The 72,089-nt window shown below is 34.8% G+C and overlaps 5 protein-coding genes, 1 long non-coding RNA gene and 1 pseudogene across 12 annotated transcripts in view; 2 read left to right on the top strand and 5 right to left on the bottom strand.

The window, feature by feature from the left end:
- LOC102663589 (uncharacterized) overlaps positions 1-1,088 on the bottom strand; it is a 3,917-nt gene extending 2,829 nt beyond the window's left edge. For 2 of the 6 annotated variants that reach the window (XR_005890682.1, XR_005890684.1), the window contains exons 1-2: positions 848-1,088; positions 649-742 (exon numbers count right to left, since the gene is read on the bottom strand). This is a non-coding gene — a long non-coding RNA (uncharacterized lncRNA). The remainder of the gene's footprint in view (positions 1-648; positions 743-847) is intronic. The other 4 variants (XR_001387417.3, XR_005890683.1, XR_001387418.3 and 1 more) reach the window with 3 other exon arrangements.
- A 12,350-nt stretch (positions 1,089-13,438) lies between these two features.
- On the bottom strand, positions 13,439-14,167 carry LOC102663496 (leucine-rich repeat receptor-like serine/threonine-protein kinase At1g17230). Its single transcript, XM_041013828.1, has 2 exons — positions 13,938-14,167; positions 13,439-13,872 (listed from the first exon to the last, which is right to left on the bottom strand). Exons 1-2 carry the CDS (start codon positions 14,154-14,156, stop codon positions 13,624-13,626), a joined length of 468 nt encoding a protein of 155 aa, XP_040869762.1. The 5' UTR covers positions 14,157-14,167; the 3' UTR covers positions 13,439-13,623.
- Positions 14,168-16,776: 2,609 nt separating this feature from the next.
- On the top strand, positions 16,777-18,348 carry LOC100791800 (protein NODULATION SIGNALING PATHWAY 2). Its single transcript, XM_003522002.2, has one exon. The coding sequence runs from the start codon at positions 16,777-16,779 to the stop codon at positions 18,346-18,348; it is 1,572 nt and encodes a 523-aa protein (XP_003522050.2).
- A 1,611-nt stretch (positions 18,349-19,959) lies between these two features.
- LOC100786820 (gamma-interferon-responsive lysosomal thiol protein) lies at positions 19,960-24,569 on the bottom strand. The gene is made up of 5 exons (XM_003520289.5): positions 24,153-24,569; positions 23,169-23,234; positions 22,934-23,077; positions 20,336-20,428; positions 19,960-20,216 (listed from the first exon to the last, which is right to left on the bottom strand). Exons 1-5 carry the CDS (start codon positions 24,465-24,467, stop codon positions 20,133-20,135), a joined length of 702 nt encoding a protein of 233 aa, XP_003520337.1. The 5' UTR covers positions 24,468-24,569; the 3' UTR covers positions 19,960-20,132.
- A 4,712-nt stretch (positions 24,570-29,281) lies between these two features.
- Positions 29,282-42,828, bottom strand: LOC113001187 (receptor-like protein 30; annotated as a pseudogene).
- A 5,297-nt stretch (positions 42,829-48,125) lies between these two features.
- LOC100784702 (gamma-interferon-inducible lysosomal thiol reductase-like) lies at positions 48,126-52,484 on the bottom strand. Of its 2 annotated transcripts, NM_001253046.2 has the most exon segments (6): positions 48,126-48,520; positions 48,598-48,690; positions 49,254-49,391; positions 49,905-49,970; positions 51,970-52,024; positions 52,135-52,235. In NM_001253046.2, coding segments are annotated over 6 exon segments (555 nt in total). In that variant the 5' UTR covers positions 52,143-52,235; the 3' UTR covers positions 48,126-48,325.
- Positions 52,485-71,498: 19,014 nt separating this feature from the next.
- The window catches only part of LOC100781480 (protein TIC 56, chloroplastic), a 6,980-nt gene continuing 6,389 nt past the window's right edge, over positions 71,499-72,089 (top strand). Inside the window, exon 1 of the mRNA XM_041013829.1 lies at positions 71,499-72,089. This exon is cut by the window's right edge and continues 353 nt beyond it. Coding sequence (XP_040869763.1) covers positions 71,713-72,089 — 377 coding nt within the window. The 5' untranslated portion in view covers positions 71,499-71,712.

Genomic DNA, 72,089 nt, shown 5'->3' with positions numbered 1-72,089 from the left:
TTCTAATACAGTCCAATTGATATTCACTTTCTCATTTCTTCTTAAATTGTTCTATTGTTGTTTCTCTCCTTGGAACTCTTATCTGCCAATGACAATTTTACTGACTGTTGGGAGTGTCCTAGTTCCTAGGTCCTGCTACTGTTTTACGATGATTAGTTTTAATGGTTTTGGTGAAGTACAGAGGCCTAAAGTCCTCCCAGAATGTCTAGTCTAAACTTTAGGGATTTATTTTTTTGTTTCCATAATTACTGTTATCCGGTGATTATAAATAAATCAGCTTGTGTGTGAGATTTCTAATTCCCAACTTCTACTTGATAATGTTTATGCTTTTAATGTGATTTCAGAAGCTTCCAAAATCTTGTCAGACAATAAAAAAATTATTCCAATAATTACTTGATAACATATTAATGTGAAAAGGGTACCTCTAACAATCATAAATTTAATTGGAAGATTAAAAACCAAAGTAGACTTGTAAAGGAGGGGGGAGGGGGGTATCATTACATCTAGTAATTCCAGGCAGACATGTTTCTGATTTTAAACAAAAAGGCTAAAGACAAAATGATCAGTTAATATACTATTAACTTATATTGTTAACTACATATGTAGTTTATTGTTATTTGTTAATTGTATTCTCCAAAAAACTAATACATGAGGGAAGCTAGAAATTTCATTCTCCCATACACAGGGCATAAGGCCATATTTTCCTCCTTGAAAAGCTTGAAGCTCATCTTCAAACCAATCCCTTTATTCATTGAAAAACGTGTTAGAAACTTAGAAGGAAAAGAGAACAAGGGTTTGAGTATTAAGTAATAAAAGATACAACATAGATTAATAGCTAGATGGAAACCTTCCAGGAATCCCTCAAGAACACGAGCCAGATCCGGTTCTTCTTTCTAGGACTGACGTGTGTCGTAGGTGATGGAAAACCAACCTCAATATTACACACATTTCAGGAACACGATATTAGGGAAGCAATAATAAGGATTAAAGACAAAAAAAACAAATGATCATAAAAGGAAAAAATAAATTGAGGGAAAAAAGAAAGATAGAGACAGATATTTGGCCTAAGGCCCTACTTTCTAAATATTGGCCAATTCTAGATAATAGGCCCATTGGCCCTACTTACCAAATATTGGCCTATCTGCTTATTTAAGCTTTCACGGTTTCTAACATAATTTTTAAACATTATTTAATTTACGCAATGAAAAAAAAAACATTGGTTATAAACGGAATTTAAAAAAATGGCCCATTCCCGATTTAACACTTTTCTAACCAACAATAATCAAGGCTTAACCACTCATGACAAAAGCTAACAAATGAACAATGCTTAACCGTCACACATGGAAAAAAGCCAAAATCATCAAAAATAAGCCAAACAATAAGTCAAAATCTTCAGAAGCATTTAATCAAACACATTATAGACAGAAATTGGACAATGCTAAACATGGAGATACTTGCACAAGCTTCATATGGTGAGGTCATAAACAACATAGGAGAACAGAGCAGAGAAAAGACCTGCATGGGCCAACAACGAGGTTCGCACCAAGTCCAAGTTCTAGCATTTTCTAAGGAAACTAAAAAAAAAAGTGAAGAAGAGCAATGGCTAAGTGCTTGCTATCAATGAGATTTTTTAGAAGATCGTGACACCACTCTAAACGGTGCATTTGAGGCGACGTACAATGAAATGGCTTCTCGTCATAGGTATAACACCCTAACATATATCTATATAATATTAATAATTATGTTTGATGTTTGATTATATTTGTTGCATTATTTTTATCTGTAATTATTTTCAAGGAGGTGAGTTTAGTTATTAGAAGGGTGTTAGTAGTTAAAGCGTTAGCTTCTCAAAGAAGTCTCGTGAGAAAGCTTCTCAAAGAAGTCACGAGGAAGCTTCTTGAGGAAGCCTTTTAATGAAGCTTCTCAAGGAAGCTACATGAGCTGCCTCGTTAAAAATGCTTCACAGCCTTCGTTAATCGTTGGATCTTCTCGAAATTTGGTCTTCAGCTTCAAAAGACACTTGTCCATGATCTTACCGTTGGGATCTTCGAGAAGATATCTGGAGTGTGCGCGAAGCTTCCGTTCCTGAGAGCATTTCTCACTTGAGCGTTTCAGCTTCTGCTATCGTGTAGCTTAGGAAAAACGCCATTTCTTCTCCTTTATTTCTTCCAAAGCCATTTCTAATGTCCCAAGCACTTTCTCCATCACCCACAACCACCTTTAGCCACCACAAACCACCGTTGTTCTCCGTTGAAACCCCACACCGAGAGGAACCCTTCAACCGAAGCGGAATCTTTCAACTTGGCTCACAGTTGTGACACCCTCTACCCCTCACATATATACTAATAAGGAATAAAAAATTAAAATATTAATTAAAAGTATTTTTAAAATATTTTTTTTTACAAGTCTTTCAAAGGGAAAAAAGGTTCACATTCATTTTCTTTTACATCATATTCAAACTTGTCCAAATAAATAATAAAGTATTCTCGACTCAACAAGGTTGTCTAAGCTTCATACAATTAATATAGAACATATATCCTAATGTCACATCCTATCAGAGCGTTGTGTTCCCGTGTCCTCTAGCATGAGATTCTTCATAGTCATCCACCTATTTTCTGCTCCTTCGAACACAAGTTCAAGATCATCACAGGATCTAAACACAACAACACACAGGGAGTGAGTTATCACATTCCTAGCTAATAGAGAAACAAGACAATTAAATATACATATTATATAAATGAGATACCACTTGCTTAAACATAGCTCACGTAACTTCTCCACTTCGTCATTCAAAATTCACTTTTCAATCATCAATCACATTACACAAGAATCCCACACTCCGATCAAGATATAATAACACATCAATTAGCAAGCATATGCAACAGTTATGCTAAGACTCAATCCTATATGCAATGTGGTACCATGTCAGTGAAAAACCACCATGGGGTGCTTAGGAGTACATAACAAGACACACCACAAAATGGGTTTGTCAGGTCACTCTCACTAAGTAAAATCATAGGGAGACCAGTCAGGGTCACAATGTTTTGCGAGAATGCAACAACCATATGAGATCAGCATAGGCTTAAAGGAGCACTCAAACCAGATGACCTCCAAGGCCTACATTCCGAAGAGTCCGTCAGGGCCTCTCCCTCCTGATTCAGGTCCAACCCCTAAAATAATTTTTGCATGCAGACACTGCTCATGAATTATACAATACCCATGACCTTACACTCGTGTTTTAAACACGTTCAACACAATTGCGCTATGATTTAACACTGGTTTCTAAATAGGAAACCTACATTTTCTCTTTAACACTGCGCATCAACGCTTTTCTCAATATAACACTGGTCGGGTTATTGTACAATTCATAGCTTACAACACAAGTAATTTCACATCAAGTGTTAACTACACACTTATCCACAACTAAAACTCATTCACAATTTCACATCTCATAGTGTCACAATCCATCATTACATGTTTTCACGTATCTCACAAATTAACACATGTTCAACTTTACACTTATACTCAATCTCAATAAAAACATTATAATCTCAAAGCAACATGTTATTCCACAATTCATCACATACTCACAATTTGAATCATCATTTCATATCCTCAATATAACAATTTATACAAAAGACTATCACAACATGAGGACTAAAACCCCTCAAATAATATCACACACTTATATCAAAATCATAGGTCGAAATATATAAATATCAAGAGCGCAATTTATCAAACAATTTTCATTAGGACATAAATATTTTATTTATAATCATAAAGGAAAAATTGAAATTTAATAGACATCTCAAAATAAAACCACAATTTAATCCTCTAAGGATCCCTACACATATTCTCACTAATCCCCAACTGTGAATAACTCATCCCTTACCTCTAAGCGGACTCACGTGTCTTCCGACAGCGATACGTCAGAGAAACGTAGAAGGGGTTGAAGCCTCCATTTGGACTATCTTCATGCGATTCCTTTTTCTCTATCCACGAATATCATCTCGTAAATTCCAACGGTCAAAGCGTGCGCAATTGAATTTCGAACAACATATCCAAATTTCACAACAATCCAACGGTTAACAAAACCGGGATCGTAATTTTACCAAGACAGCTTTGGGTTTCTGCGGGAAAGAAAAAGGCTACAATGCGAAGGGTATTTCTCTCAGTTCAGACATGATATCGTGGTTCTCAAATTTCACAACGATCCAACGGTGAGAATGCTCGGAATTGGGTTGCGAACGTGGTTCTCAAATTTCACAACGATCCAACGGTGAATGAGTCCAAGATCGTCATTTTTCTGAAACAGGTTTGGTGGGCTGCGGGAAAACAGAAAGGGTTTTGAGAGGAGAAAGGAAAAAACGAAAATGAAGGAAAGAAGAGACAGCATCAGTGTGAAAACTGACCTAACACTATTTATAGCTAGGTTTACTTACTTTATTTATTTATTATTTTATAAAAATAAACTCTATTTTATTCTCTATCAAACAAATAAATAAAATACCCTTTTTATTTTCTCTCAAATCATTATTTTAATTAATAATTATATCTCCTTATTTATTTATTTATAGAATCTCATCATTTTTCTAAAACTCTATTTATTTATAAATAATTTTTTTTTTAAAAATTAGCTTACGAAAAATGGGATGTTACAACAGTTTCGGTAAAGAACGAAACCCTAATCTGACTTTTCGTTTCTTTCAAGGTAACCATGGTTCTATGCTTATTTCTTGTTAGTTTCATCTTGTCTTTGCATCTTTTCTGACTTTGGGACCACCATTGCATGTCTTACACTTCCTTTGGAAAAACCCTAGAGAAAAAGACTTTGTAAACGTTATCCTTCATGAAATGCATGTTATCTTCGTAACCTACACTGAACCCCGGTTACTTTGGCGTGATCGGAATTTCAAAATGATATCCCTTTGTAAAACCCGAAATGCTCTAAGCTCTTTCATGAAGTGACGTGGGTGTTTGACCCAAAGCATTGTTGTTAGCTTTGTTTCTGAAAATCCATATTAAGTCTCCTTCGTTTTGGCATGGTAGAGGCTTGCATGGAACCGACGAGCAAGGACAAAGAAAAAATATTCAAGTGACACGACGAGGAACTCGCGGGGTAGCTCACGATAGGTGAGGGGAGTTTATTATAAAATTTACCGTTTTAACACCATAGTTAGGGTCAGGGAACCTAGCTATGAAGATGTTTGCCTGTTCCTGTTGCATGCTGATTTTTCTTTCAAGAAAATTATTCTTTTAACTAATGGGATGCGATATAATTGTCCTTGATTTGCACCGAGTTTTCCAAAAAGGAACAATGTTTTTAACTAATGGGATGCGATATAACTGTTATTGATATGCATGCTGGTTTTTTAAAAAAAACTATGTTTTTGATGAACGGGATGCGTTATATATATTTATTGTGATGAATGAAATTGTTGTCTTTATTTGACTTGTGTTGGTTGAAGACCTAGGGGGAATGAACCTCAAGCATGAAAGTAACATGTATGTGCGGAATGCGATTTATTGTTGATGTTGCTAATGATGATTTTAATCGATGTGTGGTGATGTTGATAATTTTGATGATATTGGTTTGAGATGACGATGTTGATAAGACTATGTCAACATGAATTGATGTCATTGTTAATGATTATGTGAATATGAAATGAGGTTGTTATTGTTGTTGATAACGTCATTGAGACGAGATGATGTCTATGTTGAGAATGATATGGATATGGAATGTTGATTGATGTTGGATATGCATTGGCATGTGTATGTTGTGTATGTTCGTGAGGGGCACTATGCACTGACCTTCCAGGGTCTTTGGCACTAGCTTTTGGTCATGTTCATACGTTGGATGTTGTGTGTGTTTGTGGAGGGCACTGTGCACTGACCTTGTCTTTGGCACTAGCTTTTGGCCACGTTCATACGTCATATAGAGTGTATGTCATGGGGGGTAGAGTGCATTGACCTTGTCGGATGACCCAGACGTGGGTGACTAGCGTGGCTAGAGAATTTAAGCATTTTTTAGGGGATGCTTAGGCACTTTAATTGGTCCATGGTCTTTGGCACTTACTTTTGGCCATGATCATAGCTCATACGACACAAGAAATAGAGTAACTGTGGCAAAGTGTACTTTGTACCGAGGGAGCTTGTCACCTGGTAGGGAACACCTTTGGGCTCCCAGGCTGATCACCTATGGGAGGGGAGCTGTTATGTGCACACCCGAGGGGTCTCGACGAACTCAACACAGTTCCCTAAGTGAGAGTGTCGTGTGGACACGCTTAGGCTATTTCCTGAGATTTGATTGTTGTTGTTACGTACCACATTGCATCTGAGTGTTGAGTCAGATGCAAGCATCATTTTGTGCAGTCTTGATTGGATCCATGGGTGGATGATGAGTAATTGTTGGATGTGGATGATGAATAATTGTTGGATGTGAGTGTTGAATAATGCATGTTGTGTAACCTCATAATGTTTGCCCATGTTCCTTACTAATTGTGGTTATTTGGATTTGGTATTGGTTCTCTTTATAATGAACTCACCCTTGCAATTTTGTATCGTGTGGTTGATACCTGTAATGATCACGAACCTTGTTCGTGGGAGTAGAATGACAGTGGCAGGGTGCAGGGAGTAAGATTCTGGTGAGGAGCCGCCGAGCCGACGTGATGACGTTGACATTATTTTGGGAGAAAGTTATGTTTTGTAATGAACTCCTCCGTAGTAGGTTTTCAAGTTCTATTTTGTTGAATCAAAGATGTAAACTTAGATTTTAATTATATTTATGAACAGATTTTAATTTTCGTTATGTGTATGACGTGTACCGAATTATTATTTCTATATAATTATGTATATTCACTTAAGTAATGGCGTGTTGTCGGATGAATGTATGTCGAGACAAAATTACTTCTATTTTCATAAGCAAAAATTAAGGGAGTTCTTTTTTATAAAAATTGAAATTACCGCATGTTAGAGTGTTGATATTGTAACGACTCGCCTCGTCGCTACGATATCAACACTCTAATGTGTGCTAATTTTAATTTTTATAAAAAGAACTCCCTTAATTTTCATGATGATAATATCACTAATCTTCTCTATCGCACAATACATTCATCCAACAACACACCATAAATTAAGTGAATATACATAATTCTATAGGAACAGTAACTCGATACATGTCGTACACATAACGAAAATTAAATATGTTCATAGGTATAATTAAAATCCCAGTTTTACATCTTTAACTCAACAAAATAAAACTTAAAAACCAATTACGGAGGAGTTGATTACAAAACACAATTCTCTCCCAAAATAACGCCAACGTCATCATGTTGGCTCGGCGGCTCCTCACCAAAATCTTACTTCTTGCACCCTGTTGCTGTGATTCTGCTCCCACGAACAATTTTCGTGATCATCACAGGTATCAACCACACAATACAAAATTATAAGGGTGAGTTCATTATAAAGAGAACCAATACCAATTCCAAATAACCACAATTAGTAAGGAACATAGGCAAACATGATGAGCACACACAACATTCATTATTCAACACCAACAAATATTCATCATCCACATCTAACAATTACTCATCATTCATCCATGGACCCAATCAAGACTGCACAGAATGATGCATGCACCTGACTCAACCACTCAGATGCAATGTGGTACGTACCAACAACAACCAAACCTCCGAAAATAGCCTAAGCGTGTCCACACGACACTCTCACTTAGGCAACTGTGCTGAGTTTGTCGAGACCACCCGATTGTGCACGTAACAGCCCCCCTCCCATAGGTGATCAGCCTGGGAGCCCAAAGGTGTTCCCTACCAGGTGACAAGCTCCCTAGTACAAAGTACACTTGGCCACAGTTACTCTATTTCCTGTGTCGTATGAGCTATGATCATGGCTAAAAGTAAGTGCCAAAGACCATGGACCAATTAAAGCGCCTAAGCATCCCCTCATAAATGCTTAGATTCTCTAACCACGCTAGTTACCCACGTCTGGGCCATCTGACAAGGTCAGTGCACTCTACCCCCCATGACATACACTCCATACGACGTATGATCATGGCCAAAAGCTAGTGCCAAAGACCCTGGAAGGTCAGTGCACAGTGCCCCCCACGAACATACACAATATGCACATGCCAATGCATTTCCAACATCAATCAACATTCCATTTCCATGTCATTCACAACATAAATATCATCTCATCTCAATGATGTTATCAACTGCAACAGCAACCTCATTTCATATTCACATATTCATCAATAATAACAATTCATGTTGACATGGTCTTTATTAACAATGTCATCTCAAATCAATATCATCATAATTATCATTATCATCACATATCAATTAAAATCCTTTATAGCGACATCAACAACAAATCGCATTTCACACACACACACACACACACACACACACACACACACACACACACACACACACACACACACACACACATATATATATCGCATCCCATTCGTCAAAAACATAGGTTCTCCTAAAAAAAACCAGCATGCATATCAATAACAATTTTATCGCATCCCATTAGTTAAAACGTAATTTTCTTTGAAGAAAAATCAGCACGCAACAGGGACAGGCAGATATCCTCATAGCTAGGTTCCCTGACCCTAGCTATGGTGTTAAAACAGTAAATTTTATAATAAACTCCCCTCGCCTATTGTGAGCTACCCGCAGTTTCCTCGTCACGTCACTTGGAGATGTCTTTTTATTTTCCGCTCGTCGGTTCCATGCAATCCTCTACCATACCAAAATGAAGGAGACTTAATATGGATTTCAGAAAACAAAGTTAATAACAGTGCTCTGGGTCAAACATCCACATCACTACATGAAAGAGCTGAGAGCATTTCGAGTTTTACTAAGGAACATCATTTGGAAATTCCGACCACGCCAATGTGACTGGGGTTCAGTGTAGGTTACGAAAATAACATGCATTTCATGAAAGGATAACGTTTACAAAGTCTCTTTCTCTAGGGTTTTTCAAAGGAAGCATAAGACATGCAATGGCGGTTCCAAAGTCAGAAAAGATGCAAAGACAAGCTGAAACTAACAAGAAACAAGCGTAGGACCATGGTTAACTTGAAGAAAAACGAATGGTCAGACTAGGGTTTTGTTCTCTACCAAAACCGCGAGCCAAGTTGGAAGATTCCGCTTCGGTCGAAGGGTTCCTCTCAGTGTGGGGTTGCAACGGAGAACAACGGCGGTTTGTGGTGGCTAATGGTGGCTTTGGGTGATGGAAAAAGTGCTTGGGACATTAGAAATGGCTTTGGAAGAAAGAAAGAAGAAGAAATGGTGTTTTTCCTAAGCTACACGAAAGCAAAGGCTAAAAACGCTCAAGTGAGAAATGGTCTCGGACACGGAAACGTCGCGCACACGCCAAACACCTTCTCGAAGATCCGAACGGTCAGATTGTGGACAAGTGTCTTGTGAAGTGGCAGACCAAATTTAGAGAAGATCCAACGGTTAACGAAGGCTGGGAAGTGTTTTTACCGAGGAAGCTCATGTAGCTTCCTTGAGAAGCTTCATTAAGAGGCTTCCTCGTGGCTTCTTTGAGAAGCTTTCTCAAAAGGCTTCTTTGAGAAGTTAGATCCTTATCTACCCACACCCCTCTATTAACCCTCTATTAACTAAATTAACCTCCTTGAAAATAATTATGGATAAAATAACACAACAAATATAATCAAACATCAAACATAATTATTATATATATATATATATATCAGGGTGTTACAGATATCGTAACGATGAGGCAGGTCGTTACAACAGGGTCAGGAGCCCTTGCATCATCAACGAGATTTTTTAGACGACAGTGACACCACTCTAAACGGTGCAGTTGAGGCGATGTACAGTGAAATGGCTTCTCGTCACAGGGTTAGGAGCCCTTGCATCCAAATTATCAAGACTACAACCATCCCAGCTAAGCTTTGCAAGAAGGAGAGCACCAAGCAATTTCACAATTCAAAAATCTAGTTCCCATTGGTCTACAAGAAAGTTAGACCACCTACCAGAAAGCTGAAGACCACATACAAGGCCAAAGTACTAACACAACAATGCAGCCATTCAAATCAATTTTGGTAGGGGAGGGCTGGAGTTTTCTTGATGCAGTACTCAGGGAAGGTATACAATGCACCAAACACAGCCCAAAGGTACTGTTTGCAACTATCCCTTCACATGCAAGTGAAGAAACCAACCCCTATGTTAGCAAAATAGAAATAAAAATGAGAATAAGACATCCTCCTTAGTGGACTAACAAGACACTATGGAAACAAGTTTACCTAGACACACAAGGTCACAAGCCCTCCAATTTCATCAAAAACAAGCCAAACAATATTCCAAAATCTTAAGAAGCATTTAATCAAACATCTTGAAGACAGGAATTGGACAATGCTAAACATGGAGATACTTGCACAAACTTCATTTGGAAACCATTTGCATTCAAACTTATTCTTATTTCTAAAAAATCCACTTGACAAAATCCACCTAGTAATAATAATATAGTCACATCTATGAATGAAAAAGAACAAATTTACAAGAACTGGTTGAAGTAGAACTCGGACAAAAGATACAACATAGCTTAACGGCATAACAATTATTTACCTTACAACCCGGACAACAAAAGAATTGATAACAAATACATCCACGACATGCTTTACATGTGGCACTACTTTTAACATAGATTACAAATTGCTATAAAATGTCAAATAAAGTCATAGCTATGAATGAAAAAGAGCATATTTACAAGAACTGGTTGAAGTAGAACTCAAACAAAAGATACAACATACCTTAACTGCATAACAACTGTTTACCTTACAACCCAGACAACAAAAGAATGAAAATAAATTCATTTTCAGAATGCGCAAAGGGTCACACCACGAAGAGAAAGTCATAACCTTAAAGATCATCAAAAACAGAAAATTCATGAAAATAATATCTATTAGCAAAACTAGAAAGAGAAAAGCTTGAAGCTCATCTTCACGCCAATCCCTTTATTCACATAAAAACATGTTAGAAATTGATGGAAGAGGTGACTGGATGGCAATGGTCAGAGATGAAACGATCGAGGATGTTGGCACAATAAGCGAAAGGTCACAACGTGAAGAAGAAGCCGTAAACTCTAACCTAAAGGACTTTTATAAAGTTTAAATCGTGCTTGATCTTGGACCTTTTCGGAGGGGTGTTGCTAGGTGCACCTGCATTATTGCTGGTGCACCCAACATTTGATTTGAATGGGCAAAAATGCCCCTAGGTTAATTTTAAAAAGAAAAAAAAAGCACACCTTGCCCGCATTTGCTTCTTCTATCTCAAAAATAAAAATAGCCTTGGGTCAAAAGGCCTTGATTAGTTAGACTAAATTAAAAATATTGACAATATTGACTTCCTAATGCCCATGATTGACCATTTTTTAAAAAATATTTTAATATTTTTATTTCAGATCATCATTTACAGGATTTGTGACAGTCAAATGTTTACCTGATTTGAATATTATTATATCTCAAAATTACTACTTCATGAACATGGGGATTGATGGCTAGTGAAATGGTAAAAAAATACTTAATTATTTGTTATTGCAAAACTATAAACTGAAAATCAAAATGACTTAATATTTTCAATGCTTGGCAAGTTCAACACGTGATTGATATTATATATCATCACTTTTAATTTTGTTGCAAAGATATAGTGGAGAAATGAAATATATATTTTAATGTTTGGCACACATCGTCTTTTATTCATTTTTTATAAATATATATATATATATATATATATATATATATTTATACGTTACAGGCAAGACATTTTCTATATACCAATCAGCAGTAGCTTCGTACATACCTCTTAACAGGAGTGTGCATTTTAAAAAATAAATAAAAGTAATTAAAGGAGTGCATTTTCACCATTAAAAGTAGCACATTCTAGAAAATAAATCAAGAAGTAAGTGGGTATAAAAACATATGAACGTCCAGCTTTTATAATCCTTTACTTAATGCAAAATCAAGAGCCAAAATAAACTTATGAAGTTATTTATTAATCATATTTCAACATGTCCATACACCAACTTTTATATTATTAATTATTATATATACAATATTAGTCAAAATATGAAGTTAAATATTAGTTCTACATTAAATTAATAAAATAGAAAATTTCCCCCAAAATAACAAACCTTGCATGCATTAAATTTTGGATCTGCATTGTATGAATTAGCCCCCGTCGTGCTAATCTCTGCACATATAATTAATACCCAAAAGTATTTTCAGGAAATCAAAAATCAAATTTCAAATGCAGAAAAAAAATTTAACTAAAATTCAACAAAAGGTAAAATCTATGAAAGCCTAAAAGATGAGTGCTACCAACACCCTTTGCATTCTCTTTCCCACAAGCTCTCCGTTTTTGGAAAAATTTTATGTGGGTTCCATTAAATAGTGAGTGGGCCCAGGTTTTTTTGTAAGACCCACATTAAACTTACCTTATAATAGAGTGTTGCAAAAAGTGTGTTTCTACCCTTTCTCCAGCCTAAATTAAAATTGGAACCATTTGTTCAAGCAAACAGAGAGGCAACAAAAGACAATCAAATTTATGTGGGAGAGGGGTGAATTGCTTAAGTCAATTGAACCCAAAGAATGGGCGCTGCACCAAAAAACGAATAAAATGAGATATAGAAAGTATGTAATGAACATAGATTACAAAAAGCCGAGACTATGACATACATCTTGTGGAAAGGAAGCTGTTGGAATAGGTATTGTTAACACACCAACCATGATAAATTTTTTACTTATGATACATATAATGTTCATAAATATGCTTCAGAGAAGAACAGTATAGGAAATAGAAGAGCATGTTTCGAGAAAAAAGTTAGCAAGCATATTTTCTCTGTAGGGCGGTAGCAAGCATATTTTCTCTGTTACTACAGACAAAGTATAACTAAACATCAGAAATCAATATCTACTAAAAAGTAAAAACAACTTCTGCTATTAGCAACAACCAAATTCCTGAAAAAACAATATTAATTCAATAGGCACTCCCCCATTCAACAAAATCATCACATATTGAAATATATATGTCTAAATGTCGACCAAATTTGTGAATCTTCTTAATTTTCTTAATCAATTGGGAGCAGCAAATACTAGCCAGAAGGTGCATCTTGCTAATGCTCAAATGTATAAATACCATCTGGCAGCTTGCACTTATCACCCAGTTCAAGATTCTACTATGAAAAAAACACGTCTCCAACTCACTGTGTGCCTGCCATAGTAACAAAAAATCAGAAACAAAACATACAGAAGTAATATCAAATTACATTATTTTGGACTTGAACGATATGAAATCCCTTCCACCTCCTTTCCTCGCAATACTTTAACGATATGAATGACTCAGCAAACACAAGGGAATTTTTTTTAGATCAGTAAAGAAATTAGCAAGTACCTTTGTTTGTCATGAACATCATGGAATTCCAACACACCATTTTGCATGCTTCTTCGATCTGTTCCCCGCAGAGCCTCGGGTTCCCCCAAAATGACGACGCATTGAACCGGATCCATGCCGACCTCACCGGAATCTTGCCCGAGAGCCGGTTGTTGGACACATTTAAATACCTGAGGCTGCTCTACTTGAAACCGGGAATGCGTCCGGTGAACGCGTTGTCTTGCAAGTAGAGAACGTACAGTCGTCGAAGATTCAGCAGCGATGCCGGAATGGCGCCGGAGATATGGTTCTGCGACAGAACAATGACCTTCACGCGGTGGAGGAACGCGACCGAGGCGAGAAACTCACCTGAGAAGTAGTTTTCGTTGAGGCCACACAGGTGCGTGATCTCCTCCGTCGTGGCATCAATCTGGTGCCGGAGGCACTTCTCCTCCGCCAGCCACGCGTTCCGGTGCGAGGTGAGGAACAAGTGGGTGTGTGGTGGAAGCGAATGAAGAAGAAGGCAATGGCGGCGATGAACAAGGGTAGGGTTTGGAGTAGAGGGGGTGTGAAACGCAAGGTTGTTTTGGGAAGAGGCTCAGATGGAGTGTAACCTAGAGGAGGAAGACAGAAAGTGAGGTGGTGAAGAAGAAAGTCCGGTGGAAGGAGAAGAGTGAATGCGAACAGTCTTTGAATCATGAAGACTGAGTGTGACAACGAGACGATAAGGCTCATTCGACTAGAAAGATACTAATTTCAAAGACGATTTTAAGAAAATCGCCTTTAAACATTCATTTTTTAACACGGTTTTGATAAGACCGTCTACGCATTTTATTATTTACAAAAATATCCCGCTTTATATATTAAGATGGTTTTTTCAGAACCGTTTTAAAAAATGCATAGTTATAAGATACTTTTTTTAGTAGTAAGTTTTTCTACAAGAATCTCCACACCAGACAAATCTTATCAATTACAATAAGAATAGAAATAATGTTGGAAAAAAAAAACAGTAAAACCTTTGAGGGTAATTTATAATATATATATATATATTAGTTCCTGAAAATAAAATACCTCTCTTTGGTTGTTAATAAATTCCAAACACTAATATACCATATTAATTATGTCAAAAGATTTATGATTTACTACTAGAGCTAGCTCATGTAGCTGGCTAGTGGATAGTGGATAATAGATAGTAGATAGATAGATAAATTAGATGTTTGAAAAAAAAAAGAATAAAAATAAGTTTCACCGTAAAAATTGTGCGAAAGAATAGGTTAGCAAAAATTGTGCAATTAAAAGAATTTAATACATTTTTTTTTTCTATGGATCAACACTTTTCTACGCCACCTTCTAAAAACAAAATCACTTTTCTATGATATAATTATGGATAAGTCTGTTTCCTCGTTATGGTTCTAATCTGTGACGTTGCTGCATTAATCAATATTTTGTCTGTCCGAAAGGGATTTGCGATAGTACAAAAGAGAAGCTCCAAAGACAGAGATAACGGCACTTTAATTATATTGAAACGAAACTAATCTAAAATCAAGAGTTTCTGTCGAAGAATGTTCGGTCTTGCCTATTAATTGGAAATTGGAAAATGACAAAGATGTTATAAGATAATTCCAAATAACCATAAACCCAATACAATAAAATTAAAAATGCTTTTGTTCATTACTATCTTAATGGCATTGTTAAAAAATTAATAAATAAAATAAATACTTTTTCTTAAATGACAATAAAAATGTGTGAATATTATTAAATGTCTTAAAGACAAAAGATAACAAAACCAGAATTATTACCCGTAAAAATAATACACAACAAAACTTAAAAATATTTGTATTTTTTTATTTATAAGAATTGAACACGATATTAAAAATTTATAACACTCACACAATTTACTAGTTTGTTTCTTTCTATTTTCTTAATTAGAGAATTAATATTGGAATGACCACTTTAATTTTTCTTTCAAATGATTTTTTGGGATCCAAATATTTTTCAAATGCTTAACACTTTTTATTACATCCTTTTACATCAGTTAATTAATAATCGATGTAAGAGGACAATGACAATTTATATCAATGATATACTAACAACTGATATAAAATATTATCTTTTACATCTGTTATAAATAGTGTAATTTCTTCTGATTCAAGGACTTAACGGATATTCTTGGTCTGCATGATAATTGTGGTACGATAATCAATAAAGACTGAGTTTGAATCTAGTCAGTAAAACATTCGAAAAAAGATCATGGACTACTTATTACCATGTAGACGCTTTCTGAACCTCACCATTCAATTCAGAGAAGCTTCATGGTAATTACAAGGAGAACATAACACGGAATACATTCCCTTATACATATGCACATAATTTCTTATGAAGCAAAAAGTAATTGTATGGGAAATACATGAAGTATTAATTAACTAATCAATTTCTGATTATAATATGCACGGGGTAATATTGTATTTGGTAACAAGGGACACATTCCATAAAAGCTGCCAAAAAGAGGAAGATGAATATTGCTGGCAACTTAGAAATAAAAAACTAAAAAACCAAATGGTTAAAAGTGATTGGTTGTTTTTCATTCATGATAAGATAACGATGACCAATATTTCTTTTTTATTTGTCATACAAAAGAGACGTTCGTGGCAAACTATAAAACATTTAGGTGAAAATCATACGTTCCCTTCAAAAACTCTACTAAAGTTCAAACACAATTCTAAGCCAACTATTTTAACCCGAAAATTGACAACTAGTTACGACATTTAATTTACATTGGTGTTTGATTCTCTGTATGTGTTTTTGGTTTTAAAAATAGTTTTCTAAAATAATTTCACACATCTAAACAACTAGTTTCTCATTTAAAATCTATTAAAATTTTAAAACTATTTACAAACTTAAACAAGTGTTTTGAAAAAATATGAGAACTGTTTTTTGATCTTATTCTATTATCACTTGTTGAATCCCTGCTACAATTTCACAATCTAATATCTTTCCTACACCACCTTCCACCAGCAATATATTATAAACAAAAGATATCTAATTATTTTAAAAACTATTTTTTCTAAATAGAAATTAATTACACCTTAAATTATCCATCCAAATTTCAACAGTCCTGCTAAGTAGTATTATATCCCCTCAAAAATTGTTCCTCCTGTCTATCTATTTAACCATGGTTAATTTCTTGTCTTATTCTTTTCTTCTTTCCCTAGTCACCTGGAATATTGACTTTTGTCGTCATATTCTTCTCAATGATTTTCGTCCTATAAATATTCAACCATGACCTCTCAGAAAAACTCATCCAAATTCCAAAACAAGAGTCTCCTCTGCAGTGTGCATAAGCCATTGGATAAAAATGATGCACCCTGAAATTCTCGAATCCTCATCATGGTCTTCAATCTACGAAGTCAATAGCTCAACTATTGGTCATCAATTTGAGCACTATGGCTTTGAAGTTGATGCCCATGTGGGTGTTTCAGTATTCAATTCCTTGTTCAACACTCCAGAGAACACTTCCTCGGAAACTTCCATAAACACTTTACCTTCAATCATGTTCACAAATGAATATGATCATTTTTTACACTACCAAATTGAAAAAGACACCCTTCAACTCCCAACATTGATGGACGTCTATGGTTTGTCTATGGATTGTGATGATTTTGATCCCATCTTAAGGGATCATCAAGAAAGTGAAGGAGATTGGAGTCCTACCCCATCTTTGGACTCAGATTTATCATCAAATCAAAAAGCACTTACCTTGCCTCAACAAGGCATGGAAATTGAAAACCAAGTGAGTCTTCCACACATGTTGGAGGCCCTTGGAGAAGCCATATATCAAGGGAAGAAAGCACTAAAAGAAGTGATCTTGAGATGCATGAGGCAGAAAGTTAGTCCACTTTATGAACCTCTTGAGCGTGTTGCTTTCTATTTGTGCCAAGACATGGAAACAAGACAAGATGATTTTTATCTCAAACAAGAGGCTTCCAAGAACTTTGAGGCAGCGTTTAAGGCCTTCTACCAAGGCCTCCCACATGGAAAAGTTGCTCACTTTGTGGCTAATTTGGCAATTCTTGAGGCCTTGCCCCATGATTCTGAAGTCATACACATAGTGGATTTTGACATGGGAGAAGGGTCTCAATGGCCTCCATTGATTGAGTCCATTGCAACCCTTCGCAAAACATTGAAGTTGACAGCAATCAAACGGGGAGAGGAAGGTTCCGAGGTTGTTTCCTCTCCATGGAAATTTGAGGAAATTAAAAGGGTGCTTCATGAGCATGCTAGATCTCGTGATTTGAAGTTGATGGTGGAGGAGAAGGAAATGGAGGAAGTGGTTAGTGAGCTTAAGAAAATTAACAAAAGTGTTGGAAGTGGAAAGAGAGATTTTTATGCCTTCAATTGCATGGTGGGTCTTCCTCACATGGGGAGAGGGAGTAGTAGAAGGCATGCCACGGAGTTTCTAAATTTGATCAAGAGTTGTGGAAGCAGGGGAATTGTCACTTTTGGAGATGCAAGAGTTTGTGAGAAGTTGGAAAATGACTTGGAATTCGTGTCATTCTTTGAGAGGCATTTGTTGCATTACAAGGCCTTGTTGGAGTCAATTGAATCACATTTCCCAAACCATTTCACAGATGCAAGAAGTGCCATGGAGTGCCTATTTGTGGCACCAAATATCTCTTCCCTTGCTTGGTTGCAAAAGTGGGAAGAGATCAAAGAGGAGTCGGAGTCCTATTTTCAGGCAGATATTGGCTTAGAGGGTTTGAGATTGAGCAATGCAATTTTAATGGAAGTCGGAGAGATGTTGAGTGGAAGTGAACAAGGTTCATATCAAGCCAGGATTGAAGGACAGAATGACAATCAATTGACTTTGGAATGGAAAGGAACCCCTCTAGTAAGAGTTTCAACTTGGAGAAAGATCAAAGGCCAATGATTTACTAACATGTGTATATTCCAATGATTTGTAGTTTTGTATTGATTCTTTAGGCTCATAAAAATATGTTCAGTAATTTTTGTTCATAATATAAAAGTAATATGTTAAGTTGATATAACAAAATTTGTTGTCCTATTAGTTGTCTTTATTGTCCACTTGGAGTATCATTTAAATAAATAAAAATAGAAATGCAATCAAAATGATTTTTTTTTGTGTACTTGATTTAGAATGGCACACCAATGGTCGATCTCTTTTAAAATTATCATAATATACATTTGGTATTCAGACAAATGTAAAAGGAAAAATATGAAGCTAAGGACACAGTAAATCAGCATGACCCTCCTCTGATCTATGAACAACAACTTTAGAAAAAAGCAACAAAGTATATTTGGAAGGTTGACAAACCAATTAGAAGATGTACAAAATATCTGCCAAAATATGGCGTTCATTTTAGAATTTGTAGTATGCCCCATCCCAAATGCAATATAACAACTTGTAAATAATGATTTTCTCTCCCCCTGCAAAGGGACGTGAAATAGGTGCGGTAACGATAAGGATATGAAGATAGAGAAAGTAAGAAATTCAATACGGGATGTGATGGGAAACAATTGAAATAAAAAGTTAATATAAAATGGAAGAAAAAGGATGTAAGAAAAAATCATAATTGATAGTTTATTTTATTGTGATCTTCTTTTCTCCATCTCTTGGCTTTTTTGTTTTTATTGGTAAAAATAAAGGGGTTGGTTGAATGAACTAGCTCAAACGTCTCCCTTAAGTTACACTGAAAAATAAATGGGCTATTAAGCAAGGACAAAGAAATAGACAAAAAGTGGGGTTTCCATGGTTATTGGTTATCTACTGTTTCCATTCACAATATATTAGAATTTAAAGAGTATGGGACTTGGGAGATAGTGACATTTTGCTTGAGTGACTCTGTCCAGAAATAAATCACATTTGATATTCTTAACTATTAGTTTACATTTATATACTTTTTTAGTTATCTATAGTTCACTGATACTAGACTTGCTCTATAATGAGACAATTTCACATTACAATGAAAATTGATATATAAAGTCTTCACTTGATTCACACTTTTTCAATGTGGACTTTTAAATTATTTAATTGTAAATTATTTTTGGTAGAGGGGTTAATTATATGTGGACAAATAATTGATGCTATATTTTATTTACAATTCTAGTTCTCCCCTCTCTATTCCTCTGCTTTTAATTATTCAATCGTAAATTTTTGTTAGTAGATGAGTTAGTTGAATGATGAATTAGCTCAAAGGTCTCCCATAAGTTACAATGAAAAACAAAGAGGTGATTGAGGACAAGAAAAATAGACAAAAAAAAAAGGGGGTTTCAATGGTTATCTACCTACTATTTCCATTCACATTATATTAGAATTTATTTGCCGGTTATGTTCAAGAGTATGACAGATAGGGACATGTCGACAAATTCATACTATACCTAGTTTAAACATTAATTAGGAATTTATTTGCTCTGAATTTTATTAATAGTATTTCCAAAAATTCATTCTATACCTGGTTATCTAACTTGCTCAAGTTGGGGAGTGAGGGTGACCCAGAGAAGAATAGAAGGAGAATGGATCTGGAGTAACATTGCATTTGGCAGTGCAAGTTTAATAATGCAAAATGTAGACTGTCTAATTATTTTTCTTTGTTTGCATTCAACAAGGAATCTTATAAACTATGATAGATTTAACATTTCATTTATGCATCTTTTTGCTATTATTGAATAGTTGAATTTATTTCTCACTAGAATTCATTTCAAAAGAGTATTGCAGACCCCTGGAACCACAACGCCTCTGTAAGCCTTGCAAACATAATGTGCAAAATTTGCATAGTCCTGAATTAACACAAAGAGTACTCTTGATGAGTATATTCTCAATAATCTAAAAATCATACTAATGACACGTGGAAGTGTGTGTGAATGAGAAAGTATGAGAAAAAAGAGAAAGGACTAACTTTTTCAACAGGCTGATTATTCACCACCACCCATGGCACAAATGAAGGAGGTGGGTCAAGTTGTGCGATTTGATTAATATATGTTTTCCCTAGCTGCATATAAATCCAAATTGTACAATCTAAGTAACACTAAACAGACTTATATAGACAAGGATAAATTATTATGCAGTTCTGGTTTTGACTAATTTCTCCATTATACTTAATTAAATATTATTAATTCTTTCTTGTAAATTGTAAAACTTGAATTTGTGCCATATAGACATTGATCAATATGAACACACGATAATCCATGACTATCTAACTACTCTTTATAAAAGATAGTCTAACACTACATATTTTAAATGCCGTTTGATTTGATGAAATGCGTGTTTTTTTTAATTACAAAAACCACCTTGTTTTTACTTTATTTTTTGTATTAAATAATTTGTATAAATATAGTACAAAGAGAAAATAAAAATAGAAAATATTTTGCAATGTATTTCTTATGAAAACTATTAAAAATAAGAAATAAAGTGAAAACAAATGGTATTATTATAATTAAAAATGAAAATATAAAACGTTTTGCAAACCATACTCTTTTAACTTGTGGATGTTTGCAGTCTTTTTATTTTTTTTACAAAAAAAAAAAACTTATATTATTTCATTCATAATCAAAGATTCAATACAAGTTCGAATGAAATCATAGATGTCACTTGTAGTTTTAAAAAAAATATATATATTTTACATGAAGAAGCTAGTAGCTATTATCAAAGTTTTGAAAATCGGATGGGATGGGTCAGTTGAATCGGAACCAGTTTGTCATCCGGTTCGGATAACCCCTCGAACCGGACAGGAAACCGGTGTAAAACCGTGAGAACTGGTGGTTCAGCGGTTTTCAACGGCTTTTGAAAAAAAAAATCTCATTTTCTCAAAATTAAACGTGCTCTGCTACAAATTCAGACAGGCAAGCCTAAGTCGCTTTTGTACCAAGTCTGCATAGAGCTGACACTGTCACAATGCACGAAAAGAAGGAACTTTGACTTAAGTTAAAAAGTTAAAACTTAAAAAACTAAAAAAGTTAAATAACTTATTTAATCTTAAAGTTTGATGATTATTATTTTTTTAATTCTTATAATTTGAAAGTGATATTTTTTATTTTTATAGTTTACATTTTAATTCTTAGTTATGTAATTTAAAAATATTTTTTTAGTTCTTATAATTTATATTTTAATTCTTTTTTAATCCTTATAGTTTAAAAGTAATATTTTTAATTATTTTAATTATCTTTTAGTTTTTATTATAAAAAATATATAAAAATAATTAGTTATAAATTAGTTATCAATTATTAATTATTTTTTTATTAAAAATTATTTTATAATAAATTAGTTATGAATTCTTTCTTGATATTTTTATAATGAATTATAATTGATAATATTACTCATATATTGATAATAAAGACTAAAATGAAATTAAAATATAAAATATAAGAATTAAAAGAATTACTTTCAAACTATAAAAATTAAAAGAGAATTAAAATATAAATTATAAGGACTAAAAAAATCACTTTCAAAATTGTAGAGGCAGACTTAAAATGTAAATCATAGGAACTAAAAGGAATAAAAAAGATAAGAATCCTAAAACTATAAAAATAAAATGAATAATTAAACCAACTAAAAAAAAAGAAGAAAGAAATGGATGTGAAGAATACAAACTGAACTATATGCTATACATAATTAGTGACATCTATTTGTCAAAAAATAACTAGTGACATCTACCTTTAATTTCAATTCAGCAACGATTTTAATTTTTCTTACAAGGAGTTGACTCATCAAAAAATGTTTAATATTGTTTAAAAAGCCATTAAAGTAACATCAATTAGTTTAGACGCCTTTGCAATAAAATTAACGGATAATCATAAGAGTTTTTAGAAAATTTATTTAGATTTATGAAAATAACGTACCTGTAACTCTAGTAACTTTTTTTATGACTTATTTAAATAAGTTTTTTGATAAATTTTATTTAAAACATTATTTTTTATTTAAATAAAATATTTTAAAAATTTCAGTGATTAAAAAAGAATATTCATGTTATTCTAAAGTTAAATGTAATACTCCTTCACTTGTATAAAAGTTTGACAATAGTTAATCCATTGATAATTAAAACATGACGTTAATTTAAGTCTTTAATTATAAAAAATATCATTTTTATTAAAATAAATTAGTGTTAATTGTATTAGATTTACATATTAATATTCTTAAAGTATGTCAAATGTGATATTATATTTATCTAGTATTATTGCATAAACTATTTAATTATTACTATCTTATTAATATTGGTTCAACCACTGTTGAATTATGATTGAGCCTTTAAACCTTAAATTAATACCTTAATCGGTTCAATTACAGTTTGATTTTAAAAATCTTCATTATTATACGATGTTGAATACAGCATTTATCATTTTCCATAACACTGTAGTCATGATTAAGAGATATTATGATTAACTATCCATACCAATGACTTAACCAAACACATATATAGTCATATATAGAATAAACATGTTTCCATTTCGTCTGTTCCATAGTTTTAGCTAACCGTAAAGTGAAAGAAATGGAAAATAACCTCTGTTCCATTTCCCATGTTGAAGCAATTCAGAAAAGGCTCCTTAGGCAAACCCAATTGGTTTAAACATTCTTCCTTCCATTCCTTAATCGTTCCTTTAATTGCCAGAAACTCAAAGCAGTTAACAAATTGATATTGTATGTCCTGCATCACAATGTTATTGTGCATATCTAAGAAAAGTTACCACCACAGAGATCTAGTCTCTATATATAAGAGAAACTTAGAGTATACTTACCACTTTAGACCAAAGATTAAGGGCACATGATTCCAATGAATTTAGCTCGCATTCATCTGGTCCATTCTGCCAATTTGTGTATAAGTATGAATCAAATATAAAGATGATCATCAAGCTTTTTACAGTTCTTATACGAATACAAAGAAAATTGTGAGTAATAGAAGAAACATTGGGAATTATTATAAAAAAAATTCTTAGGATTTAAGCTTAATACATAGTCATGAGCTAGTTGATGAGGTGAGGATTAAAATACCAATTTGGACTTCATCTCAAAAGGTAATTTGTGAAGTGAGACTTGCCACTTTTACCCACTATTTTGGTTTTATCATTGGAAGATGTAAGATCTTCAACAAAAACAGATAAAAAATTATAAAAAAAAAAATCGAAGAGAAATTGATGAAGAGCATCAAGAAAAAGAATTTTTAAAATTGTGTAAGATTTGTTAAGTATTCTCAACAGTCACCGAACATGCATGGGCTGCATATTTTGCCAGACTGCAACAATAAAGTTCATTGAGTACATAATTTAGTGAACAGAAACTAAAAGACAATGTTAAAGATAAATCCCTTTTCCCTGACCTTGATCTAAGTGAAAGCATCATATGGGTTTAACAAAAGGCACATATAAAACAAATGAACAGATCACAAAAACTAAATTAAATTAAAGCAACAAAAATATAGTAAAGACAACCATAACTCTTAGACTATGTTTTCTTCTCATCATAACTCAAAATTAAAGGCGTTGTTGTTGTTGTATAACTCAAAATTAAAATAAATTTATTTTCATCAGTTTCCTCTGAGACCCTTGAGCCCGTGATAACTGATAACTATCACCACTCTAAAGCAACCAAATTAATTGATATCAAAGTCAATTTTGCTACTGACATAGAATTCAGCCATGTTACTTACTGAATAGCTTAATGCTTTGCAAAATGTAATTCCTTGTAGCTTATATAGCAAAGATAATATAGATATAAAATTAAACCTGACATGATATGGATTTGTTGGTATTATTGACGTAAGCATTGGCCCAAGGCACTAGCTGAAGATTGACAATGCTGATGAGGTTGTTGCCAAAGATATCCCTCAGATCCTCAATAATGAATTTTGCACAAGTTTTGCAAAGACTATCATAATACACTGATAGATTAACTTTCTGATGTGCAAGTGATGTATTAATGTCAGCACCATGACCAGCATTATGTGAAGCAGAAGCATAAGATGCACCCTGAGATTCACATATGAAGAGGAAAAGGACTAATATCAATGCAATGGTGATAACTAGTTTTGGAAAAACCATTTTGATTATATTTTGTAGAAAAACTTTCTACTCTGTCTCTGGGTGTAAGGCTGTGAATTGTGAATGATTAATTGATTATTTATTTGGAACCGAGTCTTTAATGTATAAGTAACTCCTCTTCAGCCAAGGAGAAGAAAATAAAACTGTGTCATGTTTTTCTATCAGTTGGCAAATCAAATTCTAATTTCCATTTTAGTTTGGAAAATATAGCTAAAAGTCTCTATCTCTCATTTTGTTTTTTAGTAAAAACTAGAGGGAATGAAGTCCAGAAATACAATAAAACAATTGTTTGGAATGATAGAAGCTATAACCTTATGATTCATGATTATTGTCTCTTATTCATTCTTGAAAACTGATTTTTGTATTGTTGTCTCAACCTTGCTTAGCTATACAAAACAAAGAAGTTTCAAGTTACATGGTATCTTAGGCATTCCTGTTTGTTTATCTTTCACCTGTATCTCTCCTTCTCCCTTCTCTCTGTCTTATATTACCAACCACAAAGTGTGCATTTTCCTTTTACCCTCTACCAGTTTCTATTTAATAGTTTCTTTTTTCTTTCTTTCTTTTTCTTTTGGCCCCAGTTTTCTTATCCCCATCCAGGTAAAAGTACACTAGTTTTTCGTTCTTGCATTTCTTGTTCTTTTAAATCTCTATCCTACCCGTGATGGAGAAATTTATGGTAATGATAGATGATATGAATACCTTATTTTATATTTGTACAGGTTTATTTAGGGAATATATATGCCAATGAAGAATGAAATTGAAAAGGCCTGGTTTTCCTTATTAAATTTTTAGACTAGGCTAGTGTAACAAATTTCATTTCATTTTGTTTTTGCTCCCGCAGTTAATATTTAAAAAATCTAATCTGTAGAAGCTTAAAGAATTAGTTTAATCAGGCTATGCCTAAGTTGAGTTTTTGACGAAGCCTCACACATATTGTGATGGCAAGTTGTAATAGCTTAGTTGTGTTATGTCTTTAGATAGCTTATCTTAATAAGTCTTGCTATGCTTGATGCAAGTTGATCCATTGAAGCTTACAACTTAAGAGATTAACAAATGAAGAGAAGTTTCTTATAAAACTAAAATGAATGGCACATAAAAGTGAATTCTGCATTTGATTCATTAAGTTTGTTTATATGTGAAAAAGTATTAAAGAGTAATATGTTAATTTGCTATTGAAAAACTGAAAATCTAAGTAGGATAATCGATTACACATAGGGTGATTGATTATATTACTTGGGAACTATTTTGTGAAAAAGCGACACATTTGGTTTTTAGAAGAGATGTACATTCAACAATAATCGATTATATAAAATTATAATCCATTGCATATTGTTGTTATCTTGAACCCAGGAGTTTTGTTAAGAATAGGGTTCTCTCATTATTGTTTGTGTACAAAGATTTCTACAGGGTTCTTTGAATTCTTTTTAATAAGGCTTTAGAAAGGCTTTTGTATGTTTCGTGAAAATGATTTTAATGGAATAATATATGAGTTCTTTAAGTTCAAATTAATTTTCTTATTACTTCACTTCATTTTTGTTATAGTTTAATTTGTTTATAAACATTTTTTTTACTTTAAAAAAGTAGCATTGTGAAATTTAAGTTCATAGTTATATTAAAAAAATAAGCACATCTAATTATCTTATCTTATTTTTATAAATGAAAATGTTCATTGATGCAAAATTTTGAAGGCCAAATGACCTATTTAGTGATTTATTTATTTTTTTTCAATTTAATCCTTTATTTTTTAAATTTTTATTTTATAAAGAATTAATTAATCCTTTATATTTAAAAAAAACTAAAATGATTATTTTGTCAATAAAAACTTAACATCATGAATGAAATTAAAATAATAACAACTAAAAACCTTCACAAAATGGAAGCTTTTTTTTTCCCTACTTTTTCTTTCTCTTCTTCTCACTTCTCCTTCATTCTCATCTTCTGTCATTTATATCCAACTCAACAACATACAACAAAAATCTTCAAATCTGAAATATCACTCACACCCAAAACAAGAATGCACAATCCAAAAAAATAAGAATGAATGGTCTCAAGATGATGGAAAACTAATTCAAAACGAAACCCCTAATTTTTCAATTAGGGTTCAATCTAATTTTTTAACTCCTTCTCTATCGCTATCTCCATTGTCGACAAGGTCCAACTTCTAGTGCACCATGACATCCTTGCGCTCCCGAATGTCTGCAAGGAATACCTCAAGCGCGTGAACTTGCATCCGAGTTCATGACTGCAAACCTCCTCCACGACACAACAGTGATCAAAATCCTCCTCCTCTCTCCAAACCACCACCACTTCATTGACTTCTTTATGTCTCTACACCAACTTCACAACCAGCATCTCCATCATAAACAACATCATCACCTCCCAACTCAACCATAAAATGACATAGTTGCTGCCACCAAACAACAAAGAGGAGGAGGAAAATTGTGCTCAGTCAAATCTCCTCCCTTCTCAGTATGAGATTTTGGAATCTTCCAAATCAGATGGAGGGGGAAGAAAGAGAGAGACAGGGAAGAAGAGAAAGAAGAGGAAGAAGGGAAAATGTGATTCATCTATGAAGAGAGGATTATTACTTCGATCTGGGTTGTTGAGATCTGGGATTATGATTTTTGGTTTGAAAATGTTATTTAAATGCATGGATGAGAGGAGAATTATTGAGAAGGTGAGAACACAATGGTGTTTTTTAAAGGCTTAATTAAATTTTTCATACCTGTAATATAATCTGTTTTCAAAAAACTACCTAACATTCATTTTTTTCTCCTAGATACCTAGAAAATTTTTGCGTTTCATTTTAATACCTGCTATCAAGCTACATCCGTTAAGTGATGACATGACAGACAGAGTGTCACGTCATCACGCCTAGTCAATGGCCACGTAAGCATAGGCCTCAACATCAGTGCCATGTCATCATCTTCTTCCTCTTCTCCAACGGAAACCACCACCACCTCCCAACATGCCATCCAACCACCACCACTGCACCATGGGAACAATGGGTGCACCACGGGAACAATAGGTGGTCCTTCTTACTATGTTTCATCATTGCCCTACATGTGTGCAAGCTTCGACCATGACTCTCCTTATTATCACTTTCAATCTCCACCCTTCGAAATCTTCAATAATGAGAATGCCAATGATTGTTCTATTATGTGACCAAAGATAAATGAAATAAACATAGTGCTTTTTGTTTCTTTGATGGTCCCAAGTAGAGGTAGTTTTTTTTTTATGTTTTTGTATTTTTAGGAGGGAAAAATCAAGCTTATGGCATATACATTGTGTTGTGTCCTTGGATTTTCTAGGGGCTCACTTTGTTGCATTTACTACTCCAACACTGAAATATGCCCAACCTTACCTTATTTTGTTCTTTTGGATTAAACTGTAAATAATATTGGCGATGGTGGTGGTTACCCAGGAGAGGAAGAAGGGGATAAGGGGAAGAAAAAGAGAAAGGGGTTGGACGGCGCGGTGGTGGTGGTGGTGGTGCAGTGTGGTTGGAGAAGAGGAAGAAGGTGATGACGTGGCACTGATATGGAAGCCTGTGCTTGCATGGTAAATGACTACTTGTGATGACGTGACACTTCGTCAGTCACATCATCACTTAACGGATGCTGCTTGACAGCAAGTACTAGAATAAAACGCAAAAAATTTTCAAGAATCTAGGGGGAAAAATAAATGTGAGGTAATTTTTTGAAAATGACCTATATTCTAGGTAGGAAAAACTTAATTAAGCTTTTTTTTTAAAAAAAATGGTATAATATTAGTGGCTAAAAATTGTCAATATTTTAGTTTCATTAACGGTGTTAGGGCATTAATTTTGCATTAACGGAATGATCATTTTGATCCTTTTTTAAAACATAAAAGATCAAAATAAACTTTTTAAAAAATGAATGATCAAATTGAATCAAATAGATTTGTCTAATTTAGAATTAGTTATAGATTTTTTTAATTAATATAAGAAACTAAAAAATTATCAATGTACTTTTATATATGTAAAAGAAATCATTCCCTCCTCAATTCTGTTGTGGATCCCATGAGTTCATAATCTAGTTTCAAATTAGATTTCGATTTACTCATAAAAAAATAGTATATTTCCATTATAAATTACCAAGACAAATGTTTATTAAATAATAAATTAAAATTTAATTTCTCAATTACTATAGTGTGGTTGATTATTTTTATTACATTATTTAGATATACACATATTTATAATGATTTAAATCTTAGATCACTTGATTAAGAAACATAAGTTGCTATCAATTTTATCAACAACTTGATAATTTCTTATTAAGGTTATTTTTCTCAAATTAATTTCAATTTATGCACAATATATACTTGGACACTTTATGTAATAGCAAATTAATATTATAAATATGTTATTTGAATTTGAAACATATATAATTCAAAATGAAACCAAAAATAATATTCAAATAATTAGTGATTATGATAAACAAAGATCTTATTAATATCATCCAAGCATACGATAGTCAATGTAGAAACTTCTTAGTAACATCTTATCTAAACATTTATAAATTATATATTAACCAATTGAAACACGCCGAAGTAAAAGGAAACCAAGGTCATTCAAAATGTGCAACAATTGGCCTTCATGCAATCCTTTATCAAATGTCTCCAAATCTGGATATTCTATCTCAGCACCTGTCATCCTAAAAAAAAAAGTAAGAATAACAAAATAAATCCTAAATAATTGCAAATGAATGAATAATAATATATATAGGAGATGTTTCAAATAAAAATAGATTTTAAATGAAAAAATGAGAGCAAATAATAGTAATCATTATATTTAGCTTAAAAACAATTAACATCTGCGATTAGAATCCAAATTTAAAAAAGTCACATGCAGAAATGTTATTGTATATATCATGATTTCACTTACTTGCACATTAGTTAATAATCCCTAATGCCACCTCCTTAAAGTTGCATACGTTTGTCCTCTGAGTTACATATTCAAGATACATAGGAGGGAAGATCCAACAGAGAATTTTGTGAATAAGTTGCCAATACCATACTCTCCATTGCTTCCAAATCAAGAGTGGACCAAAAACAATTTCATGGCCAAAAACCAATCCCAATTCGACACTAATAAAATTCCAATTAATTGTTCAAGCTAATATTCCACATTCTTGTTGTGGCAGCACCCCTGACTCTTCCTCGTCTATTTTTTCAGTCAAAGGAGGTCCATATAGCTTGGCATTACCTTCAAATGAAAAAGCTGAAAATAACTAAATTTGGGTACCTGTTGGGATCTTTTCCACCAAATGATTGAAGGAGAGACACTACTAAAAAAAGGGCTTTTTACGACGGTTAATAAGTGTATTTAACGACGGTTTTCAACCGTCGTTGTTTAAAACGTCGTTAAAACAAAATTAATTTTTACGACGATTATTATAATAACCGTCTTTGAATGTACGAATATTTCAAAGACGATTATTATAATAACCGTCTTTGAATGTACGAATATTTCAAAGACGGTTATTAGCTAATAACCGTCTTTGTATGCTGTGTCAGCATGTACATTCAAAGACAGTTATTTCGTAATAACCGTCTTTGAATATGAAAACCAGAAAACTTTCAAAGACGGTTATTATGAAATAACCATCTTTAATTGTTAAAAAGAAGAAACTTTTAAAGACAGTTATTTCATAATAATCATCTTTAAATGTCAAAAGTATAGACTTTTAAAGACGGTTATTTCATAGTAACCGTCTTTGAATGCCAAAGTGAAAACCTTTCAAAGACGGTTATTTCGTAATAACCGTCTTAGAAAGGACATCAAAAGTAACAAATTATCAGACATTAAAATTGATATCTAGGTACTAAAATTGATATCCAACTTAATACGTACTAAAATTATCAGACATTAAAATACAATTATGGATTTGATGACAAGTCATAATTTAAAAACTTCATGCATAAAATAATACAAGAAAAAACATACATATTTAAGATGCTACTTTGATAAATGCTACCAGCCTACAAGTTTTTTTTTTGTTTCCCCTACGGATTTCTCATGCTAATTGGTATTTCAGTCACTATGACAAGAAGTTTCCTTAATATTAATAATCAATAAAGAGTATACACTATTCATTTTAATAAAAGAACAACATAACATTGATTGGTAAAAAAGTATAGAAAGAACATACATATCAATACCAATTAAAACAAGATTTTAATAGATATAAACAGTTAGTGTAAAAAAATTTACACTGTTAATAGATATGAACAGTCTTCAGCAACTCTGCGAGGGACAGAGAACCCCCCGTGAGTGCTGGTATATGAGGCTGTAAGAGTTTTGCAAAACATGTGAGGGGTTGACTTTGTAGGTGTTGTTTCATTTCCCTCTTCATCTGTTCCCAATTCAATTCCTCAAGCTCTTTTCCCTCTAAATACTACAAACAATGCTCAAAGTAATAAGAAATTGTCATCCTTCTAAAAGAAAAACCAAAATTAACCAAAGATGCACCAAAATTAAAGTACAAGAATAATCTTGAAAGTTTTGGGATAGTTGAATATAGGGGTACTATCCCACTAACCCAGTAAAAAATGAACATATATGGAATTAATTATTTAATTGAGTCAAATTCGTTATCATATATGTAGAAAAATATGTTCTAACAAATCATTTGGCTGATACAAATCATTTTTTTCTCCAAGAAAAATATAGAAATTATTTAAAGAACCATTGTGTATTACCCACTTTTAATTTTGATGCCAATCAAATTTAATTGAGACTTATGAGTTAAATTGTTATCATATATGTAGCTTATCTCACTTGGTTGGAGTTATGTACCATATTCGATAGTCAAAATCAAACATATAACAAGTTTTAACTTAGATTTCTCTATAAAAAAATAAAAAAAAAACTTAGATCAAAGAAAATGCATGCCCTATATAAATGCACACTCAGTCTACAATTTTGTTCTCTCAAAAGTGAAATCTCATTTCTTTCCTAATATTTTTTTTACAGTTTTACACTTTTAAGAAAATAGTTTCTGCAGCTTTCAAAAAAGAAAAAAAAAAAAGTTTTCGCGTACGATTGAGTTGTTGAGTTCAATTTTTTAATATTTATTAATTATTCAATAACTTTTTCTTATGTTTCACAATGCTTTAAAAACAAATACTATTTGTTACAAAAATAAAATAAAAGATATTATAAAAATGTTTAAAAAATTCAAAGTTCTCTACGTACATGAAACAATATGAAGTATCACTCATGAAACACATGAAACAACTAATTATATTATTCTCACACCTTAATCTTATACAGCGTATAAAGTTTTTGACTGGATAGTTAATTTAAGCTTGATAATTAGTGAACTATGATTAGTTAACCATATTCATCCTTTAATTAATGCTATATTCTTGTTTGAATTAGCTCATCAAGTAAATATATGATAATTAATAATTAGCTTAGTCCCTAACCAAGAATAAAATAAATTAATTAATATTCTTGTTGTCAAATTGAAAGCTACATATATGTTCGTTAGCATGTTATTTAATTGAGTCAAATAAGAATTATTTAATTGAGTCAAATTCATTAACATGTTTGATTTTGGCAGGTAATGATGCTCTCCAAAACTGATAAGCTACATATATGATTTGACTACATAAGTCTCAATTAAATTTAATTGGCATCCGTTAGTTCAGCCAATCACTTCTTTTTCCAATGTCATTATTTAATGGCATAATAGGAGCAACTACCCAACTTACGTGTCAATGACATTATTAAAGCAGAACTAGAATACTGTGGTTATTCAGTAATCAGAACTAGAACCCAAAGTTAACTCCCATAAGTAAAGCAAACTTCAGTTGACAATTTTTGACTCAAAGTTAACTCCCTATAAAATGTCACTATTTCATGATTTGTTTTATTTATATTGTAACTAAGAACTCTTATCTTAGATTAATTGAAATATTATTTTTCAACAATTATTTAAATATTATTACCTTACCTAACTAAAATGTTTTTTATTTCTCCCATTTATTGTATTTTAAAAACTATATTTTACCATATACTTTAATAAATTATATTTCTATAATTGACAACAATAATTAAAAAATTAATTATAAATAATTCCTACTATAAATTTAAAATATTCATGAATAATATTTACTGGTGTATGACACGAATCAATTAGAGTTATTAACTAGTGATATAAAATTATTATCATTAGTTGTGAAAAATAATTAACTCATTTGAATCTATCAAATATATCTATCTATGTAAAGGAAGTTTGAATTTGTATGAATGGGGTAAGTATAAGAATTAAGTTATTTAATAAGGATAAATTCCATAAATTATCAAAGTAAAGTTTTAATTTTAATTAAAAAATAGTATAAAAAATTATCTAATTTTTGTTCATTAATTACTATAAAAAAGCTCAAGTATAATATTTTTAAAATGTAATTTTATATATCTAGAAATTTATTTATCTGCGCGTGACTAATTACATTGCTTGACTCATAGTATCACACGATGGAAATTACATTAACATTCGATGAATTATTATGAATGGTTGCAAATACTTAAAACTTATTTGCAAATAAGTAGTATTCTTAGTGCTATTCTTCAATCAAATTTAACTTTAAAGTTCTAGCTATTATAATTATTAAGGATGCTATAGTGCCGCAGAATGCCACTAGAGTGAAGTGCAACACCATGGCAGTGCATATAGCGGCCAGGGAAATTAGCAAGTCTGGATAGTACTTAAAAGAATCACAAGCAATCACATAAAAAATTAAAAATATCATTAAAAGTCATTGATTTTATGATTGACAGCTCATCTGGGGTGCTAAAAATGGAAACATAATCATCTACTAGGAGGAACAGAGAACCTTTCATCAACCATCATAATATTGATGTAAAAAGGGAGCATACCTCCCAAAGCCACACTGATTGGGTCATTATGCCCACCACCAAAAGTTTCCAAGGCACTTGCAAATGTAATATCTCCATCATAGGCCTCCCAAGTCCTTCACTGGAAAGTACAAAAGTGAAAGCAAATAAAGCCTATAAAGCAAATAAAGCACAAATACTCTAAAAAATAAAAAAGAGAGCATAAAAAAGGACTAACAAGAATTCTAATTAAAAAATTTAAAAAATCCTGATCAATAATAAAAGAGAAATTCAATTAAAACTAGATAAAACATTGAAATAATTTTGTAATTAAGTATTTTTAACTAATGTTGGCTCTAATCAGATTTAATTTTTTTGTCTTTAAATAAATAATAAATCATCAGCTATATATGCAAATCAATTGATATACAAATACGAATACTCCACATCTTAACCAATAGTCCTAATTTCAAGTCATTTTATTTTATCTTTCCTGTTACAACTTGAAATGTTAAATAAATAAATAAAAAGACATGTATTATTTTTTATTTTTTATTTTATTTTTTCTTGACTTTTGTTATTAGAAATTCAAGACAAGTATAAAAATATTAATTTTTAAAGTATTAGAATTAAACTAAAAGTTTAAATAAATAAATAAAAACCTGACAAGCAATTGTAGGTGCAATAATTATTTTGATTGTAAAAATTCGAGCATTCTTATAGAAAGAACAAAGATACCTGATTTATAAATTTATTATTTTTATTTTTTATCTATAAATTTTAAAAATAAATATCAAAATATTTATTATAATAATTTGCATAGATTAATTAATTGAGTTAGATGTATCGGTCTTAAATTACTAATACGTAAGCTTTAACAGTGAATTGCTTATAAAATCCCTTAAAAAATTTAACTGATGAAGTACTGAACCTTGGGTCTATTTGACTAATTTTAATCCCTCCACCCCTGGTCCACTCACAAAATAATTTTCCCTTTGATTTTACCGGGTCAACTTTAATAAATCTTCAATTTATTAACTTTTAAAGGAAACCATGGGAATTTATATTTCAGTGAGCTTTGGTTACAAACAATTTAAAAATATGAAAATAGATGTGTTAGACTATCTGCTATGACAAACTCATGTAATTTCTAGAGCATATGATATATATATATATAATGCACAAAACACATCTACAGGCGGGTTTTCTTTCTTTATTTTTCATACAATTTGCAATAATTTGAAGTGAGTTTGCATTCAAACTCAGTAAGGCTCAAGGACTTTTCATTGCTCAGTAAAATTACATACATAAACATTAAAAATTAAAATGGAAATTACAAAATGGCAAGTGCATGGGAAGAACAATTACTAAATTGGCAATTAACCAACGCTAAATTAAATGTGCATTTGAAAGGGGAAATTAAAGGCCATAGCCACTGATCAGGTCAGCCTAAGATCCATTAGACTAACCGCTTTTATTAGGCGCTCAATTGGCTGCTTAATAACAATTGACTCGATTCCAATTTAAAATCACCGCAAAAGCATCACAAAAAGAAAAGGACTAAATTTTGGAAAAGCTTAACAGTTAACACTTTCAATATATAAATCTTATTGGAAAGATGAGATCCCCATTTGGCCATCTGTCAGGTAGCCTAGATAATAAACACTTAGCAATCAATCCAAATGGACTTCCATCAGGCACCACTCATAACAGAATTAAAAGAAGCATTTGTGCAACCAAAACATGTGAATATACAACAGTGAGCCAAAGCCAAAAGGCAACAAGTTCCTACACATGAAGATGTAAAATGAAGACAATGGCAAAACTCATACTTTAGTCAATTGAAATACTACTTAACACAACCAATTTTCTCTAAACCCGGATAATAGAGTGGGTTCAAACTCTATGTAAGAGGAGCAACAATGCCATTCGTGGGCACTTGTCAGTTGTCACTTATACTTTATTTGCACATCTTATGTTCACAAAAGTATGAAGAATCAAAAAACAAATAAGTTCCTTATTCAGAACATGCAGCAATGAGTTCCTTATTCAGAATTAAACTAGCCAAGAAAATTAATCTCGCAAAGCACTTATGTCCTTTCGTCATTACAAATTATAAACAAAAAAATAGAACAAAGAAACAACCCAACAAATATATTCATGATTTATAGATTCTTAGCAATTCAGTCCATTTACAAAAACAAATGGCAGACAAGACTGCAATTTCAGTCAAGGATTAAATTAAACTGTAGATTGCTTGGTCTAGGAGACTTTAAGACCACATCAATGACTAACTCAAATAATAAGGCTCATAAACTAAAACTCATTAGTGGTTTTATATCTATCATATAGGAAGCAATAAGCATTTTCGAAGCTTTTAAAGCAATTAGCTGATTATTTTACCACCAGCAAGCAATCTTATAATAACTAAAAATGAATTTGCACTTTCAAAATTTTGTGGACAGGCTATTCAAACCCACATTAGTGCACAGAAGAATGCAATCTTATAATAACTAAAAATGAATTTGCACTTTCACTAATGATCCAGGCACATAGTATCTATTAAACACAAAATCAACTTTTTTTAAAAAATACATAGCAAACGAAGAAGAAAAATCCCTTCAACAAAGAACTGCGAAATTGAAGTGTCCCAAACAAATTTGAGGGGGAAAATTTAATGTGTCTACAACATAATATCCATTTAACATAAAATCAATATTCTTTTCAAAATAAACCTAATCAGCAAAACAAAACAAAAATCATATCAACCAAAACAGAGAAATAGAAGTATCCAAAACGAAATTGAGAGGGTAAGATATTAAAGCGTGTTAATTTACCTTCGCATAACTCCGAAAACACGGAATTCGTCTTCGAGATCTCTCTCGGTGACTCATGAATCCAAGTTACCAACATACACACGAGACATCTTTTCAGAAGAACCTGAAAATTAAGCAAAATAATTAAATTTAAACGGTGAATTTCCAAAGGGGAAACGAAAATCGGGGAAAGATGTTTTTAGGGTTCGAAGAAAGATTTCAAAAGATTGGGGAAATTGAAAAGGAGGGGGGGACTTTAGGTTTTGGAGCGGAGAAGAAACAGTTACACAAAGAAAAACCTAAAAATTGAATGAAAAGGAAGAAACAGAAAGAAAAACCTAAAGAATTGAAGAGAGAGAGAGAGAGAGAGATCTAACCCTAAGTAAAAGTGTAAAGGGGGGAATAGAGAGAGAGGTTACCACTTCATGGTCTTCTCCACTCTGTGTCGCGCGGCCTCAATGGGCTTATGCTCTGACAACACCACCACAACAAAAGAAATTGACGGTCCCCTGCGTCCTTCCCTGGCAACACCACGACGACACAGTGAGGGTTCTTCTCTGGGGTGTGGTTGTTGTGTTTCTTGGTTTTCTTTCTCCGAAAAGAACTTCAATCTTCCTCGCCATCCTTCTCTATAGTTCTCCTAAGGAGCATTCCATTTCTCGAAGCTTTTGAGCTTTAGGTTCACTTCTGAAATGAAAGAGAAAGTAAATAAAATAATTAAAAAAGACCTTTGGGATCAAAGACGGTTTTATCGTTTTTATAAAACCGCCTTGATAACGTTAACATCAAAGGCGGTTTTATAAAAACCATCGTTAACACGTAATATAATTGATTTTCATTACAAAAATGTCACTGTATTATGTACTACATTGGTTTTTTTATAACCGATGTAGATACCGCGCGACGTGAAAAGACAGTTTTTTAGTAGTGAGGTTTAAATATGAAAGGAATGACAAACTTGTAAGTTGAATTGGAATTTCACCACTCAAAGAGTTCTGTGAAAGGTCTAAGGACTCCAATTGTTTCAAGTTATTTATCGATGATGGGATTTCACCAGACAGATCATTGTTTGACAAGTTGAAGATATGGAGAATTTTGAGATCCATTAAATCATCTGGTATAGGTCCTTCAAAATGGTTGGACGACGACAAATCAATGGATGTGAAAATTGTTAAAATTTTAACCAACTCCATCTCTTGACCTTTGTTGATAACTGTCACACTCGCACTATCTTGATAATATACATTTGTGTATAGTAAATATTTCTTCTCTATGAAATTTGGTCCAGCTTCATCTTTGTTATGTGTTACATTTCTTTTCCAAGTTCCGAAAAATTTTCCTGGCAGTTTGCCGCTAAAATTGTTGAAAGCAATGTCCACAATTTGAAGCATTTCCCAAGAATTATTTGTTGTTCCGCAAAACCAGTATTCGAAGTATGGATATTTCCTTCAAAAAGCATGGAAACTCACCAATGATTTGATTTGATGCAAGGTCCAAAACCTCTAACTTCAAGCAATGGGCAAAAGATTTTGGAATTGGCCCATGTAATAGATTTCAACGAAGATTTAAAGTCCAAAAATTACAGGAAACTGGAGATCAGGAATAGGTCCCCAGAGATTATTGTTCTTCAAATTTAATACCTCAAGAGTTCCAGTCATCATCACTAAACATGAGGGAATTGTTCCAGAAATGTTATTTATGAAAAGGTCAAGCACTTGAAGATGTGAAGCACTGCAAAGAGAATCAGGGATACTACCATACAAAGTATTATTCGAAAGAGAGAAATTGTGTGCCAAACAGGTAGTTACCAATATCTCGTGGGATAAAAGAGCTAAATTTGTTGCTTGAGTAATCCAAAAAACAAGCTTCTTTAGGAATTGCAGGTATTGGCCCTTGAAGTTTATTGTGATGAAGGTCTAGGGAAAAGACGCTGAAAGAATCTCTCAAAGGTTCCTCCAACTCTGTCAACAAATTGTGAGAAATATTAAAATAATCATATGTTGTTTTCCATATCTAATTGGGCAGTATTCCTCGAAATTGGTTATTTGAATTATCTAGACTTACTATTCTGGACTGGTATCTCAAGAAATCAGGGAATGTTTTCAAGTTACAAGATGCCAAACCTAGTTTAATAATACTGGTAAAGGAAGATGGGTCAATATTTGTAATAGTCACATTCAATGATAAGTTATTGTATGAAAGGTCTACTTCAACTACTTTTAAGAGTATTAACTGTCCCAATATACCAACATGAGAATTTTCAGCATGTTTTGTCCACTCTCATGTTTTGTCCACTCTCACGTTTTTTGAAAAACTTTCCAGAAGGTTATTCATCTCATGACTACTTCAAGCCAAATATGCTTAATTTTAGATTTCTTATTTGATAGGCTACCGAAAAGTAGATACATTTTGTTGGGATAAGAAGTATCGATTAATTCCTTTAAGTTATCTTTAAATGTATAGTCTCATACCTACACATCCTTTGGATCCCTCTCATTCTAGTGTGATTCGTCTAAGGTGTTACATGTTCACCAGCTTCCACCTAGTTCGTCCCCGAACCACACCATATTGGGAGAAAGGCTTGCTCTGATACCATTTGTAACATCCTTGATTGTCGATTTCTCATGGGCTTACACTCTACGATACTTCACACAATGACACTTCACTTAACATCTCGTTGATCAAAATCCTCCATTGGTGTGTTTTGTCCTCACTCTCCCTACAAACCAACACGAGAATTTTCAGTGTGTTTTGTCCTCACTCACACACTTTTCAGGAAAATTCTCAAAAAGTAGTTCATTTCATAACTACTCTAAGCAAAAGACGCTTACGTGTAGAGTTCTTATATAATAGGCTACCGAAAAGTAGATGCATCTTGTTAGTATAGGTAATATCAATTAATTCCTTTAAGTTATCCTCAATTGTATATTCTCATACCTATATCATCTTAAGATCCCTCTCATTTTGATGTAATTCGTTTAGGGTACTACAATTTATATATATATATATATATATATATATATATATATATATATATATATATATATATATATATATATATATATATATATAAATTTTGAGTCTCAAAGGAAAAGAAAACCTATTGTGCTAAAATTCAATTGAAGGGAAAACTAAAACATTGTGAGATTGAAAAGAACAAGGCACATAACTTTTTAAATTTGGATTCTAACCACGGATGTTAATTGTTTTTAAGGTTAATGTAATGGTTAATATTATTTATTCTTTTTTTTTCTTTTAAAATCTATTTTCATTTGAAGCATTCTATATATATATATATAACCATTAAAATATGATAGAACATATTTTCAAAGTTCTTATTCATAAGCCTTGCAATATTTTTGGTATGCATTAAAACCAGAAAACTATTGAATTAGGAAAAGAAAACATGAAAGATGATTGTATAATTATTTCACTTACTTGCACATTCTTTGATAATCACTAATGCCACCACCTTAGAGTTTCGTACGTTTGTCCACTTTGAGTTACATATTCAAGATACATTTGAGGGAAGATTCAACAGAGAATTTGTGAATAAGTTGCCAATACCATACTCACCATTGTTCCAAATCAAGAGTAGTGTGCAAAAACAATTCCATGGCCAAAAATCATTCCTAATTCGACAGTGATTAAATTCCAATCAATTGTACAAGTTAACCTTGCACATTCTTGTTGTGGCATTACCCTTAACTCTTTCCCATCATTTTTTTTCCAGTCAATGCTGTATAGCCTGTCGTTACCTTCAAATGAAGAAGATGGAAATGACTGAATTTAGGTACCTGTAGGAATCTTTCCCACCAAATGATTGAAGGAGAGGTTTAAATAAGAAAGGAATGACAAACTTGCAAGTTGCATAGTAATTTCTCCACTCAAAGAGTTTTGTGAAAGGTCTAAGGACTCAAGTTCTTTTAGGTTAACTATCGATGATGAAATTTCACCAGACAAAGCATTGTTTGACGAGTTGAGGACACAAATTGTTTTGAAATTCATTAAATCTTTTGGTATAGGTCCTTCAAAATGGTTGGATGAGAAATCAATAGATGTGAAAATTGTCAAAACTTTAACCAACTCCATTTGTAGACCTATGCTAGTAACTATCAGACTATCTTGATAATAAAAATCTGTGGGAAAATAACAAATTTTCATTATGAACTTTGATCCAGCTTCATCTTCATTGTGCGTTACATTTCTTTTCCAAGTTGTGAAATATATTGGCCCCTGAAGTTTATTTTGATGAAGGTCAAGGACGGACAAGTTGGTAATATTTTGCAAATGCTCCTCTAAATCAGTCAACAAATTGTGAGAAATATTAAGCGTATCAAGATCATGTAAATTTCATATCCAGTTTGGCACTATTCCTTGGATATGGTTATCTGAAAGATCTAGTAATTGAATAATGAGGACAGGTTTCTCAAAAATCCAGGGAATGTTTTCAAGTTGCAAGATGCCTAGTATAGCTCATAAATATTCATGGGAATGGAAGATAGGTAAACATTTGTAACATTCACATTGACTGATAAGTTGTTGTATGAAAGATTTAGTGTATTTAAATTTCCAAGATCTTCAAAAAGCTTATTCAACTGCACTGACCCAATAGTGAGCTGGTTTTAAGAAAGCATGAGGACCAAGAGTTTACTGAGTTGTAAGACAAATGTTGGAAAAGGTCCTGATATATTATTGCTACTTAAATCAAAGTGGCCTAACATAGAACAAGACACATTTATGTATTCATGAAGTTGACTGAACTAATTTTCTGAAAGTCAAAGCTCTTGTAGTGATGGGAGTGTAAAAAGGGATGAAGGAATGCTCCCACTACAAGAATTATCACTTGCTTGTAATGAGATGATGGAATTTTACCATTTAAAAAATTACCAGAAAGGTCTAAAGTGCTATGAATCAGAAAACTAAGCTATGCTAACTATGAATAACAGGTAATTATAATTGATTTTATCCTCCCTGATTTTATTTATCTTCCATATATTTATAACAAACGAGTATTATCACGTGCTGAACTTGGATCAGCTATCCTAACAACCTTCAAGTAGTAACAGAATTGGTTAATAGAAACAAATAACAAACATATACTTTTCTGTTAATATTCTATTATTATATCAGCAAGTATTCTTCTAGCTATCAGTAGTATCCTTCATGCAGGGTCACGGTAACGTGCTGGTACTCTGTGAGTTCTCTTGGGCCTGCTCTGGGCCGTGTTGCTATCAATACCCTCCCCTGGGAAACCAACCTCGTCCTCGAGGTTGTATGCAGCTTGAAGTGAGTCCCAGTCCTCCCAGGAGGTGTCTTCGGGGGCGAGCCCGCGCCACTGAACCAGGACCATGCGAGAGGGAGGGGTGCAATCCGAATTCCACTTCCAGTCAAGGAACGAAAGAGGCTCCACAATTGGGTGGTGGTCCACAGTGTTAGAGGGCAATGGGTCATTGGTGACCGGAGGGATACCATGATGAAGTTTCAGCAATGAAACGTGGAATACAAAGTGAAGCTTAGAATCCTCCGGCAGTTGAAGGCGGAAAGCGACCTGACCGATCCTCTCGATGATTTGATACGGGCCATAGAAACGCTTGGCCAACTTAGAGTAGTGGGGGCGGAGTGAGAGCTGTCGATACGGGCGGAGCCTTAAGTAGACCCAGTCTCCTACCTTGAAAGACACGTCACGGCGGTTACGGTCAGCATACATCTTCATGGTGGATTGGGCCTTAATGAGGCGTTGACAAAACTTAGCATGCATTGCCTGCCTCGTGGAAAGAAGTGTGTCTGCAGCCTCAATGGGTGAGGAACCGGAAGTGAACGTGGGCATGGAAGGTGGAGGTTTGCCATAAGTCAACTCGTACGGGGAGATGTCGGTACTGGTAAGGGCCGATGTGTTGTAACTCCATTTAGCCAGAGAGAGATAAGAGAACCATGAGCTAGGACGGTCATGGACGAAAGAGCGTAAATACTGCTCAAGGGTGCGGTTCAGGACTTCTGTTTGGCCATCGGATTCGGGATGGTATGCAGTGTTGTAACGGAGCTTCGTGCCGGAGAGACGAAAAAGCTCGCGCCAAAACGCGCTGAGAAAGACAGGAACCCTGTCGGAGACCAGACTCCGAGGGAAGCCGTGAAGTTTGCAGATGGTATCGATGAACAATTGGGCGACCCTATGCGCTGAATACTTGGAGGGAAGGGCTCCGAGGTGGGTACCTTTGGAGAAACGATCCACGACCACCAGAATGGTGGTGAAGTTGTGTGATGACGGCAAGCCGGAAATGAAATCGAGTGATAAATCTTCCCATAGCCCCGAAGGAATTGGCAAAGGCTGAAGGAGGCCCGCCTGTTTGCGGCAAGGTGATTTAATCTGTTGACATGTGGAGCATGTCGAGACGAAGCGGTGCACATCGCGAGACATGGTTTCCCAAAAGGAGGTGTCGCGGAGTCGACGTAGAGTCTTGGTGATGCCCATGTGACCACCTAAAGGAGTAGAGTGGTACTCGTACAGTAGCATAGGGATGAAAGGATTGTTTGCCGGAATCCAAATCTTGCCGCGGAAACAGAGCCATTCAGTAGAAAGGTCATAATCAGGGTGATTCGCGGGATCTTGGAGGACTTGGTCACGTAAGGTGCGATACTCGGGGGACTGGACGATGGAGTTTTTAAGGTCCGTCATGCACTCAAGCTAGGGGGCGGAGAGGATGAGACACTGCCCAGGGGTGACAAGACGCGAGAGGGCGTCGGCGGCGCCGTTGTCGAAACCCGGTCGATAACGGATAGTGTACTCATACCCGAGAAGCTTGGCCAGGTAATGCTATTGTTCAGGGGTCTGGATGACTTGGTTCATCAAATCCTTCAAGCTCTGATGATCAGTGACAATAGTAAAAGGGTGTCCGAGGAGGTAGTGGCGCCATTGACGTACGGCGACAGTAATGGCGTGGAGCTCACGAACATAGGTTGAGGAACGCTGAAGCTTGGGCCAGAACATCTTGCTGAAAAACGCAATGGGGTGCGCATTCTGAGAAAGGACAGCACCCATAGCAAGACCGGAAGCATCCGTCTCGACGTCGAAGGGGATAGTGAAGTCCGGCGGAACGAGGACGGGGGCGGTGGTCATCACGTGCTTGAGCTTCAGGAAAGCGGAGTGAGCATCATCATCCCAATGAAAACTATCTTTACGAAGAAGGGCAGTCAACGGGGCAGCTAATAGCGCGTATCCACGTATGAAGCGGCAGTAGAAACCCGTTAACCCGAGAAAACCACGAAGATCAGTGGTGTTGGATGGGGTGGGCCAGGTCTGCATGGCTGAAAGCTTGGAGGGGTCTGGCTCGACCCCCTCGGCGGATATAACGTGGCCCAAGTATTGAAGCTTTAACTTCGCGAAGACGCACTTAGAAGCCCGCAGAAGAAAAGATTCGTGTGTGAGGGTCTGAAAGACAAGTTCCAGATGCTGAAGATGCGCGTCCCACGAGGGGCTATAGACCAGGATGTCATCGAAGAAGACGGCGACGAACTTGCGAAGGAATGGGCGAAGGAGCTCGTTCATGGTAGCCTGGAAAGTCGCTGGAGCGTTGCAGAGACCGAACAGCATGACGCAGTATTCATAATGGCTGGAATGCGTATGAAAAGCGGTCTTGAGGATGTCTTCCTTGGCCATGCGGATTTGATGGAATCCTTGGCGGAGGTCGAGCTTAGAGAATCAAGAGGCGGCACCGAGCTCGTCCAAGAGCTCATCAATGGTGGGCATCGGGAACTTGTGCTTGACGGTGATGGAGTTGAGGGCGCGATAATCAATGCAACAGCGCCAGGTACCGTCCTTCTTTTTGACGAGGAGGACGGGGGAAGAATATGGGCTGTGACTGAGGCGAATGAGGCCGGAGTCGAGCATGGAGCGGACCTGGTTCTCGAGCTCTGTCTTCTGGCTATGGAGGTACCGGTAAGGTTTGACCGTGATGGGCTTGGAGTCCGGCAGTAAATGGATATGGTGGGAGATAGTCCGGGTGGGAGGTAATTGAGTAGGTTCGGCAAAGAGGTGATGGAATTTGGTGAGTAAGGAAGTGAGGTCTGGTGAGGGGGAGGTAGATTCCAGAAGGATGGGGGAAGAGGAGGTAGGGGATGATGTGGTAATGGATGAAGGGGGTGAAAGGGTCAATTGAAAGAGGCCGGAAATGGCGTGGGTCTGGATCATGCGTTTCAATTGATGGGCCGAAGCCGTGGGTGGTGTGGCAGGAACGTCGGCCAATAAACGGACTGGGAGGCCCATGTGGGTGAAGTGCATAGAAAGGGTGGTGTAATCAGTGGTTACCGGGCCCAATTCGCGTAACCACTGGACCCCTAGCACAATATCTGCGCCCTGGAGCTCCAACCCGAGAAGATCTGTGACAAAGGTGTTTCCCTGAATGGAAATGGCGACGCGAGGGTAACGGTGGGTGCACTGAATGATGTCGCCGTCACCCACCATAACGGGGAGTGGGGAAATCGGGACAGCGTGTAAGCCGAGGAACCTAGCCACGCGTAGCTGCACGAAATTGTGCGTGCTACCGCCGTCAACCAAAATGGAGAAACGATGGTGGAGCACAGAGCCGTAGACGCGGAAGGTTTTCGGAGCAGGCATTCCAGCATTGAGGCTCAATTGGAAAGGAGGATCCGATGGGGGTGACTTGGGTCTGGATTTGTGAGAAGAGTCAAGGGACGGCGGAATTTCAACATCGTCTGTAGCGATGAGAAGGTGAATACGGGGCGAACACCGGTGGCCCGTGGTCCATTTATCATCGCAGTAGTAACAAAGACCTTTGTCTCTTTTGAGGTCCATCTCCTCAGGTGAAAGGCGATGCACAGGGAAGCAGTTGGGGGAGGGGTTGTTGGGTTGGGAAGAAGGTACAGAGTGGGAAGGGTTGTGGTGGGGAACCATACCGGCAGAGGTGGAGGAGCAATGACCGCGGCGGTGGTCCGCAAGCTTGTCCTCCTGAAGCTTCGCCAGGGCCATAGCTTGGGGGAGACACATTGGCTGCAGAGCCTGGACCTCACGACGGAGATCCGACAACAAACCAGATATGAAGCAGCTGAGCAAAATTGGAGGGGCCAATCCAACCACTATGTTAGCGAGATGTTCAAAATCGGACAGGTAGTCATTAACGGAGCCGCGTTGATGGAGTTTGAACAGAGCACCGTAAGGATCGTCGTAATAGGAAGGGGCAAAACTCCTTTCCATCGCCTGAAGCATGGACTGCCAGGATGTCAGGAAACCATTCCTAGACATCCACTGAAACCAGCACAGCGCCGGACCCTCCATGTAGAAGGAGGCCACGGTGAGTCGCTCGGCGTCGGGCCCTCCATGTAGAAGGAGGCCACGGTGAGACGCTCCGCATCGGGGATTCCCTGGTAGTCAAAGAACTGTTGGATTTTAAAAATCCAACCGAGGGGGTGCTGTCCGTCGAACCGGGGCACCTCAAGCTTCATATGAGGACGAGGGTTGTGGAACGGAGGTGGGGAGGGAGGAGGTTTGGGGGAGGGTGGATTTGCAGTGAGGCTGGCAAGGCTATCAATGACGGAGTCGAGTTTGCTATGGAGGTCGGCGTTAGCCTGAGCAAGTGTCTGGTGGTTTTGTGCGAGAGAAGCTTGGTGCTGGGTGAGTTTGTTCACGGCATCCTCGAGCCGTTCAAGGGAAGTTTGGCGGGTTGTGTGCTCAAGCATGGGTTCGAATGGCAGGTCGAACCAATTTGCTATGAATCAGAAAACTAAGCTATGCTAACTATGAATAACAGGTAATTGTAATTGATTTTATCCTCCCTGATTTTATTTATCTTCCATATATTTATAACAAACGAGTATTATCACGTGCTTAAATTGGATCAGCTATCCTAACAACCTTCAAGTAGTAACAGAATTGGTTAATAGAAACAAATAACAAACATATACTTTTCTGTTAATATTCTATTATTATATGTAACGTGCTGGTACTCTGTGAGTTCTCTTGGGCCTACTCTGGGCCGTGTTGCTATCATAAAGCGTCAAGGGTTTTGGGCATGCTAAATGATGTCATTGAACCGGTGACTTGTTATGTGACAAATACAGGTAATTGAGTTTTGTTAGGTTTGACAGTGAATTTGGAATTGTCCCATTAAATCCACAATAAGAGAAATCCAAATCAGATAAGTGTCTCAATTTACCAACAGAACGTGGAAATGCTAAAGACGTGGGAAGTAACATGTCCCTCCTCATCACAGGATACTCCCTCCCAAATGCAACAATCATCACTTGCATTCCAGGATTGCAGAGAGATGTTACTTCCTACGAAAGTGAGGTTGTTCTTAAATTGGAGCAGCAAAGACTTCTGATCATCAAGACATTACCCAGAAACCACAAGCAAGTGGTTACAAAGGCACAACCAATACAATGGCATCACCACAAGAGTTGAAACAAGCTGAATTTTCATCCTAGATGATTTGTATGCGTGACAACTGTGATTACAAGTTTAATTATTCTTTTCAAAAACTGAAATAAAAATGGTAGCTCAAGAAACGTAAAATTAAAAACTCACGACTTTTACGGAAAAGTCTTCACTCAAAGCTGGTTGCTTTCACCACATTGGCACTCGGCAGCAGCTGGAGGAATGTCCAAGTTTCACTTCTGACGAATCTAAATTGGACTATTAACAGTTGGAATGGGATAGATAAATATAAAGAAACGGAAAGAGAGAGAGTGAATGTAAACAATAGGCTCTTGCATCATAATGCATCATAATGGTATAATGTTTTAAAAAAATTACCATTTTAAAAAAGTTATAAAAATGAATAAATCTTGCTTTGAGTATGATTTCACTATGAAAAAATTATGTTTCAAAAAATACGATTTTGTTTTTCAAAAATTTGTTACATTGAAATTATATATGTATTTATTATTAAAAGTTGAAATCTTAAGTTAAAATACAATCTCAACATGTTTTTTAAATTATTTTAGAAATTATATTTTAACATACAATTTTAGTTCTTAGAGAATTTTTTTAAAATAAATGAAAAGTGAAATCATACTTTGAGATATGATTTCTTTGTGTATATCAAAGTACGATTTATAATTTACTCATTTTTATAATTTTTTTTAAATATCCATTATAATATTTTTTTAAAAATCGATCTATCCATTTTCATAATTATCCCTAAACAATACGAAGGTTGTAATCTTTGCACTTTTGACAAGTATTCCTATGCTTTTTCCAAGAGTAATTCACACGTCCAAATGAAAAATTAAGAGGGGACAGCTAGTGAGTGGAAAATAAATTAAAAATTTTGCCGTGGGAATGGGATAGAAAAGACCTCACAAGTCGTTTGACTAATGAATATGGATCTCTTAAGATAAATGTTAATGTAATTGTGTCTTTTGGTTATTAGTTAAGAAATTTAAAAAAATTTATTGAGATGCACAAAGTTGTATTGTCGATGATTTTTTATACATTTTCTTATTATCTTCATAATAATTTTTTAAAAAAATTTCTTAACCAAATATCCTAAAGATAATAATGCAAGACTCTTCTTTTAATCTTCACCTATTGCCCTCGATCTTTACAGGTTACAAAAAGGACTCTTGCTCTCCTTACAAAGAAATTAAGCCAGACATTGTGAATACTTTTCCAAAATCAGATTTATAGATTTTTCATTTTGGGAAAGGGATAGAAAAGACCTCACAAGTCTTAGAATTTATTAAGGCTGATTGTTTTGTAGGTTCAGAGACTTCTCAGAGACTATTGCCCTCCTTATCCTTACAAGTTCCGGAATCTTCAAAGACGTGCCCTTTGACTGGTTATGTGATTTCCACAGCATATGAGAAATAAAAATGATGATATGATAAGAGATTAAGAGTCTGTGTGAGATGGATGCAGCAAAGCTAGCTAGATAGAAAGGGGAGAAACAAAAATGGTAATTGGTAAAGCATCATTTTAATTTTTAAAAGTGGTTAGCGCAATTATATTAGTTCACATTTCCCACAATAACAATAATTTTCTTTTGTCCCATATGTGTGTATTAAGAGAGAGAATTAAAATGGAAGAATAAATTACACGTCCAAAGTCTAAACCAAGTCATGAGCATCTGAAGTTATAGACTAGTCAAGAGGTTTAGCTTGTTTTTCCAAAGTGGAAGTTTTTATACAACCACATGAAGTATATTCCAACTTCATTTTCACGGGGATTTATTACTTAATCTAGTGACTAGTGGAAAGCTAAGATTTCTAGCTTCATCAACATAGCAAACAGGTTGAAAGGAATTGACTTTTTCATTTGAGTCATAAGTTTTTGTTGAGAGTGATCTACAAGCATTTGGTATCACATTGCCTTTGTAAGCCCTACAAATATAGGTTACAAAATTTTGGTAGTCCTGCAACCAAAGGAAAAGGAAAAAGAGGTTAGCCACAATTCACTTGGGTTGAAGAATCTTTCACATCAATCACAAACCTCTTGGAGTGCTTGGTTGTTTACAACCACCCATGGAACAAATCTATGAGGAGGATTAAGCTGAGCAGTTTCCTTTGCATATTTTTGGTCAATCTGTTTGTAAGACATAAAAAGAGTTAACATATAATTTGGTCCCTAAAATTTACATTCTCGGTTGTTTTAGTCCATGAATGTTTTTGTTTATAGAAATTAGTCTTTTGAAGATGCAATTGCTTACAAATTAAGAGTGATTTATATGCACTGTGAATGCAAAAAGAGAAATATAGCAATATTTAACAGGAATTAACTCTGTTACTACAAATTAATAGAATGATGTGATAAAGTAATCAATTTTTGTTGAATGTCTGTGTAAAAATGCTTCACGCCAATAATATATATAAAGTAAACTCTTTAAAATTTACAACTTTGGTTGGATAAAGTCGTTAGTAAATCCACACTTCTAGAAATAATTTGTATAAAACGTGCACTTTCAATCAAGAACCAGATAAACACAAATTTTATTTTTAATTAGTAACTAAATTCTATATGGATCATATTAAAATTAGCCTCAAAGTGCCTAAGCAAGAAAAGAAAATGGTAAAAGGCCATTGGTGTGTATATAGATGTTGATAGAATTATAGAAATTAAGAAGTAATAACAAGATAAAGTGAACTAACAGCTTTTCCATTTCCACTTGTGTAACAATCAATAGGTGATGTTCCCAACCCAGTCATTTGGAAGCAGTTAACCCATTGGTTGTGTCTCCCCTCTAAGGTGAGATTCTCCAAGCACCGTACATATCTGAAATGTTGTACCTGCATCGAGATTGTATATTAATGCATTAGACTTGAATTTGCATATAGAGCATGCATCTATTTTTTGTATTCAGTTGAAAAGGAAAATGTTGAGCATTATGTCCTTCACACTATGGCTAGCAGTGACTAATTAACATGTCCTAGAACAATGATATCCTTCCTTTTGTCTATTGAATCCATGACATTAATACAAAATATCTATCAGTGACGTGATAACTAATTCCAGCCAAAAAATTTGGTTAATCATCTTAGTAGAATCTTTCTTTCAATCTACATTTTATTTATCCTCAAGATTTAAATTTATGGTCTTACTTAAAAAATTCAACCAAAGTATCATTCGAATTAATGACTTGTTAGTTTGACAACCATAAATTTAAATGCACAATTAGCTAGCTGTTAAAATTAAACTATTAAGAAATATCCAGATTGTCTGTGTATTAATAATCAAAAGATTTGCTTCGTAGAACAACAGTAAGTACTAAGAAAATTAAAATTGTAATGTAGGAAGTCTACCACGTCTGGATAGATTGTAATAGCGCAGGCCTCGATCGTGTTTAGAAAGCATTCATCATCTCCATGCTGCAATAATAAAAAGACAAAAATTAAGAGCATACACATTATGCATATTTCATATTGGTACTAAAGAACAAGATTTTGTCCATTTTTTTTTTTACTTTGTATGCAAGGATTTGCCCATTGGGGAAAGAGAATTCTACATTTTTTTTAATAAAACATAAAATAAAATAGAGGGGAAAGTTAAATTAAAAAAATGCAAATATGTAGTTCAGGAACACTCATATATGAAATCGAGAGAGTGAATGAAATCGCATGCAATTGAAGGGAGCTAAATAAAAGTAGAGACCAAAAGAATTTCTCATCTTGTATATTGTTATAAAATATATATTTTAGATTGAGTTTAATGGTTATACATATTACATTAATCATATGATAGTTTGTGATGGAATATAAAACTATTTTATTTATTTATTCACTATTCTGTATATTATAAATTATTGAAAAAAAAACCAAATAAACAAAATGATAAGCAAGTCCAAATTGATTAAGCCCAAGGGCCTTGAATAAAATTTGTATGACTAATGGACATTTGAATCCTGCACCTCCCACTTTGAATATTGTACCTCCAAAGGAAGCGGAATGGATAAAAATGTCCCATCCTTTTTCTCTTGTCTTCTTTCTCGTAACGCGTATGGACCCTCCACCCCACACTACATCACCCTCTCACCCTCTGCGCCGTCACCCTCTACCCTCCTCCAACAACCTCTAGTAACACGATCACATACCATCACATTGCACACCTCCATCATGTCACATCTAGAAAGATAATTGTAAATCTGAAACTTCTTGTGCCGGCGGCTATTTCATAAAAGTTTTTTTTTCTATTCTGAAATAGATATTCTAGAATTCATATACACTTTTGAACAATTATTCTGAAATATTAAAAAATTATTTTTAAAAAAACAGATTTTTTTTATTCCGAAATACATATACATTTTCAAGACAACTATTTCGGAATAGGAAAAGTTTTATTTTAAAATAGTTATTCTAAAATAACTTTGTATCACCCTATTTTTGAAAGTTAATTTTTATTTTTTGGAATAATTTTAAAATACTTATTTCTATTCTAAAACAATCATTCTAACATAAAAGTTCCTCATAAAAGAGTTATATTTGTCGACACACAAAATAGGAGATACATAATACAAGTTGAAAGGTGTAGGATCCAAATCCCCTAACAGTGAAGATATTGTAGTTGCATAACTTAAGTTTGTCTAGCCCTAAGAAAAAAGTAAATAACAGAGATATCATAAAAGAGACCCATATTTTTTGGTAAAAAAAAGCAGTTGCACATCACAACTTTTTTCCTCAGAACCTTAAATATTGATTAATTTGATGGGTGTTGTTGAAGAATTCAATTCTGACAACGGATCAATTAGACATCTACAGGGACAAGAATTTATTAGGGTGACAGCACCCTTAAATGGGCATGTGTTACTTACTGATCCCAGAAAATGACCCATAACTGTTACAAGTTTATTTTAACATTATTACTTCTAGTTCTGGTTTCAGGTTTGTCCTGGAACCCATTTTATTTATGAATAAAGAAGCTCTTACGGAAAGAGTTTAAATGAATAGTTCACAGTTAAAAGACTAGTTCCTCTCCAAAAAGAAAGAAAAAAAGTTAAAAGACTAGTAAAAATCAATACAAGCACATTGAAGTAAGATCAAATAGGGATTCCATGTAGTAGAAAGAACTAGAATTTCTTATAATACGTCGAACCAATATTTAAATTTATACATACAGATGTGTCCATATTTAATACATGTCTTAAACATAATTGGCTCTAAAAAATATATTTGTAAGAGAGAAAAAACCTGTTGTAAAGTAACAGTAAATTAAGAATAAAATTTGGCTACAACTCCTTAGGTAATATTCTATCAAAATTAGAGTTTCTATTTAATAATCCACGTCATAAAAGTTTACATTAATAGTAATTGTAAATCATCAAAATACAAACTTTGAGAAATAACAACAAAACACATGAAGATGAGACCTTACCTGACAAACAACAGTTCCATCAGGTGCAATCCAAGCATTGCCCCAAGGGACCAATCTGAGGTTAACAATGGAGATGAGACCCGTTTGGAAGAGCCTCACAAGATGGTTCACTATGAAATCAGCACAATAGGGACATAAACTTTCATAATAGAGTGACACGGTTACCTTTTCATTTGGAGCACCTGAAGAAGAAGGTGCCACCAAGAGCAAGAGCAAGAGCAAGAGTGGAAGGAGAAGGAAGCAACAGAAGAAGAATGAACGAGGAGGAAAAGAATGAAGAAAAGGAGGCATTTTCATCTTTGTGCTTTGGAAATGGTAGAGAAGAATCAAAGAGTTTGATTACTAGTTGTGTGATTCATAGGCTGTTGAAGGAAGGTATCTTCTTCCCTCTCATTGTCTCAACTTGCTCCTGCAAAGTGCCAATGTCACTTTTGATCTTTTGAAGTGAAAATTGTGAAACAATTCTCATTTTACATTCTAATTTTACTACTTTTATCACATGACATTTCTATATTGTTACTTTATAGTTATTTCTATTTTACTTTTTTTCCCCTTTTTATCTTGTCTTTTTGTCTTGCCCCTTTCCAACTCACAAAATGTAGATCTCATGCATGAATGTGATAATTCATTTTTCATTATTAAATGCTTAGAGCAATACATCAACAATGGTCAAATCAATAATAAAAAAAAAACAGTTACAAATTTATTTTTATATACATTAAACATTTTTTATAAATCAAAAGGAGCAGTGCTATATAGCACGAGAGATTTAATTTAACACACGAAATGTACCTACCAACTCTAAAATGGATGGTTGTTATTTTTTTAAGTAATTATTAATTAGTAATTAAAAAAACTAAAAAATAATTTCTGTAATGAAATACACGTTCGTGCTAACTGCACGAAAACAGTTTTCGTGCAAATTAGCATTTCCGATAACTTAATTGGGAGGGTTGACAGATTAAGTTTTATTTATTTATTTTAATTTACAAGACTTAATTAAAGCAAATATTTTATATAAAAACATGATTATTGTTGTACTCAAATTAATGTAGGTACAAAAATTTAATTATTCTGCTCAAAGATTATTAAAGAACATTTAAAATAAATTTATATTCTAATAATTAACTCATTTCCATCAATCTCTTTCATGAACTTTTGCAACTGGATATATTTATCACTTTTTCATTCTTTCTTCCTTGCTTTCACTTTTGCAGTTGTTTGTCTTTTACATTTTCTTTTTCTATTCTTTGTTGGCGTGCATCAAAGAATTACTTTTCTTGAATTAATTAATTACGATTTTGATATTTTTACCAAAAGAGGTGATGGATTTTTTTTATATTTAGTTTAATTATTTTTAGGTCCTATTTTACTAAATTTTCAATTAGATGTCTAACCTTTTTTTTAAAATTGGTTCCATGAACTTTTATTTGTTTTTTTCTAGTTGGGTTCTCTCAACTAATTACCATTATGAAAAACTACCCCCAAAAACCTAATTAGAGAGTGAGTTAATTATGAGACATTTATGGATTTAACTTTTATAGGTCAAATTAATCCAAATATTCATTCAAAAATCTCTCACAATTGTTTGATTATGTATAAAAACTCTTATAATTGACTTAATTGTATTTATAACACACTCCAAAAATATCATATCATTGCCTACACCTAATTAAGTGTATGTGTTTAATTTTTTATAATGACGATTAGGCACAAGAACTCAATTGAAAATAAAAATAAAATTAAAAATTTAGGAACCCAATTATAAAATAAGTTGGGAGACCTAGTTGAAAATCTAAGAAAAATATGAAGACTCAAAAAGATTAATTTAACCTTTTTATTTTTTTATGCATTTAAGGTATTTTTTAACAATCAATTGGAGACACATCTGTTTTTGATAAACCGGAGATACATACATTGAGATTATTGAAATTAATTTCATCATTTCTAACAATAAGATGCATGTTCTATATCCATAACTAAAAATCAAAATCGGGTTAATGTTATAAATTAAGAAATTTCATTAAGATAGAGGATGAATGATACCCACCCTTACATCATCTAAAACTATAAGACTGCCAAAAAAAAAACTACATGACAGTCTATCAAATCCCCTAACCAGCATTATCCTCTATTTAAGTAAGGAACCGCCTCTAACATACACATAAGCTAGTATGTATACCCAAAACACCCCTTGTTGTGCACAACTATTAATAGCAACCAAAAACAGAATAGCTAGTCCACGTCCCACCTACCAAAAAAAACTTCCTGCATTTAACAAAATTCAGAACTTCATGTCTTCAAACATAAGCCAGGATTAGACTGCCATAGCTTGAAGGAGTAATTGAAGGGAGATAGATATATTGCCGAACTATCAAATATACCTCCTTTATGAGATTAAGAATATCATAATATATGTGTACTAATTTGGGTAAAATCTACCCAACATGAGTTGTTATTATTATTATTTTACATAAATAAAAATTAATATAATGCCACAAATATCATGAAATTATTTTATCAAATTAATGCATAATGAGTCATACAATTTTGATACACATAGTTTGGTAGTATTAAAGAAAATGATAAAAGAAAAAGAAAAAAGAAATAGGAAAATAGAAAAATATTGAATTCTCTCTTCAACGTAGTTGAACAGGAAAATAGAAAAAGAGAAAATAATTATTTGTGTTAAAATATAAAAATGCATCTAGAATTAAAAGGAGCACATGGCCATATAAAGAAGCTTCGAGAGTATTATGTTTGGAACTGGGAGAAGGGAGAATCTCTCCCCTTTTTACATTAGGGGAGAAAAAGAAATTTTAAGTCCAATTAACAACCTTTTTTTTCTTTGGTTTTTGGTTTTTGCTCGACTACAAACACAGTTTCACTCATTTTCTTTAAAGTTACTTTAAACAAATTCTCACGTGGCAACCAAAGGTTTAGTGCTAAAATTCTGTAAGGTTCTCTACTTCTTTCAAGCAGAATAAATCACCGTACCAAAATACTTACATATATAAAATATATATTAACAAGTTTCAAAAATTAAAAACTAAATAGTCACATCCATCAAAACTATCTTACAAGTTAACACGATAATAGATATAAATCTCAAATTATCTAAACACTAAATCATACCATAAATAAATAACATTCATAATTTCAACAACTCACACACCATCAAGTTCACAAAAGAAAATACAAAATCACCATGTTGTAATTCAAACGCAAACATATGGATTGAAAGATCCAACAATCATAGATAAAGCAAAAAGGAGAAGTAAATAACAAAATCTACTAAGCAATATTAAGAACCCAATCTCTTTTTGGCTCATCTGATAATGCCAAAAATATCTCTCTCCACGTAGCATCTTCTTTCAATAATTTTAGAGCCTTTGTAAAAGAAGCCCCATCAATTAATGCCTTGAAGTCCTTGAAGGATCACTACACAAGTCAATGTGGACTACTTTTCTTGCATATTATTTTCTCCAACTACTTCCCTAATAGTATTAGCAGCTAAAACTGTGACCTGACTTGTACTCATCTTCATAATTTCAAGCTGCTTCTTTTGCATTTCTCCAGAATTTGTCAAAGCATTAGTAAATGTCATTTGAGCATTTTCCTTTGTTTTCCTTTTCTTGCTATCCTTACTCACATTTGCTTTCCTTTTTTATTGATGACTTGATTCCTCCTCATCAAAATCATTGTCTCTTTCATTATCTTCATCTTCATGACTGATTGAAGGGCTTTTAGTAGAAGGATGTTGTGCACCAAAGCAATTGTACGGCAAAAAATTATTCCTAATTTCTGGTAATGCAAACATCCTTTCTTTTTATACTGCTTTGCAAACTTATACTTCTGCAAAAAGAAGTAATTTATTTTGTTACTCTTTTTTTAAAAATAATATGCTAACATACAAAAGTAATTCAATATTAAATTCAAACGTTCCTGACATAGTTTCTTCCACTGATCGTCTGTGCAAATAAGTTGTCCAGTGGATATGTTGTATTCAATATTAAGCCTAATAATTTTATATACTTAAAAGCCAAATAAAGTGAAAGTGTAGGCAAACCCCCAAAAGTAGCTGCAGCCTTAAAACAGTACATAAATGACTTCTACCTGTGAGATGACATTGTAGTCCTGACACAAAGTAGAGAAAATGGCTTCTATGTGTAAGATGTCATAGTAGTACTAACAAAGAACAGGTTCTTGAATGATTAAAAAAATGATATACAACAAAATGCAAACCAAAAGCTTTTAAGCCTAATATTAACTTTATATAATTACCAAGGACAGTACATAGACTATTTCTATTTGTGACTAGTCCTGGTAATGGCTTCTATTTGTGGGATGACATTGTAGTCCTAACATAGAGCAAGGTTCTTGAATGATAAAAAATTCAACACAATACTAGTCAAAATCTTTTAAGACTAATGTTAGACTTCTGGTTTAGAGGACTAAAGCATCCTAAGAAGAAGAAGAGAAATAGGAAAAGCATTGATTCTGACTTATTACATTGTTCTTCTATTTATAATGCTATGAGAGTAACCGAATTTGTCATTTTGTGCTAGCATAATCCTAACGGAATTTGGGATCAAAGACGCTAATGGCAGACAATTAAGGAAGGCGGATACTACTGCCAACTCAGCATATTCCATTCTCAGACAAAATCTCTCAGGTACGTTGGTACTGTAGTGTTCCTCTTGGGCCTGTTTCTTGTTGCTGCTTGCACCCCCTGATTGCTATCATCCCCTTCCGCTTTCGAAAACACCTTATCCTCAAGGTGATAGTCAGAACGCAGCTACTCCCAATCCTCCCAAGAGGTGTCATCAAGAAACAACCCATCCCATTGGACTAGCACTTCCCATTTGGAGGCAGTTGAATCAGAAGAGTGTCGAGTATCCAAAATGGCTAAACTAGCAATAAGGGGCTGATTAGCTACGACGGTAGAGGGTAATGGTAACTGAGGGTCCCCACCCGGAGTGCCATGAAAAGGCTTAAGCAATGAGCAATGAAAAACAGGGTGTATGCATGCTCCTTCCAGTAATAGCAGCTTGTAAGCCATCGGGCCAATACGCTCCACGATTTGGAATGGGCCATAGAACCGCTTAGCCAATTTCGAATATCCGCCTCTCACCCCCGTGACTATGGACTGGCGATAAGGTCGGAGTTTGACCATGACCCAATCCCCTCTGTTAAACATGGCATCCCGGCATTTGGAATCAGCGATCAGCTTCATCTTGTCCTAAGCCTTGAGAAGTTTCTTTCTGAATTCTGTGAAGGTCGGAGTCCTCTGACTGAGCAAATCGTCAACCGCATCTATTTTGGAGGTGCCAACAATATACTCCGGAAAATTGAAAGGCTTCTGACCAAAAGTAATCTCATAGGGAGTGGTGCCGGACTTCGCATTCCAGGACGTATTGTCTTACCATTCAACCCAGGGAAGGAACTTACCCCATGTCGATGGCTTCTTATGAACAAACGCACAAAGACATTGTTCAGGGATGAGATTTAAAACCTCAATTTGTCTATCACTTTGGGGGTCATATGTAGAACTCATCCTCAAGTGAGTACCACTCAAGCGAAATAACTCTTGCCAAAATTGACTAAGGAATAGCGGGTCTCTATCAGACACTAGGCTCCGAGGCATACCATGAAGTTTGTTGATGATATTGAGGAACAAAAGCGCGATCAAAAGGGCGATGTGAGTTATGGGTAACATGCCTAGGTGAAATCCTTTGGAAAAGCAATCCACGACCACAAGAATGGTTGTGTTACCGTGAAATGGTGGCAAGCCAGTGATGAAATCAAGCGAGAGGTCCTTCCATGGACAGTGAAGGACCTGTAATGGGCAGAGCAAGCCAGAAACCTTCTTTGTTTCATATTTGGTGTGTTGGCAATCCACACACGCAGCAACGAAATGTTCCATGTCCTTTCGAAGACCTAGCCAGGAAAAATTTTCAGTCAAGAGTGCCACCGTTTTAGCAACACCCATGTGACTGCTAGAGGGTGTTAAGTGGTACTCAACTAGTAATGTGTGAATGAATTGGAACCCTTAGGGTAACCAAATACGCCCCCCTTTCATGATTAAGTCCTAGGAAACAGAGTTATCAGCATAAGCTTCAGGTTTGGCAAGAATATCACTACGAAGCTGAATGAAAATAGAGTTTCATAAGAGGTGCTTCTTAAGCTCGTCTAAAAATGTTAAGCACGGAACCGCCAAAACCAGGAAGGTGGACGGTGTTGGGTTTGGTGTTCTAGAAAGCGCATCTGCGACTATATTGGTGCTGTCGGAGCGATATTTAATACAATAATCCTAGCCCATTAAGCGGGCCAAGTACATTTATTGCTCTGGGGTCTGTATCACCTGAGTGAGCAATTCCTTAAGGCTACGGTGGTCTGTCAATATAGTGAAGCGGGGCCCAACAAATACTGTCGCCACTTCTTTATGGCGGCGGTTATGGCAAACAATTCACAAACATACGTTGAGGCTCGAAGAAGCATGGAGTTGAATGATTTACTGAAGAAGGCAATGGGGTGCCCATTTTGCAACAGGGTAGCTCCCATTCCAATGTTGGAGGTGTCCGTTTCAACCGTAAAGGGAAGCTCAAAGTCGGGTAGAGACAATACCGAAGTTGAAGTTAACTCCTCCTTCAATTGACAAAAGGCATTGTGGGCTTTAGGGGACCATTGAAACGAGTCAAGTGTTGTTGCCTTAATGAGGGGTGCTACAATCAAAGCATACCCGCGAATGAATCAGCGGTAGAAGCCCGCCAGACCCAAGAAACTGTGGAGGGCTCTGGTTGATTGTGGAATTGGCCAATGCTAAATAGCCTAAATTTTGGAGGACATTGGTTCTACGCCCTTGGACAAAACTATGTGGCACAAATATTCAACCTGAGCTTGGGCAAAGGAGCACTTCACGAATTTGAAAATAAATTTTCCTTCTAAAAGAATCTGGAATGCTTTGTCCGAATGGCTCAAGTGGTCCTCAAAAGTCCGACTATAAATGAGTATATAGTCAAAGAAGACGATGATGAACCTACGGAGGTAAGGTCTGAAAATGGTGTTCATAGTATCCTGGAATAACGAAGGTGCATTGCATAGCCCAAAGGGCATCACTCAAAATTTGAAGTGACCATGGTGAGTGCGAAAAGCTGTCTTGCAGATATCCTTCTGATGGTAGCCTTGAAAGAGGTCCAATTTAGAGAACCAACTTGAGCCACCCAATTCATCCAGGAGTTCGTCAATAGTTGGTATAGGAAAACGATCCTTGATCGTTATGGCATTTAGGGCGCGATAATCCATGTACAAGCACCAAGACCCATCATTCTTCTTCACTAAGAGGACATGGGACGAGAACGGACTGATGTTGGGTCGTATAATTTCTTTTTGGAGCATGGAAGCGACCTGAGCCTCAATTTCCTACTTCTGATAGTGGGGATATCAATATGGTCTAACATTAACAGGTTTAGAATGGGGGTTTAGGTGTATGTGGTGGTCAGTAGGTCGGGAAGGAGGCAATGAGTGAGGTTCGTGGAAAAGTGCACTGAATTTATGGAAGAGGTGTTGAACTTCTAGTGGTAACTGGTGACTGGGAATTTGGTTCGAAGGGAACACGGTAGGGGTTATCGAGATATGGAAGTAAGCACTCGCACCCTGTTTCCGTATTAAACGACGAAGCTGAGGCGGGGTATGGAGATTAGGAGCAAGATCAGTGTCCCCTTGGAACTCGACGAGGTGTCCCTCATGAAAGAATTGCATGCTTAAAGCATTATAGTCTATGAGTATGGGGCCAAGGGTCTTGAGCCATTGAACACCGATGACCACATTGGCACCACAAATGGGCAGTACGTGGAGGTCCACCAGAAATGAAATATTCTAGATGTCAATGGAAACAGCTTCACAGAGATGATGGCATTGGAGGTGTTGGTCGTTACCAACCATGACCCGTAGTGGAGCTACAGTTCAAGTGGCCTAATTGTTGCACCAATGGCTCCTGGATGAAATTATGGGTACTACCCCCATCCACTAAGATCACCACCTGGTGATTGGCAACATGGCCCAACAAACGCAGGGTCTCAGGCGCCAAGTGACCCAAGAGAGAATGGAGACTTATTTAGGCCAAAACCGTGTTATTAATATCAGGTGGGTCGAGTGGTTGGTCCATTTCCATAGGGTCTTCTAGGATTACCTCCTCTTCATCTGCAATGAGGAGAAACACGTGAGAGGCACACTTATGCCCGCGATGGAACCGCTTATCGCAGTTAAAGCATAAGCCTCATTCGCGACGTGATGCCACTTCCTCCAGCGACAGGAATTTAAGAGGCACGGACGCAAAAAGTTTTTTTTTGGGGGGGGGGGGGGGGGGCTGGTAATAGTGGAGGCAAAAGAGAAGAAGGGGGCCTTGCTGACGGCAACGAGGGAGTGGAGGACTATTGACCATGACCCAGGGAGCATCTGTCAAGAAGCTTCTCCTCCTGAAGTCGGGCTAACCTCGTCGCTTGAAATAGCGGAGGAATTCCAATAATGCGGTTCGCTAGGTCTTCAAACTCCGAAAGGTAATTATTGATTGTGGTTCGCTGGGTGAGTTTGAAGAAAGCATCGATGGGATCGTCATACTAGGACGGTGCGAAACGCGTCTATAGAGCTTGGAGGAAAATTGGCCAAGAAGTGAACTGACCATTACCAATCATCCACTGGAACCAAGCCAGGGCGCGCTCCTCCATGTAGAAAGAGGCGATGGTCAAGCGCTCATGCTTCGGAGTGGCGTGGTACTCGAAGAATTGGTTGATCTTAAAGATCCAACCAAGGGGATCTGTGCCATCAAAACGTGGGATATCCAGTTTCAATCGTTGAGGGGGGGGGGGAAGTGGCTAGAGATGGAGTGGCAGTAGAAGATGAAGGTGAAGGGAAGGAGGCTTCGGGTGGAGCGAGTTTATGGATTTATTCGCCAAGCTTCAGGGTCATGGTGTGTAAGGTTTCACTCAACGATAACTGGTGGGTATTGAGTTTAGCAATGGCGTCCTCCAAACTGTCTAAAGAAACCTTCGACCTGGTGGATTCCACCATTGAAGAACAACGAGAGCACCAAATTTGTTAGACTTCTGGTTTAGAGGACCAAAACCTCCTAAGAAGAAGAAGAGAAATAGGAAAAACTCAAGTAATTTTCATTGATTCTGCCTTATTGCATTGTTCTTCTATTTATAATGCTATGAGAGTAACTGAATTTGTCATTTTGCGCTAGCATAATCCTAATGGAATTTGGGATCAAAGACGCTAATGGAAGACAAGCTAAGGAAGATGGATACTGCTGCCAACTCAGCATATTCCATTCTCAGACAAAATCTCTCAAGTATATGTTGGACAAGTGGCCTCAAAAATTTTAAGAAGATGGGAGTTGAATTAAGATTTCGTAGACTATTCCTAATTGAAATTTTTCCCTTACTTAGATATTCCCTAGATTCAATTATTTCTTTAATTGTAAGTTACTCGAATAACAAATAAGGAAAAGTAAACTTAAAGAAATATAAACACAATAGAAAGTAAAAAAGATTAAAAAAAGAGAGAATGCAAAACCGAATTTATATTGGTTCAGCCACAACTCGTACCTTCGTCCAGTCCTCAAGCAAATTCCACTTGATCGTTTTCACTAACCTTGTAAAAACCCTTTACAAGCAATGAACCACAAAGGACTTCCCTCCTTTGTGTTCAGTGTTTACACCAAGAAACAAATTCCACTTCTTGCAATGAACCCCAAAGGACCTTCCTCCTTTGTGTTCAGTGATTACACCAAGAGGCAATCCCACCTCTTGCAATGAACCCCAAAGGACGTTACTCCTTTGTGTCCAGGGATTCAACCAAGGAACAAACTTGTTCCTTGAACAAGAAGACCGTCTCTTGAAAAACTTTTATAACCAAGAGTCGGTCTCTTGAAAAGCTTTTTGTAAGAATGAAGGAGAGGAAGAAAATAGAATAGCACAAGTTTTTGCCCAGTGAACTTTTCTTAACAAAGCAAAAGTTGAACAAAAAACTCTTAGAAATATGTTCAAAATCATCCTTTAAATTCGTGTCATGGTCACATATTTATAGCCATTTGATTGCTCTTAAAGAAACCTTGTCAAATGTTGTGACTTTTAGCAATTTCTTCAAAACCAGTCACTGGTAATCGATTACACAGTTTATTTTATCAAAGGTTGTGACTCTTCATGTTGAGGTTTGAAATCTAACGCTTAGAATCACTGTTAATCGATTACAAATATTATGTAATCGATTACAATATTTTGAAAATATTTTTGAACGTTACAAGACAATGGTAATCGATTACTACTTTGTAAATCAGTTATAAAACTATTTTGGGTTTCTGGTAATCGATTACTACCTTATGGTAATTGATTACCAGAGAGTAAAAACTCTGGTAAAAAAATATTTCTTGAAAAATTCTCTTGGACAATTTTGTGTTGTTCATTCTTTTCTTTGAAAAAATCTTTTTTTTTAAAACTTATCTTGATGCTTTTCTAGAGGTTCTTGCATATCTTGAGTCTTCTCTTGAATCTTCACTTGAATCTTCTTGATTCTTTAATCTTGTTTGAATGAATCTTTAATAATCTTTGGTATCATCAAAATACTCTTGGAAGCTTTGCTTCTACAATCTCCCTCTTTTTTATGATGACAAATCCTGAAATCAAGAGAATATATGTAATATTTGATCTATCGTTCATTCATCCCTTTCTCCCCTTTTCTTTTTGAATTTGTGCTTAATTTAAAACTCAGTAAATAATTTTATGTCTTGATTTCTAAAATACCCATTTTCTCTCCCCTTTTGGCAACATCAAAAAGCCAAAGTGCGCGGAAATGAAATAAAATAATAAACATATATCATATGCTAACAGACATAGCAACAAGACAAAAAACTCAATGAACACCTATTTATTTAAGTCACTAACATCTAAAAGGCCATGCACAACAACTGCCAGCAGAAATATATTCTGCTTCGGCAGTGGATAAAGTAACATTATTTTGCTTCTTGTTGTGTCATGAGACAAGAGTAGATCCTATAAATTGGCAAGTTCCACTAGTGCTTTTTCTATCGATTTTGGATCCGGCAAAATCTGAATCAGAATAACCTATTAAGTTGCATGTAGAGTTTTTAGGATACCATAATCCTAGGTTAATAGTTCCTAAGAGATATCTAATAATCCTTTTTACAGCACTCAAGTGTGATTGTTTGGGATTGGATTGGAATCTAGCACACATGCATACACTAAACATGATGTTTGGTCTACTAACAGATAAATACAGAAGAGATCCAATCATACCTTAATATTGTTTTATGTCTATAGACTGACCAGATTCATCTTTATCTAAGTAACATCCAGTGCTCATGGGTGTGGCCATGTGCTTTGAATTTTCCATCCCAAATCTTTTGATCAGTTCTTTGCAATTCTTGGCTTGGTTGACAAATACTCCTTCGTTGGTTTGCTTAATTTGTAACCCAAGAAAGTAGTCTAAATCTCCCATCATTGACATCTCAAATTCGCTTTGCATATCAAGAGTGTTGGACAAGTGGCCTCAGAAATTTTAAGAAGGGGGGGTGAATCAAGATTTCGTTGACTATTCCTAATTGAAATTTTTCCTTTCTTAATTATTCCTTAGATTCAATTATTTCTTTGTTAACAAGTTACTAAAATAATATATGAAGGAAAATAACTTACGAAAAAGTAAAGACAACAGAAAGTAAAAGAGATAAGGGAAGAGAGAATGCAAAACCGGATTTATACTGGTTCGGCCACAACCCGTGCCTACGTCTAGTCCCCAAGTAACCCGCTTGAGATTTCCACTATCCTTGTAAAATCCTTTACAAGTAATGAACCACAAAGGAATCCCCTCCTCTGTGTTCAGTGATTACAACCAAGAAGTTATACCCACTTCTTGTAATGAACCCCAAGAAACGTTGGTTTCTTGTATCCAATGATAATAACCATGAAGTTGTACCCACTTCTTGCAATGAACCCAAAAGACGTTGGTCTTTTGTGTCCAGTGATCAACCAAGAAGCAAATCCTGCTTCTTGCAATGAACCCAAGGAATGTTGGTCCCTTTTGTTCAGTGTTCAACCAAGAAGACCTTCTCTTGAAAATAGTCACCAAGAGTAGGTCTCTTGAAAAGCTTTTTGTAAGAATGGAGGAGGAGAGGAAAATAGAATAGCACAAGTTTTTTCACAATGAACTTTTCTTGACAAAGCAAGTATTGAACAAAAACTTTTAGAAAGATGTTGGTAATGATTCAGTAAAAATCATTTTTTGAAATTCATGTCATGGTCACATATTTATAGCCATTTGATGGCTCTTGAAGAAACCATGTTAAACGTTGTGACTTTTGGAAATTTCTTCAAAGCTAGTCACTTTAAAAGTTGTGACTCTCTTCAAAACTAGTCACTTTAAAAGTTGTGACTCTTGGCAAATTCTTCAAAAACCAATCACTTTAAAAATTGTGACTCTTGGCAATTTATTCTTCAAAACCAGTCGCTGGTAATCGATTACCATTATGGTGTAATCGATTACACAATTTATTTTATCAAAGGTTGTGACTCTTCATGTTGAAGTTTGAAATCCAACATTCAAAATCACTGGTAATCGATCACAAATATTGTGTAATCGATTACACTATTTTGAAAATATTTTACCACAAGTTATGACTCTTGAAATTTGAAATTCAACGTTCAAAAACATTGGTAATTGATTACATGCCCATGGTAATCGATTACTACTTTGTAAATAAGTTATAAAACTGTTTTGGGCTTCTGGTAATCGATTATTGCCTTATGGTAATCGATTACCAGAGAGTAAAAACTCTGGTAAAGATATTTCTTGAAAAATTCTCTTGAACAATTTTTGTGCTATTCAATATTTTCTTTGAAAAATTCTTTTTAACTTACTTTGATGCTTTTCTTGAGGTTCTTGCATATATTGAGTCTTCTCTTGAATCTTCTTGATTCTTTAATCTTGTTTGAATGGATCTTTAATAATCTTTGGCATCATCAAAATAATCTTGGAAGCTTTGCTTCTACAAAGGGAAAATTCCTTGCACAGAGAATCATTAGTGGATTCAAAAATAATATCATCAACATATATTTGAACTAATAGAATATCATCATCCTTTTTCTTTATGAACAGAGTGGTATCCACTTTTCCTCTAGAAAAGTTTTTCTCTATGAGAAATTTGCTTAGTCGTTCATACCATGCCTTAAGGGTTTGTTTTAAACCATATAGTGCCTTTTTCAATCTATAAACATGACTTGGCTTATCTGAATTTTCAAGACCTGGGGGTTGTTCTACATATACTTCTTCTTGAATTAGACAATTTAAAAAGGCACTTTTAACATCCATTTGATAAAGTTTAAAATTCATAATGGATGCATAAGCTAAGAGCATTCTAATGGCTTCTAGTCTTGCAACAAGAGCATATGTTTCTTCATAATTTATTTCTTCTTCTTGATCATATCCTTTTGCAACTAACCTAGCCTTATTTCTAATAACTACGCCATGTTCATCTAACTTATTCCTAAATACCCATTTTGTTCCTATAATGAGGTAGTTATGTGGTTTCTCAACTAGTTCCCAAACATTATTTCTCTCAAATTGATTTAATTCTTCTTGCATAGCAACTATCCATTGATCATCTATTATGGCTTCTTTTAAGTTTTTGTGTTCTATCATAGAAACAAATGTCATGTTATTGCATAAATCTTTGAGAGAGTGTCTAGTTGTTACCTCTTTAGAGATATCACCAATAATGTTGTCAAGAGGATGATTTCTGGAAGTTTTCCACTCCTTTGGAAGATCATTGTTTTCTTTAGTTTCAGAGTCTTGAGAATTCTCATTGCTTTCATCTCTTTTCCTTTTAGAATCCCTTTCATGAGTATGCATCTCTTCTAAGAAATCTGAAACATCATCTAACACATCCTTTCTTGGAGAAATAACATTAGACTTATCAAAGGAAACATGAATGGATTCTTCAATAGTCATAGTTCTCTTATTGTATATTCTATATGATTTACTATGCAAGGAATAACCAAGGAAGATTCCTTCATCCGACTTGGCATCAAACTTTCCTAAGTTTTCTTTTCCATTATTTAATACAAAACATTTGCAGCCAAAGACATGCAGATGTGAAATGTTTGGTTTTCTACCATTGAATAATTCATAAGGAGTTTTCTTTAAGATGAGTCTTATTAAAGCCCTATTTAGGATGTAGCATGTAGTTTTAACGGCTTCAGCCCAAAAGTATTTTGAAAAAGGAGTATCATTTAATAGGGTTCTTGCTATTTCTTCTAAGGATTTATTTTTCCTTTCAACAACACCATTTTGTTGAGGAGTTCTAGGTGCAGAGAAATTATGTTCAATGCCATAATCATCACAAAACATTTCAAATTCTTTATTTTCAAATTATCCCCCATGATCACTCCTTATAGAAATAATTTTGAGATTTTTCTTATTTTGAATAACTTTTGCAAGTTTCCTAAAAGCCTGAAATGCATCATTTTTATGAGTGATGAACAATGTCCAAGTATATCTAGAATAATCATCAACTATGACAAGTGCATAATAACTTCCACCAAAACTCATGACTCTAGATGGACCAAACAAATCCATATGTAGTAATTGTAAAGGTTGAGTAGTTGAAACAATGTTTTTGGATTTAAATGATGCTCTAGTTTGTTTTCCCTTTTGACATGCATCACATAGTTTATCTTTTTCAAATTTTAACCTTGGCAAGCCAACAACCAAATCTTTTGAAATTAATTTGTTTAAATGTTCCATATGTATGTGACCAATCCTTTTATGCCATAGCCAAGGATCATTGTCTTTGCTAAGAAAACATTGATTATCATCTGGTTTTTGTTTTAAATCTATCATGTAAACATTGTTTTCTCTAAATCCTATATGCTCTATGTCCTTATCATGTTCATGTTTAATGACACATTTTTTAGAATCAAATGATACCCTATAACCTCTATCACATAATTGACTAACACTAAGCAAACTATGTTTAAGCCCTTCAACAAGTAAAACATTTTCCTATTTTTCCGACTCCAAGAATTTTACCTCTGTTGTTGTCGCCATAGGTTACATGCCCGCTTTTCTTAGGAGAGATAGTTGTGAAATTTAAGGAATCTCCCGTCATGTGTTTAGAGCACCCACTGTCTGTGTACCACTTTTTCTTCAAGGACTCCTCCTCATCGCTTTCATGATTCTTGGTCATTAGGCATACGTTTGCTTGTTCTTTCTCAGAATCTTTAGATGTTTCTTCTGATTTCTTTTTCGGTTTGAAATTTTGACGTCTTTCATTTCCTCTTGTTTTAATGAATTTGTGGAATCTTTTCACAAACAGAGAGAAATCTTCTTCATCATCCGAGTCCTCGTTGTCGCTATCTTCTTGGATGGAAGATGGGACTTTGAGTGCTATTCCCCTTTTTCTTTTGTCACTTTCTTCATTTTGATTGAGTCTTTGCAATTCCATCTCATGTTCCTACAACTTTCCAAATAATGTGGCAAGAGACATACTAGATAGATTTTTAGATTCAGTAATGACAGTTACCTTTGGCTACCATTCTCTACTTAGGCATCTTAGTACTTTATTTATCAAATCCTTATTTGGAAATGTTTTTCCTAGTGATGCAAGATGATTAACTACGTGAGTGAATCTTTTCTGCATATCTTGTATGTTTTCATTTGTTTTCATCCTAAAAAGTTCATATTCATGGGTTACAGTATTAATCTTATACCTCTTAACATCAGTTGTGCCCTCATGTGTGAGTTGAAGTGTGTCCCACATCTCCTTGGCATTTATACAATTTGAGACTCTAAAATATTCATCCATTCCTAGGGTAGAAGTAATGATGTTTTTGGCTTTAAGATTATATTGAACTCTTCTTCTATCTTCTTAGGACCATTGATCTCTAGGTTTTTCTATTGTTGTGCTTCCATCTTCTATGGTGGGTACATAAGGTCCTATTTCTATGGCTTCTCAAATGTTTAAATCTATTGCTTCAATGAAGATTTGCATATGGGTTTTCCAGTAGTGGTAACCCTCTCCATTAAAGATAAGAGGCCTATTGATGGAATTTCCTTCTGGGAATAAGAAATTTGCTAAGGCCATTTTTCTTGAAGTTTCTAAACTTTCTACAAGAAACCTGCTCTGATACCACTTGTTGGACAAGTGAGAAGAGGGGAGTTAAATTAAGATTTCATTGACTATTCCTAATTGAAATTTTTCCCTTACTTAGATATTACCTAGATTCAATTATTTCTTTAATTGTAAGTTACTCGAATAACAAATAAAGAGAATTAAAATTAAAGAAATATAAACAAAACAGAAAGTAAAAGAGATTAAGGAAAGAGAGAATGCAAAATCGGATTTATATTAGTTCAGCCACAATTCGTGCCCACGTTCAATCCTCAAGCAAATTCCACTTGAGCATTTTCACTAACCTTGTAAAAACCCTTTACAAGCAATGAACCACAAAGGACTTCCCTCCTTTGTGTTCAGTGTTTACACCAAGAAGCAAATTCCACTTCTTGCAATGAACCCCAAAGGATCTTCCTCCTTTGTGTTCAGTGATTACACCAAGAGGCAATCCCACCTCTTGCAATGAACCCCAAATGACGTTACTCCTTTGTGTCCAGTGATTCAACCAAGGAACAAACTTGTTCCTTGAACAAGTAGACCGTCTCTTGAAAATCTTTTATAACCAAGAGTCGGTCTCTTGAAAAGCTTTTTGTAAGAATAGAGGAGAGGAAGAAAATAGAATAACACAAGTTTTTGCCCAATGAACTTTTCTTGACAAAGCAAAAGTTGAAGAAAAAACTCTTAGAAAGATGTTCAACTTTAAATTCGTGCCATGGTCACATATTTATAGCCATTTGATGGCTCTTGAAGAAACTTTGTTAAAAGTTGTGACTTTTGGCAATTTCTTCAAAACCAGTCACTGGTAATCGATTACCATAATGGTGTAATCGATTACACAGTTTATTTTATTAAAGGTTGTGACTCTTCATGTTGAGGTTTGAAATCTAACATTCAGAATCACTGGTAATCGATTACAAATATTGTGTAATTGATTACAATATTTTGAAAATATTTTTGAACGTTACAAGACAATGGTAATCGATTACATGCCCATGGTAATCGATTACTACTTTGTAAATCAGTTATAAAATTGTTTTGTGCTTCTGGTAATCGATTACTACCTTATGGTAATCGATTACCAGAGAGTAAAAACTTTGGTAAAAAAATATTTCTTGAAAAATTCTCTTGGATAATTTTGTGTTGTTCATTCTTTTCTTTGAAAATTTCTTTTTTTTAAAACTTATCTTAATGCTTTTCTTGAGGTTCTTGCATATCTTGAGTCTTCTCTTGAATCTTCTTGATTCTTTAATCTTGTTTGAATGAATTTTTAAGAATCTCTTGCATCATCATCAAAATACTCTTGGAAGCTTTGCTTCTACAGTATGTTGCTAATGTAGTGTTCCTCTTGGGTCTGTTTCTTGTTACTGCTTGCACCCCCTAATTGCTATCACCTAACATTAATTGATGTATACTTTCTAGCTAAATATGGTGAAAGTATGCTAGCATAAATGAATATATATATTGGTCGCGGTTGGGTTTTAGTTTCATCGCGTTTATTGAAGTCCCAGACAAATGCAATCCCAATTACAGTCACAGACAATTAAAAAATCTTGATATTTCTATTCAAATCACGGTCAACAAGGTTTTAAATATCCATTGTGGTTGTAGTTTCATCACATTTATTGATATCACAAACAAAGGTGGGTCCCAATTGTGGTTGCGAGCAATTAAAATACCTTGATGTTGCGGCCCAAAACACAATGGCAGATCGTTTTTTAAAACCTTGTATGTAAGACATATATGCATGATCGAACACCTTCAAACGCCCTATACCCATGACAAAACATACCCTGACCATGATCATGCAACAAGTTATTAATCAACGTTACCACCCCAAAACACCCCAAATTTGACAAAATAGGTTTGCACAATTGAATATACTCGCAAACACACCATTCACTAATTTGACGGACAAGTTCACACATTCACATATAAGCATATAGATTTACGATGAAAATATCTCAAGAAATCAATCATAGAATAAAGAATAGAGGTAGATGCAGATGGAGAAATCGCAAACCTGAATTTAGTAGAGTAAGATTCTTTCTCTGCCCTGCAACAATGGATAGGAGATGAAGGGGTAGGAATGAAAAGCTTAAGGTAGAGAGAGAGAGCAACGAAAGAGAAATTTTTAAAACAAAAGGAAAACAACTTGTTTTTTTAACCGCGCCGAACTAGTAAACTAATTTGGGCCAAAAGGGGGGGGGGGACTCTGTGGAAGGCTACTATTCCCACTACCACTTTTGCTATTTTAACAACCAGTGTCAAAAAGACATTCCTACCCCTGTCTATTTATCCCCACACCCCCCTCTTCCTTCTCTTCTCTTCTTTAGAGCAAGGTTTTTAAAATCGGACCGGTGACTTAACTAGTGTAGACATTAATTCAAGTTTCAATGGTTCAATCGTAATTGAATCGTGATTGAACTGTTTTTATATTTTTTTTAATATTATATAATATTTTAAGTAATAAAAAAATTAGACTTGTAACATATTAGATTTAAAAAATTATAAACTAGTATAAATGACTAAAATATATGTTTTAATAATAAAAAATAATAATAGTAGAAAATTAATTGATACATATGTGAAATATTTAAATATGTATTTTATTTATCTTAGAAAATTAGATTAAATTAAAACTTAAAAACTAAAATAGAAAATAAAAAAAATTTAAGAAGACCAATTCGGTATTGGTTATTTGTGTTAGCTCAACTCCAATTTTTAGTCGGTTTGATTGGTTCTTTACCAGTTTCCAAATAGTTCTGAAATGTTTCGATTTTTAAGAGTATCTGGACCAGTTCTTGGTTAAATCAACTGGTCTAGTTTGATTTTGAAAACATTAGTTTAGAGACTTTCATCCCATCCCTACTTTCCATTTGCATTTTCTCACCCAAACAACTCCACCAACGGGCACTTTCCCCGTCGTTTGAGAATCACGACACAACACCACCCTTCTTGGTCTAGATTTGAGCATCCACCAGGGTCAATGTCTAGATCTAAGATTGTAGAAGCGAGGGACACTGATAATTTTTTTGTCACGCCACGCCATCCTAAATCTTTGAGATCCACAAACACCACCTTACGCCATCAAGATCCGATTAGCATCACGTGCTCCTTGCCCGGTCAAGATCGATCAACACTACATGCCCCTTGTCTATTTATCGTTTTAGGATTTTGTTGAGGATTTTATAGGTTTGGGTGTTTGAATTTGTGTTGTTGGATTTGTGATTGTCAATGGGTTTAGGATGATGATTGGAGTGTGTGGTGCCAGGTGGTTGTTTATTGATGATTAGGGATGTTGAGCTAACAACAAAAATATGATTTAGTTGTTGTACAATATACAACAAAATCATGGTTTGGTTGTTGATCCGAGGGATCTAACCCTAAGGGTATTTTTGATAACATTTTGTGGGCCCATCTATTATAGTACAATTCGGCCCGTTCCTTTATCCTCTTCTCAACCGAAACACTCTCTCACTACACTCCACTCTCTACTATTCCCCTCCTTCAATCTTCATTCTCCATTTTCTTTACTAAACCCCCCACTTCTTCTTCCAATGGCTTCCATCAACTTCAACCCCTTCGGTGGAAACTGGTTCTCAAAACCCCCCAATCCCCTCTCTGTCCCTTCCCTCCCCAACAACCTCACCGACGCACCCTCCTCCCTTCCTCCCAACTTCGCCGCAATCTCCCTCCCAAACCCCTTCCGCCGCAGGCCCAAGCCCAAGCCCAAGCCCGAAGAGCCCGTTGAGCCCGGGCACTACGAACAACTCGCCCGGCAGGTCCTCTGGGAGTGCGAGAACCTCCCGGACCACCGCCACACCCCGGAGGTCGACAAGATCCTCGCTGACAACGACGCCGCCTTCGGCGGCAACAACGACGACTCCGTCTTCGTCCTCCGCGAGGACGCCACGGAAGAAGAAGTCCGCGAGAA

This window comes from Glycine max, chromosome 3, assembly GCF_000004515.6.
Source record: "Glycine max cultivar Williams 82 chromosome 3, Glycine_max_v4.0, whole genome shotgun sequence".
In the NCBI taxonomy this organism is placed as follows: Eukaryota; Viridiplantae; Streptophyta; class Magnoliopsida; order Fabales; family Fabaceae; genus Glycine; species Glycine max.
Note: the sequence above shows the minus strand (reverse complement) of the source record. Positions and strands in the feature narration are given on the sequence as shown.

Coding starts and splice junctions, on each gene's coding strand:
- LOC102663496 (XM_041013828.1), bottom strand. CDS start 14,156: ATGAGCCTTATCGTCTCGTTGTCACACTCAGTCTTCATGATTCAAAGA. Junction 13,873..13,937: donor TCGCCGCCATTGCCTTCTTC/TTCATTCGCTTC, acceptor TGGCTGGCGGAG/GAGAAGTGCCTCCGGCACCA.
- LOC100791800 (XM_003522002.2), top strand. CDS start 16,777: ATGATGCACCCTGAAATTCTCGAATCCTCATCATGGTCTTCAATCTAC.
- LOC100786820 (XM_003520289.5), bottom strand. CDS start 24,467: ATGGTTTTTCCAAAACTAGTTATCACCATTGCATTGATATTAGTCCTT. Junction 23,078..23,168: donor TTAATCTTTGGTCTAAAGTG/GTAAGTATACTC, acceptor ATTGTGATGCAG/GACATACAATATCAATTTGT. Junction 20,429..22,933: donor ACATGGGAAATGGAACAGAG/GTTATTTTCCAT, acceptor ATTTATATGCAG/CTAGGGAAAACATATATTAA.
- LOC100784702 (XM_006576159.4), bottom strand. CDS start 52,266: ATGAAAATGCCTCCTTTTCTTCATTCTTTTCCTCCTCGTTCATTCTTC. Junction 49,971..51,969: donor ATGGAACTGTTGTTTGTCAG/GTAAGGTCTCAT, acceptor TTATTATTGCAG/CATGGAGATGATGAATGCTT. Junction 48,521..48,597: donor ACAACCAAGCACTCCAAGAG/GTTTGTGATTGA, acceptor CTTTGGTTGCAG/GACTACCAAAATTTTGTAAC.